At 39.9% G+C, this 72,089-nt stretch overlaps 1 protein-coding gene and 2 long non-coding RNA genes across 3 annotated transcripts; all 3 read right to left on the minus strand.

Moving 5' to 3' along the window:
* Positions 1–1,322: 1,322 nt before the first annotated feature.
* LOC125463162 (mucin-2-like) lies at positions 1,323–42,310 on the minus strand. Its single transcript, XM_059654780.1, has 49 exons — positions 42,301–42,310; positions 42,154–42,210; positions 41,315–41,647; positions 40,099–40,155; positions 39,951–40,007; positions 39,266–39,325; positions 39,120–39,176; positions 38,972–39,028; positions 38,293–38,352; positions 38,147–38,203; positions 38,000–38,056; positions 37,315–37,374; positions 37,169–37,225; positions 36,309–36,365; positions 36,164–36,220; positions 35,069–35,401; positions 33,999–34,058; positions 33,853–33,909; positions 33,705–33,761; positions 33,020–33,079; positions 32,874–32,930; positions 32,726–32,782; positions 32,041–32,100; positions 31,894–31,950; positions 31,746–31,802; positions 31,034–31,090; positions 30,888–30,944; positions 30,741–30,797; positions 28,979–29,035; positions 28,833–28,889; positions 28,686–28,742; positions 26,775–26,831; positions 26,629–26,685; positions 26,482–26,538; positions 24,612–24,668; positions 23,327–23,659; positions 22,262–22,321; positions 22,116–22,172; positions 21,969–22,025; positions 21,504–21,560; positions 18,274–18,330; positions 18,128–18,184; positions 17,986–18,042; positions 10,305–10,361; positions 8,478–8,536; positions 6,508–6,609; positions 4,099–4,150; positions 2,037–2,145; positions 1,323–1,634 (listed from the first exon to the last, which is right to left on the minus strand). The coding sequence occupies exons 1-49, from the start codon at positions 42,308–42,310 to the stop codon at positions 1,490–1,492; spliced, it is 3,777 nt and encodes a 1,258-aa protein (XP_059510763.1). The 3' UTR covers positions 1,323–1,489.
* A 2,734-nt stretch (positions 42,311–45,044) lies between these two features.
* Positions 45,045–47,329, minus strand: LOC132210961 (uncharacterized). The gene is made up of 4 exons (XR_009447227.1): positions 47,272–47,329; positions 46,085–46,141; positions 45,940–45,996; positions 45,045–45,177 (listed from the first exon to the last, which is right to left on the minus strand). It is a non-coding gene; the product is annotated as an uncharacterized LOC132210961 (long non-coding RNA).
* Positions 47,330–55,226: 7,897 nt separating this feature from the next.
* Positions 55,227–56,245, minus strand: LOC132210962 (uncharacterized). The gene is made up of 3 exons (XR_009447228.1): positions 56,188–56,245; positions 56,043–56,099; positions 55,227–55,280 (listed from the first exon to the last, which is right to left on the minus strand). It is a non-coding gene; the product is annotated as an uncharacterized LOC132210962 (long non-coding RNA).
* Between the last annotated feature and the right edge of the window lie 15,844 nt (positions 56,246–72,089).

A 72,089-nucleotide genomic window follows, 5' to 3' on the forward strand; every position in this document is an offset into this window, starting at 1 on the left:
AGATTCCACAGCTCATAAGACTAATTTAAACGTGGCTCAAGGCCTAATTTCCACGTTCCTCAGGCCCCATGTCAGACTCAGAGATCAGTCTTGGGCCTAGACCATGATGGCATTTGCACATAGGAAGTCAAGATCAACCATAATTCATGGTAAATAACATGTGAAGCCAGAGCAAGGAAACTGATCAGAAAGACAAAGATGAAAACACATGAGAGGGAGAGAGAAATACCTAATTGAATGGGATGAGGTTTTTTTTTATTCACTCCTAGAATGTGGGCATCATTGGCTCGACCAGCATTTCTTGCCCATCCCTTGTTACCCTTGAGAAGGTGGTGGTGAACTGCTTTCTTGAACCATTGCAGTTCACATGCTATAAGTTGACCCACAATGCCCTTAACGAGGGGTTTCCAGAGTTTTGAAGAAGAGGAAGTAAAGAGAATAGAGGAGAAGCATAATGGAGAACAGAGACGAAAGCCATGATCAGTCAGAAATTCGGAGACAAGTTCAAAGTAACACAGTTCCAGAAGGAGGGATGGAGAAACAACAAAACAGTGTTGAGGAGAACGAAAGATGTTCAAAGTGCTGACAATTTCTAGATGTCCAAACTAATGCTCAGTGACTAAATTATTTAACTGCTGCTGTGGGAGTTAAATGGTCTTGTAATATAAGAAGTCAAAGGCTTTCAGTAATTTTCCGAAGCGTATTCCACTTCAGCACACAGTAAATTCATGCCAACACTGAAGAGATTGCCATAACTATTGTCAGCAATAAGTGGTTCTGTAACTGGACTGTTAATCCAGAGACCCAAGTAATGTCCTGGGGACCCAAGTTCAAATCCCACCATGGCAGATGGCTGAGTTTGAATTCAATAAATATCTGGAATTAAGAATCTGATGATGACCATGAATCCATTGCTGATTGTTGGAAAGACACATCTGCTTCACTAATGTCCTTTAGAAAAGAAACCGCCATCTTTACCTGGTCTGGTCTACATGTTCCTTGAGACCCACAGCAGTCTGGGATAGGCTATAAACACAAGCCTGGTCAGCAATACTCTCATCCTGTGAATGAATTTTTTAAAAAAGGCTCCAAATGTTTGTTTCCGCATAGATTATTTGTTCAAGTCTGCACATCTGCACATTGGCAATATCTGCACTGTTGTAATGCTGTGCTAAAATCCATCAAACACCAGAAGAGTGACAAGTTGGAATATATCACTTGTGAAGACATTTATTTTAATTTAGTGTCACATAAAAGCCAATATAGTTGCAACAAAAGAGAAAGATTTCTCAAAACCATGACAACAGGGTATTTTACTTGAATTTTAAGTTTCATTTTGTTGTCATGCACATAATATTCTGATCAAGTTAATCGCTATATTGTTAAAGAAATGTTCTCAGTTTAAGTAAATTTCACTTTTCTGAACCATCAGAACATATGTGGGTGAGTGAATTCAATGTCACACTATTAATTACTGTTGGTGATGATTTTATTTGCATACACAGGACTTGATGTAGATATAGTTAATGATGTGCTGGGCAGTGCCACACTGCAGCTCGATTTGTCTTTCTTCTATCTCATCTTCTTGACAGCATGTACATGCGTGCTTTATATCACCTAGGTCAACATCGTACCTGAAAGATAACCAAATTGTTCATCACAGGAAAGTAAACATTAGCATCAAAACACTTTACTTATACTACAATTTTATCAAAGACTGTTAATGATAATTTCATTTGCTACCATAAATATGCTTGAAAATATGATTTCAAATTAACCAATAAATGAAAATTAGCAGGATGCTACTCTTGAAAGGGGAAGCATTCAAACGTAAGGCTACAACACTTCCAACAACATTACCAATTTACTCAAGAGCCATTACTAAAATGGCTTTCCAACTTTTCACACGCAGTCTCTAATTATAAGACATACAGAACTCACTAACTTAAAAGTATATTAATTTCCTTTGAATTTTACTCTTCAGCATTTGATAATATTTCCTCATTTATTTTGCAAATTTTCAAAAAAATACTTACTCAGCTGTTCCTCTACAATATCCTTCACATCTTCTGAGATCAATAACAGCTGGTTCACAGGATTCCTCCTTAATAGTTGTATTATAAGGGACGGGTTTACATAATTTGGCTGTGAAAATAAAGTTTGAATTAACAATAAAATAAATAGTAATTACAAGGAATTAAACACGATGTATGTGTTCAGTGTTCATTTCACAATATCCTAATTGCATTTGATATATCATAATTTACATCGTTTAATAATTATTTGTAATTGTATGACTGTTCATGATGGCATGTAATACTAACTAGACACTTATGTGTACTAACCACCCAACTGAGACTGACTCAGAAGCACATTACCATATTAGGTTATATTCTACTTACAGGTGCAGTTACATTCCACCTAAAGGTGCAGTTACATTCCACTTTAAGGTACATAACATGTGATGTACACAGCTCCATAAATATCACAGGTCAAAACTTTTTTACACTTCCATACCAAAAACAGAGCCTTTCAGATTAAAATGTAGCCTTGAATAGGTGTGATTCCCAACTGCTTACTCTAAACTCCTTTCCAGCTAGCATGGCTCCAACAATCATTTGAAGATAACAACTGGATTAGCTCTCTTCTTTAAAAGTCAAATGCTACTTCCTTGCAGACTTTCTCGTATTAGATTGAACATACTATGATTTGTAGGTGACAGGATTTACCTTGCCACAAGTTTTATTCAATGTCATTTTTCTAAGCAACCTTTAACCCAACAATAAAACTAACAGTGCCATGTCCAGAACCGCGTGACTTTGAATGAACGAGGGTATGAATGAAACTGACAGCACGACTATAACAGATTTACTGCGAAAATGAACGAATGAATGAGCGATAGTAAACAGAACCCCCAGATAGATGTCACTGAGAAACTGAATGAACAGGCAACAGTAAACAAAAGTCTCAGACAGTCGTGACTGATGGAAATACACACTTTTATTTCACACACAGATACATTTTTACCAATGTTCCAACTTTGGAGATAACACCTTTTGAATTATGCAAGGAATAACCAGACAGACACTCTAATCTCATTGGAATAACTGCTAACGCTGAGCAAGAACTTAAACCATCTCCGATTTCCTGCAGGATAGTTTTCAGTACAACAGCCATTACTTAGCACACAAGTGTAAGAATGTTGATGTATGTACAAGCTATGTATGAAAGAAGCTACTTTTGAGCTGTGATTTTGGGACTCTATTTTCGCCTCACATCGTGTTGCTGTGAATGTACAAAAAAGAGGCAATTTTCGCCACTCGCTGATCTCGATCATCTGGTTCTTTGAACACAATCCCACACATTCACTGCAGAAACTTAAACCCCTGATGTTTTAATTCAGAAGAATTATTTCTTTTTAATATTAAGTAACATTGCTAGCAATACTTTCACAAGACCACAAGATAGCTACGATGTAGATGGTAATTCAAGACATCTGGCTTCATCCTTTCAGGGAAAAAAACCTAATGCCAATCTTCAACTTCAGAATGTATAATACCCATTGCAATGTTTCAAAAAAAAAGTCACCTTAGTCCTATTTAATCTGAAGATTGCTGCATGTCAGGTGAGGGGAGACATTGAGAACAAGAGTCATTTGTGACAACCTCAGCTAGTGTGAGAATTGTGAACCCATGCTGTTGACATCACTCTATTTCATGAACCAGACATGCTACCAACTGACCTGTCAGTTAATAGTACTTTGATGACAAGAACTTCAGAATAGTTGAAAATATAAATGTCATTGGGTCAAAATCCTGGAATTTCCTCCCTCAGGGCATTGTGGGTCAACCCTCAGCAGGAAGACTGCAGCGGTTCAAGAAGGCCACCTTCTCAAGAGACCCCCAAGTCTCATGATTGAATAAAACAAATTATCACTTTTACTTTTACTTCATCCCTATTGTTCCCTGTCATAAAATTGGCTTTTCAAGATGGTTACATTTTAAAATGTCTCCTTTAACTTTGCTCTATAATGATAATAATTCTTTTGTGAAGAATAACAGGCAAATTAATTACAGGACAGAAATATTAGATAATTACCTTTTTTAGGACATGAATAGCAGCAATGAAATTCATCCCAGACTTTTTCAGACTAACGACAGAAAAAAGTGCATAATTAACATGCATGTCATTCAAATTATATGACATGTGAGATTAGGTGGTGATGTTTACAAGCTACTTACCAGAGGGTATCAATACCTATTCTGATCTAATGCTAATATAGGTCTGTGCTTTAGCAAGATTACATACATTATGACCAGAAATGTGGGAAGCCAGAAGAATTTTCTTTTCATTATTTTGGGAGCATTGCAGTAAGTCAAAATGATCCATTCAGTGCTATGAACTAAACTGTCTCAGCATAAACAAGTGGTCAAATCTTGGAGCTTAGTAACACACTGATTTTTTTCATTTAATTTTTGAATTATTAAGGAGTTCACGTGAATAATTTATAAGTCAAAACGTTTAGAAAAGCACTAACCACATTGGCATGTTAAGATTCTCAAATGAATTGCAGATATTTGGCCTTCTATCCAAAGTCAAATGGCATATTAGGCAGAAAATTATGGGTGGGATTTGAGCTGGGGCGGGGTGCAGCTATCACCTCCCACGACAAATGTCAGCAGCAAGTCAAAAGACCAAAAAAGTTCCACCTCAAAACCATAGTATGCTGTGGATGTGTTCAAGTGCTGGAAAATTGGGAGCCAGCCTCTGCCCCTCCTCAGGAACTACCTGTCATTCTGATTGGACTAGAATGCTGCAAAGGGTGTTGCTGAGATGATAGAAAGACCCATGAAGGAGGCCTGATGGAACTCTTGGATCTCGGTAAGTTGGTAAGCATGGGCAGGGAGAGTTTGCTCACTTTAGGGAAGGAGGAGGGGCGAGGGGATAGGGAGATAGATTTTGGTATACGTGTGGATAGGAAAGAAGGGGCGGACTTTCTTCTCATGAGATGCTACAAAGAGAAAAGGACACTCGTTAAATACAGAACACTTTTGGCCTGCTGGTTTTGTTGGGTTGCCTTTGTCTAACCTTTTACTCGTGCCCACCTGCACACACCAACTGTAATGATGTGGGCAGCTTAATATTAGGATCAGTTGAGCTTTTCACAAGCTCAATTCTTATTTCTGTATATGTTATGGGTGGGCTGCTGACTTTGGAACACACCCACCCTCCATGTGACTGGGGTTGGTGGACGGGTATTGAGCTAGCCACACAACCTGTTTTCCATGCCCCCCTTACGAAAACATATCCACCAGGGTAATATCTAGCCCATTGTCTTGAATTTGATATTGTATTTAATGTGACTTCAAACAGGGCAAGCATAAAAACACAATGGATACAAGATTACATCTCAGCTTAAAACTAAAAGACTGACGTATGAAGAAGGGCTAACTATTTTAAAATGTAATGTTATTGTATACATAAAGAATTTAGATAATGTCATTTGGAAGGACCAATCAACAATATAAAAAGGACAATCAGATACTACAGTCAGGAAATAGCTAAGGGTTCTCACACACATGAAAAAGGTTAAGTAACATTTAAAGGACAGATTGAATTCCTTGTCCAGGTGTGAAGGATCAAGTCATGACAGATACTACACTAATATTTGCCAATACTTTTTAAAAATGGCGATTAAATGAGGAATTTGAAGTTTGGTTACTGGACCTGAAACATTAACTCTGCTTTCTCTCTATTGACACTGCTTGACCTGCTCAGTTTTTCCAGCAATTTCTGTTTGTGGTTCTGATTAAATCAAATATGTTGCTTTAAAAGGGAAGGATATAGCAAAGTTGACATTTTTTAAAGAGTCTTGTAGAAAAGGAATTGATTCTGCAAAAACAATTTCTGTAACATTATTAAATTACTGAAGCCACCAGGCACAGAAACTTTTAAGCCTAAGTTACCAGCCCCAGAAAAAGTTCAAGCTTGACATTTTCATTATTCATTAACAATGAAAGTTAGATGATTGTTAGGAGGAATATATGAAGTAACATAATTAATTAGGATGATATGTAAGGTAAGAGTAGACAAGTAAGTCTTTTATGATCTAATTTGAAGAAACAATAAATACACTCAAAATCAATGCTAAGAAATACTTGGGTTAATTAGGGACATTACGTATACATTTTTAAAAAGACAAATCAAGTTTAAAATGTGTACGTGAGAGATTTAATTAGGAGACGATCTGAATTTTTAGAAAGAAAACAATGTCTGTGTCATTTAAATGGTTTAAAACTAGGTGTCTTACAAGGTACTTATCAGAATAGTTCACATGTATAGTATGGAAATTGGTTAGAATGGATGGAACATTGTCTATGACACTAACATTGATTCAGCAACAGAAAACATGATAACTAGGCACAACTGAGCCTGGAAGTCCAATTTAACCTAAATTTTGTAAAACATATGGACCACAGCAAACATATCCCCTTTCACAACACTAACCTCAGGACACTCTGGGTTAAATGTACACTCCACTTTATGAACTATTTGCACATTATTTTCACAGCTGTAGGAAACACATGAGTTATTTGGATCCAGTCCAATCTAGAAAAGAAGAGATATGAAAACAATTGTGATGATATGAAAATGTTAACAATATAAAAACATACGATTTTTTGATTGTTATGAACTGATAGGATTTTCACATTTCAGGTTTAAGGTAATTAATGATGGCAATAAGTAGGGGCACTGGGCTTTGTAAACTATGGGTATTAAGGGTATTATTTAATAATAAGTTGGGCAAAACTACAAAAACTATGACGCTGATAGCCTGTGGCAAGTCAGTAGTGAGATGATGGAGCAGAGGCAGTGGGGATCAAGAGTTTGGGCCCAGCACATGGAGAAAGTGAGCCTAGTGCAGGAGAGAGAGTGAGCACAGCACTAGGGAGAGAGTGAACACAGTGCAAGAGAGTGATTGAACCCATGTTGGAAGATGGATTGAACACAGTTTGGGAGAGAGATTGAAAGCAGTGCTAGGGAGAGATTTGAGCCCAGCATGGGACAGCGATTGATAGCAGTGTGGGCAAGAGATTGGATGCAGGGTTAGGGAGAGATTGAGCCAGGCGTGGGAGAGATTGAACATAGCATGGGAGAGAGATTGAGCCCAACATGGGGAAAACCCAGCATGGAGTGCCTGCAGGCCCATGGTTAAAGAAGGTCTGTAATTTGGAACTTTCAACTTCATTTCTTATTTACTACTTTATATTAACAACTTTAATGTTGAACTTTTTTTTTACTTAAGATTTTGTACGTAGGTACCTTGTACCTAAAATGGCGCCATCAGTGGCAACATTGTAAATTTTTCACTGTATTCCTGTTTCTTTGGACTAGAGTACACGTGACAATAAAACTTAATTTTAAATTCCGATTTGTGCTTTATATAGTTATGAAATGAGTTTTGTTAAACAAATATTGTCAGAGCAGCTGTCAACAATAAACTGGGAGAGATACAAGGATCCTGTACTGGTACGAATCTATTCCAAAGGGCTGGTTTCAAAGTACTTAGGCTTCATGAAGGCTATGTAACATTGGACAACTCACAAAACAATGAGCGCTGGAAGCTTTCATGCTGTGATTAAGGTACAAACAAGGAACTAAAGTAGGCCACTCGGCTCTTCGAGTTTGCTCCACCTTGGCAATCAAGAATCTATCTACCTCTGCCTTAAAATATTTAAAGATTCTGAATTCACCACTTTTTAAGTCAGAATTCCAAAGATTCAAAATATGCAGAGAAAAAACATGTTTCTTCTCCTCATTATAATGTTTTCAATGGACACCCCCTTATTTTTAAACTATGTTCCTTAGTTCTAGATTTTCCCACAAGCGGAAACATCCTTTCCACATCCTACCGGTCAACTCCCCTCAAGACCTTACATGTTTCAGTTAAGTCATCCTTGAATCTTCTAGACCTCAGAGTATACAGGAGTAGCCAATCTAACCTATTGTCACAAGACAATCTGCTCATTCCAGGTATTAGTCTAATAAACCTTCTCTGATCTGATTTTAATGCATTAACATCATTGCATAAGTGCGATGATCAGTACTGTATATAGTATTTCAGATGTGATCTCACCAATGCCCCGCATAACTGAAGCATAATTTCCGTATTCTTGCATTCAATTTCCCTTGCAATAAACCATGACATTCTATCAACTTTTCTGATTACTTGCTGTACCTCAATACCATCGTTCTATGATTCCCTCACTAGAACACTCAGATCTCTGCAACCTCTCACCATTTATTATTTTTTATTCCTGCCAAAATGGGCAATTTTACATTTTCCCTCTGTTGCATTCAATTTGCCAGTTGTTCATTCATTCACTTAAAATTTCTGGGACAGTTTATTTATTGTCTCAAGAAAACCAGATTCTTACACAGGAAACTATAAATTAATAGCACTGAATCTGACGTACCTTACATGTAGGTGTTACAGTTTCAGGTGTAGGACTTATAAGGGTTGAAAGGCTGGTACCTTCAGAGAAAAAAAAATCAAGCTTTGAAACAGCAACAAAGAAAGTATCTGAAATTTAGATGCCTTGATAGGAATTAAACTCAATAGATCTTGGACAGAATTCAGAGAGGAGAGCAGATTGACTATTTTAAGTCACGTTTAAGTTCTGTTGGAAGGAGGGGTTTAAGATACATCCATGTGATCAAAGATATAAGATGTTATACACCTCCTTATATTTCATTTATTTGGATCTCAGAAACTAAAGGCAACAATGCACGAGATTCAAAAACTCCCCAGATTTCCAGATGCAATGGTATCTCAACTCATATTTGAATATTTCCTTGCAGTCATGTCTATGGACACTGCACATCAACACAGAACATCCATGGGATCTTTGCCAAATTCTAAGAGAGATCTGAAAGGGAGATCTTCATAAAATCTATGAATGTTGATGAGGCATGGGTTTCTGTTGAGTGCACTGGTTTCCTCCCACAGTCCAAAGATGTGCAGGTTAGGTGGATTAGCTGTGCTAAATTACCCACAGTGTTCAGGAATGTGTAGGTTAGCTGTGTTAATCATGGGAAATGCAGGGTTATGGGGATAGGGTGGATGGGTCTGGGTGGGAAGCTATTTGCAGTGTCAGTGTGGATTCACTGGGCTAAATGGCCTGTTTCCACACTGTAGGGATTCTATTCTACTCTATTTTATTCTCATACCTGGAGTACTGTATACAGTTTTGATCCCTGTATTTAAAAAAGGATGGACTTGCATTGGAGGTAATTTAAAAGAGATTGACTGGGCTGATTCTTGGGATGAAGGGATTAATTTATCATTAACAGTTAAACAAGTGAATCTTATTCATTATAGTTTAGAAGTATATGGAATGAGTTTACTGAAAAGCACAAGAATTTCTGAGTGTGCTTGCCAATATTGAGAAAATATTTCTATTAGTTGGGGAATATCAAACTAAGGGACAGAGTTACAGCTTGTGGACATTTATTTAACACAGCTGCAAAGGAATTTTTTTTCTCTGAGGTGGCAGTTAATGTCTGGAATTCTATGCCTCAGAGAGTCACGGATCTCGATCACTGGAAGGATTCAACGAGGTGATAGATATTTGAAGTATTGGGGAAGTTGATGGCTATGCTGAGTTGGCGTGTAAAAGAAGAGTTAGGGTTTGTGGCAGACAGGCTGTGATTGTGTTGAATGGTGAGGCATGTGCGAAGGGTTAAATGATATACTCCTGTTCCGATTTCTTATGTTATTATGTAAGTTTCTTGAAGATTCGGGAAATACATGTTGTGGCTCAGAAGACAGCACTGTATTTCAGGTTCTGCCACAGCAAGCAGAATCAAAGAAGGGTCACTGGAATCAAAACATTAAATCTGCCTGCTCTCCACTGATGCTGCCAGATCTACTGAGTTTTTCCAACAATTCCAGTTTTTACTTCAGATTTCCAGCATCTGTAGGTATATATTTTGTTATCAAGAAATGGACTTTGCTGTGTCTGGACATTTATTCATTTCCAGTATTCTAATTTATCACTTTCAGTTCCCACCGGTCCTTCACAAATCACAATTAATACAGAAATCAGGTTAAGGAAACCCCATATATTCCAAGTGATAATGAGAAATACTCTCTTGTATTGGTTATTTCAAAATGTAAGCCTGGCTGTCTTTATAGTACTTGTCAGTACTTTGTAACTTAACAAACAAGGTATCCTGAGTAATAAAAATCTAATTACTGTAGCTTAATTTCAACTGTTGGAGAGAAAATTAGCTGTGCTAACCAGTAGTGGAGGTCTCAGGTAATACTGATGTTCCTGTCATTGCGGTTGATGTTGACCCTAAATAGCAGAGAAAAATGTTAGAGAACGTTCATTCATATCTTATAAGTTAAATACTAAGTACATTTTAGACGTTATTCTTACTTGATCACAACTGAAACATTGAGTCATAAATGCTCCTACAGATGTAATGGTCAAATCAATAATACAGCTGTCACAGCCGCGCAGTTTAGCATTTTTTAAATTCATTAATGGGTTGAGGGTGTCACTGGCATTTACTGCCCATCCCTAAATGCCTAAATGTCTAAAGGGCAGTTCAAGGGTCAACAACATGGCAAAAGTAAGTATGACTTTTTGAAATAGACATAGCATCTTACAAATTGGTTCCCAGAAGTCTCTTGTTGGTGCATTATTTCAGTACAATCCAGAAAGAGAAACTTGTAGAATTTGATTAACTTTTTGGTCCTTCTAAAGGTGAGAAAGTTCAAAGCTTCTGAGAAAATGGGAGACTGGAAGACTAACACAGGAACTTCCAGCATCATTGACTTTGCTGGTTCAAACAATGATTCAGCGAAGTTAGCATGACAGCTATCTTAAGTGTTCTTTCCTACACAGCAGACTGTGAGACAGTATTTTGCTTACACTCCAAGAAAATGTCAGAGAAACCGTAAGAGAGAAAGAGTTGTCACCAAACTGAACATGACAAGAAAGGCAATCCAGCTAAAAAACTGCTATACTGAAGTAGGCAACGAAAAACAACAACCTATAGTGTTGTAGAAGTAAAATAAATGAGCTTTCACTCCTTCCCAGAATCTGATTGCTCAGTCCCATGGGACAGACTGGAACTATTCACCTGTTGAAACATCGCATCGGCTGAACGCTGACTTTGAGTTTCCAACCCTTTTCTATGGCAAAAAGTATCAAACAACATCCATATTTATGAAAGCTATTCCATTCAAAATTCATTCAGCCCCCTCAAAATTAAGGCGCATCAGTCATCAGAGAGGAAGTTAAAACCCAACATGTTTGAGCTCACATTAGCTACCACAGGGTGCAAGATGTTTTGAAAATGACAGCAAGCATTCCCTATTTCCTGTCATTCTGCTGATTTCTCATCAGAAACCAATGTCTATACACAGGTTGAAAGTGGCTTGCTAATATCGAATAATATGTAATAATGCATTTTATAATACTGATTTTTTTTTAAATGGCAGCAGGCCTGCCCGCCAGTTCACTGTCTCTCTCTTTCTTTGTCTTTCCTTTCTTGTTTCTCCCTTCTCTCTCACTCTCTATAGTAGTTCAAACTCCCACCCCCACCCCCCCGCCCAATGCTTGTAATTCCTTGCCTAAGGAGTCAGGAAGGAGCCAGATCGCGACTGGGAATCACATGGTGGGAGCTGAAAGTGTGGGCTTTGTCCAGCAGTAATGGCAGATCCAGCATGGGCCAGACCAACAGCGACGGATCAAAAGGGATGTGGTGAGAGCGGGCCTGTGAGACAGTGCCAGTAAGATTGGGCCAGTCAGACAGCTCACAGCAGAGCACCAGCAGAGACATGACAAGGGCTGGAAAACCCTGAGTGTGAATGCAGCAGTGGAAAGGAAGTTGGACTCTCTTAAATTATCTTTTTTTTCCTTCTTCTCTTATTCTAAGTTAATGTGAATGGTGCCACATATGCACAGCAAAGATGCACACTGTTCACTGTATTTTTTTACATTTTTTAACATTAAATCTTTACATTTTACATCTTAAATTGCCTAAGAGTAGGTAAACTCTGATTTTAAACCTCCGCTGCCTTGTGGCCATACCCAATCACGGGAAAGGCGTCAGGACTAAACCCTGAGTATAAATCCGGATCCGGAGTCCCTAAGGCAGTCCGATGTTATATCCAACCTCGTTCTGGCAACTCCTGCGACGACACCGGCGCCAAGCTGTATCGGCCCCTGCCCTTCCCTTGGACAACACTGGTGGCGTGGAGAGGGGAGGCGTGCTGCAAGGGCAACTGCCAATCTCTCAAAAAATCCTGCCCAGGCCTGTGCCCTGGAGAGGACACTCCAGCGTCGCCTCACCGCGGCGGCAAAACACAGAAAGCAGGAGTCTACTGGTTATAAACATCGCTCGATTGGCTTGAAGCAAGGTGTCTGGGGTTGCTTTCAGCAGAGGGAGAGGCCATCGTGCCTAACTGGACAGCTACCACCCGCCTCAGGCTGGGCAGCCCCCAGCCAATTAGGTGCTGTCCTGCCACAGTCCGCCCACTCCACTGGGTGCATGGGGCTTAGGGATATACATTTCGGAAATGACTGCCAGACTACTCAGACCTCTTGGCATCATGGTAGCCCACAAACCCACCACCACACTAAAACAGCAGCTAATGAGCTTAAAAGCCCCTATACAGACAACAAGCAAAACGAACGTCATCTACAAAATACCTTGCAAGAACTATGACAAACACTACATTGGACAAACAGGCAGAAAGCTAGCCACCAGGATACGTGAACATCAATCAGCCACAAAAAGACATGATCCACTGTCACTAGTATCCTTACATATAGATGAGGAAGGACACCACTTTGATTGGGACAACACATCCATCCTAGGACAAGCCAAACAGAGACTCGCACGAGAATTCCTAGAAGCATGGCATTCCAACCTGAACTCCATCAACAAACACACTGATTTGGAGCCCATCTACCATCCTCTGAGAAAAAGAACAGGAAATGACATCACCAACACAGAAAATGACATCACCAACCCAAGGAAACCTAAATAGATAAATAGAAAGCGGGACATAACACCAGCGCTTCGTCGGAGGGTCACTGATGATGTTACCTAGAATGGTGACGAAATGTCTGAAAACTAACCTTCCAGCTCAGCGAGCAAACTCACCACCAGAACCTCAACCTGAGCTACAAATCTTCTCAAAACACACTAGTAAGGGAGATTGTACAGATATAGAACTATATGCTGTCACATGTAGTGCAACATGAATCGAAGATCATGATTGTGGCCATCTTCATGGATATGGAACTTGGCTATCAGTTTCTGCTCAGCTATTCTGTGTTGCGTATCTCAAAGGCCGTCTTCGAGGATGCTTATCTGAAGATCAGCGGCTGAATGTCCTTGACTTCAAAGGGGTTCCCCGAATGGGAAGGAACATTCCTGATGGGGATTGTTGCATGGTGTCTATGCATCTGTTGTTGTAGCATCTGCATGGTCTTGCCAATATACCATGCTGTGGAGCATCCTTGCCTGCAGTGTATGGGATAGGCAACATTTGTAGAGTCACATGAGCATCTGCCTTGTAGATGGTGGATGGTGTAATGGTTGTATCCACCTTAATGTTTTGACATGCCTTGCAGAGGTTCTCATGGCAAGGTTCTGTGGTGTTATGGTCAATGTTGCCCTAAAGGCTGCGTAGTTTGCTGCAAATAATGGTTTATTTAAGGTTGGGTGGTTATTCGAGGGTGAGAGGTGGAGGTGTAGGGATGATCTTGGTGAGATACTCATTGCCATTGATGACATGTTGAAGGCTGCGAAGAATATAATGTAGTATCTCTGGCGCAGGGAAGTACTGGATAATGAAGAGTGCCCTATCAGTCATATCCTGTGTCGGTCTTCTGACGAGGTCGCTGCGATTTTTCATTGCGGCACATCAGAATTGGCAATCAAGGAGTTAAGCATCATATCCCGTTCTTATGAGAGAGTCCTTAAAATCTTCAGGTGTTCAATGCATTCACCCTCATCTGACCAGATCCTGTATATGCACAGGGCTTGTCCCTAGGGGATGGCTTCTTTAATATGTTTTGGGTGGAAGCCAGAGAAGTGCAGCATTGTGAGATTATCAGTGGGCTTGCAGTGCAGTGAGATACAGAGGTGTCTTTCCTTGATGGAAATATGTATGGCCCAGAATGAGATTGATTCTGAAGTCGAAGGTAAGTCTGATGGTGGGATGAAACTTGTGATATCGCTGTGTAGTCATTTCAGTGATTCCTTACCATGAGACCAAAGTAAGAAAATTTCATCAATGTATCTGGTGCATAGTATTGGTCAGAGGTCCTTCACAGCAAAGAAGTCTTACTTGAACTTGTACATCAAAATATTGGCATATTGGGACGAAAATCTGGTCCCCATGGCTGTTCTCTGTCTCTGGATAAAGAGCTAGCTGTCGAAGATGATAACGTTTTGGTTGAGGATGAAGCAGATGAGTTGTAGGATGGCATCTGGAAATTGGCAGTTGTTGGTAATAAGTACCGAGGCTGATGTGGCAATGCCATTGTGGGGAATGCTGGCATATAGTGCTGAAACAGCCATTGTGATGAGGAATGTTCCTGGTTTGACTGGTCCGTGGGTGTTGAGTTTCTGTAAGGAATCTGTAGCGTTGTGACAGAACCTAGGGGTTCCTTGTACAATGAGTTTCAATATGCCCTTGACATACCTGGAGAGATTCTCACTGAGGATCCTGTTTGTTCACTTGTCAGTAAGCTTCTTTGCAGTAGTCTGTTCTTTTCTGTATGACAATGGCTCCTCCTTTGTTTGCTGGTTTGATGACAATGTTGCAGTTGGTCTTGAGTGCAAGGATGGCATTATGCTGTGCTTCAGTGATGTTCTTTGCTATCTTGTCAGCGCAGCTGATGAATCCAGCATTAACCCATGCCCTGACCTCTTCAGCGTACATGTCGAGCCTAGGGTAGCAGCCTTCTGAAGTGGTCCAATTCAACTCTTTCTTCTTTGGTTGCTGTACTGCAGATCTCTCTGTCAATTTTTCCAGTTCATTGGTTATCCCATTGGGCTCAATGTTGACATCTTGGGGTTTGTGGAAGAATTCCCAGAGCCTAGTTTGCCTGATAATTTCCTTTGTTTCTGCCACAAGACCAACGTTGCATTTTGGTTTCGGGGCAGAAATTGAGGCCTTGGCTCAGACCTTCGAAGGGTGTGGTCAGACATGTTGATGATTCAACCATGGTACCAAGGGAGGCTTCATTATTCCTGGTGGTGGTGCCAAGTTTCTCCAGTTTCTTGTTCTTGGTGTGCATGTAGGCAGTGTAGTTCCATTGCGTCATCTGCTTGGCAGTGTCTCATAGTTGGTCCGCTGTATCCTGAGTGCATAGTGAGAATATGGACTCTATCTCAATTTCAAGGTTGCGGCATCTGCTGTAGAATTGGTGTACGAGATGATTGAGGAATGTGCAAGAGGTGCGACGGCAGAGTCTCTTAGTGTAATCTGTGTTGTTTGTCGACTTGAATGGGTTCATGATCTGTAGCCCTTTTGGGGTTTTCTTCTTAGAAATCCTCTCCACTTTGAGCTGGCAGTTTGTGGTGTCAATCGTAGCCATGGTGTAGAGATGCCCGTGTTGGACTGGGGTGGACAAAGTCAGAAGTCACACAACACCACATTATAGTCTAACAGGTCTAATTGAAATCACAAGCTTTCACAGCATAATCCCTACAACAGATGAAGTGAAAGAAAAGCACACAGACACAGAATTTGTAGGCAGAAAGATTAAGGGCCGAGAGTTCAAACGCTCGTACAAGTGGTATGAGAGAAGTGTCCAATAATAAGTCTCTGCAGGTGATCAGAAGTGTTAGATGGTGTGAGTAAAGTGTCAACAGATGAATAATAAGCAAAGGGATGGCCTATAATTCGATTAAATGAGGCAGAGAGATAATTACAAAAATATAAAAATATGGTGGTGACAAACCAAATGACTGGAAATAACATGATAGCTGTAAGAGTCACATGCTGAGGGTCTAATCAAAGTAATAACTAATCCAAATCAGTACAAACTAATTAAGATAGACTGATCATAAAAATTTATCAAGGTGATGCCGTCAAAACAGGACAGAAAGGAAGATTTTACAGATACGGAACAGTGTTTTAGGGTCACACATAACAAGACATGAACTCAAGGTCATGATTGTGACCATCTTCATGGATACGCAAGTTCGCATAATTTTGAATTACTTATTGCTTTGGTTAGACCCTTGGTATGTGACTCTTATACCTTAAGATACTTATTATTTGACACACCACTCACACCATTTGTATGATCTTTTGACCTCTCTGCCCTTGATCTCTCTGCCAATAAATTCTGTTCCTGTGTGCTTCTGTCTCATTTCACCTGATGATGGGGCTAAGCCCCAAAAGCTTATGATTTCAAATTAACCTGGTGGGTGATAAACTGGTGTTGTGTGACTTCTGAATGTCCACCAAAGACCAACACCAGCACCTTCATATCAGGTTACTGCTTGAGAAGTGGAAAGTCAACATTCCAATGGTTCGGCAAAGTACTTTCAGTTTCAAACCACAAATACTTCAAGAACATATGAGGCAATGTAATGCCATCACACCTTACACCAGAGGGCACAGAGAATGCCTTGAAGAATGATATCGAGCATTCACCTTTCCCTGTCATTCTATAATTCATGCTCACAAATATTAGAAGATCTTCAATATTTACATAAAGGATCATTTGAATAAGTAAAGAGAAAATGTAATGGTTCCAAGAAGTGGAAGTCTTGACCAAGCTACCGCAAATTCAAGTTGATTTGCATGCAGGAAGAACAAATTAACAGCAAACACTTCCAAAATTCTTTCCAACCCACCAATCTCTTTGTATCAACAGCAAACTTGGTTTTACAGCACACTGTGGGATTTTAAAAATTAAAAATTGATCATCAAAATTGCTCGCTGAACACTCTTCACCAAATTATTGACATTCAGTAATGTTGTGGATTTTGGTCACAAAGCGCCGGTCCATTCAACTTTTCAAGTGCTAAATCCACAAGCAAAAAATAGCTTTGTCCACAATCTACATGACAGAATCCTTTCATTAGGAATTCTTCGAATGAGAAGCTTTGCTTTGCTCACAGGATTTACAATTGTTATAATCATCACAAACGTGATTTGAAAAATTCAACTGTTGTTTTGGCAAAAAAATGAAATCAGCTTTCTGGTGTAATTGTCAGCCAGCTCCAACTTTGCAACAGTGGAAAATTAACCTCCCTGTAATGCCCAAACTTAATTTGCAATACTTCCTACCAAACCACAAATGAACACTGTAAATACCCTTCCTCTCTACTGCTCAATACATTTTCAAATTTATCAAAAGTTCTAATATGTTACTACACATCAAAACTGTTGCTCTTTTTACTCAAAATCTAGCAAGAGTGACCCATGGACTGTATCCCTGACATTTATCAAACTTAAACAACACCACATATCTTTTCTAAAAGCCATCCATGATGGTGCTTGAGATGTCAAATATCTACAAAAAGTCAATATTCCAATAGCATTGCAAAATGTTGGTGTTTCAGTTTCAAACCACATTTAATTGAAAAACACATGACATGAGGTAATACCATCATTCTATGTGCGAAGTTTATGCCATACGCACAGAAAATGCCCTGAAGCATAACATCAAGCATTCGCTTTCAGCTGTCATTCTGTCATTGCACATTTTTCCCATAAGAAAATAATGTCGGGACCCAGGACAAAAGAGGCACAGTAAACGAATGAGAACCTCACACACAGAAATGCTGAATTTCTCCTGAGTTCATGAAAGGTACATTTCAAAAAGAATGGACTGACATGTGTGACTTACTTCATTCACTGCCAACAATAAGGGGTTATACTGGCCCTTGCTTCTAAGGCAAAGTACTCCTGACAAAAAGAAAACTGCTACTCACCACTAATCGGAGTAACATGACCAACAGTTATGGGTATCTCTGTGCCTGGACTTGGGCCTATATAAGTAGAGAACACAATCAATGGTGCAAAATTCTAACGTTGCACTTATTTGACAGCATGCTTTAAGTTACTAGTACTTACTAGTATGGATGGTCGCAGGAGAAGTTAGTGCACCTGTCACAGTTGTTGGACCATGTGCTGAATTGCAGATGAAAATTATGTATTTTTAATGCAGGTTCTGCAAAAAATTTCTTTCATAATCTGATAAGGATATGAACCATACTCACCACTGATGGTGATCTGTGAAGTGCTTAATCTTCCTGTTGCTGCTGTTGATGTTATCCCTAGTAAGCACAAGAAAGAAAATAAAAGAAACTATCAATTCATGACTGGTTGGGGTGATCATTCTGTGTATGTTTCACTTGTTCACATCAATTGATATGTGTAGTCAAGCTATTTCAAAGTATGCACACAAATGTCTGAAGAAGATTTTTAATAATTTCAATAAGTCTGAAACAAATGCAAGGTAGCCATTAAGAAGAATTCTAGGCTCAAGTTGCATGTAATTTTAAATTTGTTTGCAGTCACAAACAAGAAAATTGAAAATTTAACAGCAAATGTTTCAAAAACTTGTTAGGACCCACCGTCTTAATTTCACAGCTTACTTGAGATTTCAAAACTTAAAGGACAATAATCAAATTTGCTCATTCAACAACTTTCACAAAATTCATCACTTCCAGTTTTCTTTCCATTCCCTTTTATGCATTTAAAATCTAAAAAAAAATCTGTCACTTTCTTGAATGGATTCAGTGAATCAGCCACCACTGCCTTCTGTGATAGAGAATTCCATGATTTCACTCCCTTTTGGGGTTAGAAGTTTTTCCTGAACTGTTGTAAATTGTCTACCCAATATCCTGAGACTACACCCCCCCCCCACACACCCCAAGTTCTATACTCCTCAATGGGGAAAACATCTTCCCTTCATTGAGCCAGTATTGTCCTGCTGGGATTTTAGTTCTATTCTAACCAACCTGTTCAGTGATGTGATTACACACCTCTGCAGCAGGTGGGGCTTGGTAAGTAGTTCCTCCTGGCACAGAGGTACAGAGACTACTACTGCACTGGTTAGAATTTTGTACAGTTAATCTAATCCAATCTTTTCCTTCCAACAACTCGTGCAGAAGTGCACAGGCAAATGAATCTACCCCTCCTCATGTAGTCCTGCCATCACTGGTATCAGCCTCGGAGAACCCAAAGTGCACTCCCTCTTTGCAAATTATATCATGTCATAAGTAGTGAAACCAAACCTACATGCAATTCTCCAGGCGTGGTGTCACCAAGGCCCCATGTAACTGCAGTAAGGCATCCATACATCTGAACATTTGCAATCAAGGCCAACATAAGATTTGTCTTCCAAATTGCAGGCTGCTCTTGCTGTCTACTTTCATTGACTGGTATACAAGGACATCCAGATCCCTTTGTACATCCATAATCTGCAATATATAACCACTGAATACTATATTCTTCCTTTCTGTTTATCACACCGATGTGTATGACTTCCACACTGAAATGTGCAGCCTCACAGTCAGGCATGCTGTACTGCATCCGCCATGTGTTTACCCATTCACTCAACTTGTCTACATCACTTCAAAACTTCAATGCAAACTTCTTGCAACAAACAATCCCAACCACTATTGTGTCATCAGCAAACTTGGAAATGCTGCATTTGGTTCCCTCATCCAGGTAACTTACACACACCCGAAATCAGTTAGCTCAGCTGCCTGAACAGCTGGGTCGCAATGCTGAGAACTGCCAACAATGTGGGTTCATTTCCTGCGCCAGACGAGGTTACCTCTCCCATCACATTAGATATGCTGATCCACAACTTATACTACCACCAAACCTCTCTCTAACAAGACAGCAGACCAGTGGTCAGGTCGAATGATGTTTACTTGCCTTTTCTTAACCTTATATCAAGAATATTTGGGTTGAAGCAATGAACCTTGTGGTATCCCACCAGTCACTACCTGCCACTTGGAAAAAACATTTTATTTCCACTCATGCTTGTCAACCAAAATTGATCAATTCATTGTCTGAATGAAAAATAACTTGACACAGTTGTCAATTAGGCAATTTGACAAAAAATCTTGTCGTAGATAAACATCATTCTTCCCGGATGTGAACATTTCACTGGACTTTGTACTTCCACTAAGTGTTATCGATGCTGTTATCATTTTTGATTTGCAGCAAACACAAATGTTGTAGTCATCACAAAATTTCTATGAACATCCTTCAGACACTTTACATACCAGTTCTAGCACATTTTCACAAAACACATTGTCTGTTGATTCACTCAGTGACTTGTCAGGGTAATCAATATATTGACACTGAACGACTCCAACATCTTCAGGTTGAGGACACAACTTATCCTTTATAAGAAACAAAAGTTCCAAGTCTTTTGGTTTGGAAATTGTTGGAGTATTTTGATTAAACCAAGGAGACCATTCACTTTCACAGATTGGCTCTGCACCAGAAAAAAGGACTAAACATGAGAATCTCACGTATAACTATGAAAATATTCAACATAAAAGTAGCAAGACAAATTTACAGAATTTAGTTGTCCTTCAAGGAGAACTTTCCAACTACTTCAATCAAACTCGAAAGGAGGAAAACTTTTATCGTCGCACCATGGTCTAAAGTAATGCGGATTGTAAGTTTCAGCAGAATGACAGAGTATATCACATAAAATCAGAAATCAATGCTCATGCATAACGAGAAACAAAGTTCTCACTGCTTGAAGGAAAGAATCATACAGGATGAATTATCCTACTTGCCAAAATTGTTTCTATTTCTACTCAAAATCTTGCAAGAGTGACACATAAGACTGTATCCCTGAAAATCATCAAGGTTGGATAAGAGGATAAATCATTTTTCAAAAGTTATCCATGTTAGAACTTGTGAGGTAAAATGTCAGCAAAAATTCAATATTCCAACAGGTGTGTAAAGCGTTGGCCTTTTAACATAAAATGAAATATATTTCAATAAGACATGAGATGAGTTCAAGCCAATATTTGTGTGTATAGTTCACATCACACAGCGCAGAGAATATCTTGAATGATGACATCAAACATTCACTGTTAGCTGTCATTCTATCATTCCCCCAATTTCCCAACGGAAAAAAATGCCAGGCCACAGGATGAAACATTCACAGCCAACAAATAAGATGTTCACAAACAGAAATTTTGAAGTATTCCCAAATTCATAACTTGTATAATTCCAGAAACATACATTGACGGATGTGGAGGTGCCAGTATTGGGCTGAGGTGGACAAGGACAAAAATTACATGACACCAGGTTATACTCCAACATGTTTATTTGAAGTCACCAGCTTTCAGAACACAGCCCCTTTGCCAGGTGCAGTCTCAAAGGACTATTTCTGTCCCTGCCAGCAACAGTTCATTGCAACAGCTCTCGTTTCCACATGAAATAGCTCGATGAAGAAAAATATGTTACTCACCTTCAATCCGAGTAACACGGCTACTAGTCATGGGTGTCTCTGTGACTGGAATTGGTCCTATGCAGAACAGAACACAATCAATCATTTGGAATTCTGACATTTCACTCCATTGACTACATGCATTAATCTGAATTGAGCTTTATTTACTAGCATGGATGTTTACAGAAATTGGTGTACGTGTCACTGTAGTTGGTGCACGATCTAAATATGAAACATGCTCACTCAACACAACTAATCAAATTCTCAACATTGTGTAATGCTGTTGGTTCTAGTCACAAAATATTGAGCCATTCAATTTTTCAACTGAAGAGACCACAAGGAATGAAGATGTTTGTCAACGATCAGCACAAGAAAATCCGAGCATTCAGTATGTTCCGAACACGATGCTAGCCCAGTAACTGTTCATGGCACAAATCCTCGTTTCTATACCAAATAGCTCTTGTTGAAGAGAAATCAATAACTCACCTTCAATCCCAGTCACACGGCCACTTGTCATGGGCGACTGTGTGTGTGGACTTGACCCTGTACAGCAGAAAACACAATCAATCCTCTGGAATTCTCACATTGCATTCCACTGACTACATGCATTCAGGTGAATCGAGCTTTACTTACCAGTCTGGACGGTTGTAGGAGAAACCGGTGTACCTGACACTGTTGTTGGTGCACGTGCTAAACAGCAGAAGAAAAGTATTCAGTTTTAAAGTAGGTTTTGCAAAGATAGTTTTCCATGCTCTGGTAAATGGATGAATAATACTCACCACTGACAGTGATTTGTGAAGTGCTTGGTTTTCCTGTTGCTGCTGTGGTTAATGTTAACCCTAGGTTACGTTGAAAAGAAAATCAATTAATTCATTCATTCTTGGCCAGCAGGAATGATCATTTTAGTATGTTTCACATCAATTAATATGTATCATCAGGCAAATTCAAAATGGGCTCACAAACATTTGAAGGTCTTCAATATGCACATTAATACATTATTTGAATAATTGTGTAGTGAATGTAACTTCAACATGAAGAGAAATTTTTGGCTCTAATTGGCTGCAGCTTGAAGTTGCTTTTTGGGTAGGAACAAAAAAGTTGAAAACTTGACAGCAAACATTTCAACGAGTTTTTTTTTAAAATCCGCCTACCTGTTCCTGTAAAAACCAAACTTGAATGTGCGGTTTACTGCAGACTAAAGAACTGAAAGGCTGATATTCACATCACTCACACAAAACTAGTCCAAAATTTCTCAATGTGGACTAACATTGTGAATTCTGTTCACAAAATATCTAAACTTTCCAAATATCCAGATTAAAATGCACAATGAATAAATTCTTTGTACACAATCACCATAATAGAATCACGTGAGCTGCTTTGATTTGAGCATTCATATCCATTGCGAGACTAGCAGTCATGATTTGACAAATTCTGCTTAAAATCTGGCTCACAACTCAATTTACCTTTTGAGAGCAACCACATATACATAAATAAGGTGTGGGGTGAGACAACATTTATCCACCTTTAAACTCAGTCACAGAGCTGCTATTTATGGGTATCTCTGTGCTTGGATCTGGCACTATACTGCACCAAACACAATCAAAACCATGCAATTATGTACTTTCACATTATATCATGACTTGTTGGGCTAATGTCTGACCCTTGTGCTATCACACCAGCCACTGCCTGCCATTTGGAAAAACACAATTACTTCCACTCTCTCTTCTACGTTTGTCAATTAATATTGATCATTCATCATTTGTGGGAAAAGTAACTTGACACCATTGTTAATTAAACAAGTTGATCAAAAAAAAGATCTTCTCACATATGAACATCATTCTTACCAGAAGTGGATGTTTCACTGATTGTTGTTGGCTTTGTCAACACATGTGACTTGCAGCAAACACGAATTTTGTAGTCATCACAAAACATCCGTGAAGATCCTTCAGAAACTTTACACACCAGTCCTAGATCATTTTCACAAATCACATTGTCTGCTGATTCACTCAGTGGCTTCTCAGGATAATCAACGTATTGACACTGAACGACTCCAACATCCTCAGTGTGAGGACACAACTTATCCTTTATAAGAAACAAAAGTTCCAAGTCTTTTGGTTTGGAAATTGTCGGAGTATTTTGATTAAACCAAGGAGACCATTCGCCATGGCAGACTGGCTCTGTAACAGTGAAAAAGACTATGCATGAGAATCTCATGTACTATATATGAAAATATTAAACGTAAATGTAGCAAGATAACATTGAAGAATCTAGTTGTACTTCAAAGAGACATTGCCAAATTATTCAATCAAAGTGGAAATGGGCAGAACTTTTATCATCACATCAAAAAGCAGATTGTCAGTTTAAACCGAATGGCAAGAGTGAATTAAGTAAAAGAAAACACAGCAAATGCTGACAGACAGGATGAATCAAGCCCCTCAAGGGAAAAATCAAAAATGGTAAATACTCCTACATATCAAAACTGTTGTTATTTGTACAAGATGTGAGGCAAAGTGAAGCAATATTCTGTGCAAACAATTTATACCATGGAGCACTGTGACTGTGTCGAAGAATTACATCAAGCGTTCCCATTTCACTGTCGTTCTATCACTTCACTCGTTTCCAATCAGTAAACACAGGATGAAACTTGCACTGTCAACAAAAAAGATGCTCACAAAAAGATATGGCGAACTTCTCCCAAGATCATACATGATACAATTCCACACACAGGGATGCACCAACACATATGCTTGCTTCTCTCGTCACCAGCATCTGTTCATGACACAAACCCTCGGTGCCACATCTAATAGCTCACAATGAAGAAAAATTGATAACTCTCCTTCAATCCGAGTCACACGGCTACTAGTCATGGGTGTCTCTGAGCTAGGAACTGGCCCTATACAGCACAGAACACAATCAATCTTTTCAAATTCTGACATTGCACTCCATTGACTACATGCATTAAGATGAATGCAGCTTTACTTACCAGTGCGCATGGTTGTAGGAGAAAACATTGTACCTGTCACTGCAGTTGGTGCATATGTTAAACAGCAGAGGAAATTTATTAACTTTTAATGGAGGTTTTGCAAAGATACTTTTCCATGCTCTGATAAATGGATGAATAATACTCACCACTGACGGTGGCTTGTGTCGTGCTGGATTTTCCTGTTGTTGTTGATAATGTTAAACCTAGTTAGCATTGACAAGAAAATAAAATAATCCATTAATTCTCAGCAGGCTGGAATGATCATTCTGGTATGTTTCACATCAAGTCATTTGTTTCTGCAAGCAGCTTTTAAACGTGCTCACAAACATTTGAAGTAGGTCTTCAATATGCGCATTGAAGTATCACTTGAATAATCGAACCATGTTCAGACAAAATACAGACTGTAACATTCATCAGAATGACAGAGTGAATTATGTGAAGGAAAACACGTTAAGCCCTGATGCACAAGGTGAAACAGACCCCTCAAGGAATGAATCAAAAATGATGAAACACCCGACACGTCAAAATGATTGTTGAAAGGACAACACGTGAGGCAAAGTAAAGCCAATATTCTGTGTGCACAGTTTATACCCTGGGCCAAAGTGAATGGCTCGAAGAATTACATCAAGCATTCGCAGTTCTCTGTCATTCTATCATTTCACTCCTTTCCAATCAGTAAACACAGGATGAAACATGCACCGTCAACAAATAAGATGCTCACAAAAAGAAATGTGGAATTTTGCCCAAGCTTATACAATTCCACATACATGGATGCACCAGCACTTCTAACAGGCCTTTGATAAGGTGCCTCACGGGAGGCAGCTGAGGGCCGTTGGTGTTCAAGGTGAGCTACTGGCTTGGGTTGAGGATTGGCTGTCTGACAGAAGGCAGAGAGTTGGGATAAAAAGCTCTTTTTCAGAACAGCAACCAGTGCCAACTGGTGTCCCGCAGGGTTCAGTATTGGGGCCGCAGCTGTTCACTTTATATATTAATGATCTGGATGTAGCGACTGGGGGGCATGCTAGAAAAGTTGGCTAATGATACGAAGATTGGTGGACAGGCAGGTAGTACTGAGGAGGTGGGGAGGCTGCAGAAAGATTTAGACAGTTTAGGAGAATGGTCCAGGAAATGGCTGATGAAATTCAATGTGAGCAAATGCGAGGTCTTGCACGTTGGAAAAAAGAATACAGGCATGGACTAATTTCTAAACAGTGAGAAAATTCATAAAGCCAAAGTACAAAGGGATCTGGGAGTGTTAGTCCAGGATTGTCTAAAGGTTAACTTGCAGGTAGAGTCCGTGATGAAGAAAACAAATGTAACGTTGTCGTTTATCTCAAGAGGTTTGGAATATAAAAGCAGTGATGTGCTTCTGTGACTTTATAAAGCTCTAGTTAGGCCCCATATAGAATACTGTGTCCAATTTTGGGCCCCACACCTCAGGAAGGGCATACTGGCCCTGGAGCATGTCCATGCGGACACTCACTTGGATGATCCCTGGAATGTACGATGAACGACTGAATATCGTGGGATTGTATTCATTAGAATTTGGAAGTTTGAGGGGAGATAATGTATGGTTTCGAAAGGGTGGACGCTGGGAAGTTGTTTCCGTTAGGCGGGGAGACTAGGACCCATGGTCTCATCCTGTGAATTAGAGGGGGTAAATTTAAAATGTAAATGAGGAGACACTTCGTCAGTCAGAGAGTGGTGGGCCTGTGTAATTCATTGCCACGGAGTGCAGTGGCGGTTGCGACATTAAACGTCTTCAAGGCAGAGATCAATAAATTCTTGATCTCGCAAGGAAGTAACGGCTATGGGGAGAGTGCAGGGAAGTGGAGTGGAAATGCCCATCAGTCATGATTAAATGGTGGAGTGGTTTGAAGGGCCGAATAGCCTTCCTTCAACTCCTATGTCTTATGCTCTTATATGCTTGCTTCTCTCTTCACCAGCATCTGTTCATTACACAAATCCTCGTTGCCACATCTAATAGCTCATAATTAAGAAAAATTGACAACTCACCTTCAATCCAAGTCACACGGCTACTACTCATGGGTGTCTCTGAGCTAGGAACTGGCCCTATACAGCACAGAACACAATCAATCTTTTCAAATTCTGACATTGCACTCCATTGACTACATGCATTAAGGTGAATGCAGCTTTACTTACCAGTTCGCATGGTTGCAGGAGAAAACGTTGTACCTGTCACCGCAGTTGGTGCATGTGCTAAACAGCAGAAGAAAATTATTAACTTTTAATGGAGGTTTTGCAAAGATACTTTTCCATGCTCTGATAAATGGATGAATAATACTCACCACTGACGGTGACTTGTGTCGTGCTGGATTTTCCTGTTGTTGTTGATAATGTTAAACCTAGTTAGCATTGACAAGAAAATAAAATAATCCATTAATTCTCAGCAGGCTGGAATGATCATTCTGGTATGTTTCATATCAAGTCATTTGTTACTTCAAGCAGCTTTTAAGTGTGCTCACAAACATTTGAAGTAAGTCTCAACATGCGCGTTGAAGTATCACTTGAATAATCGTACCATGTTCAGACAAAATGCAGATCGTAACATTCAACAGAATGACAGAGTGAATTATGTAAAGGAAAACATGTTAAACACTGATGCACAAGGTGAAACAGACCCCTCAGGGAATGAATCAAAAATGGTGAAACACCCTACACATCAAAATGATTGCTGAAAGGACAACACGTGAGGCAAAGTAAAGCCAATGTTCCGTGTGCACAGTTTATACCCTGGACCAAAGTGAATGGCTCAAAGAATGACATCAAGCATCCGCAGTTCTCGCAGTCATTCTATCATTTCACTCCTTTCCAATCAGTAAAGACAGGATGAAACATGCACCGTCAATAAATAAGATGCTCACAAAACGAAATGGGGAATTTCCCCCAAGCTCATACTCATACAATTCCACATACATGGATGCACCAACACTTCCAAACGGCCTTTGATGAGGTGCCTCATGGGAGGCTGCTGAGCTCAGTGAGGGCCATTGGGGTTCAAGGTGAGTTACTGGCTTGGGTTGAGGGTTGGGTGTCTGACAGAAGGCAGAGAGTTGGGGTAAAAGGCTCTTTTTTGGAATGGCAACCAGTGACAAGTGGTGTCCACACGGTTCAGTGTTGGGGCTGCAGCTGTTCACTTTAAATATTAATGATCTGGATGAAGGGACTGAGGACATTCTGGCAAAGTCTGCTGATGATACAAAGATAGATGGACAGGCAGGTAGTACTGAGGAGGTGGGGAGGCTGCAGAAAGATTTAGACAGTTTAGGAGAATGGTCCAGTAAATGGCTGAAGAAATTCAACGTGAGCAAATGCAAGGTCTTGCACTTTGGAAAAAAGAATACAGGCATGGACTAATTTCTAAACAGTGAGAAAATTTATAAAGCCAAAGTACAAAGGGATCTGGGAGTGTTGGTCCAGGATTCTTGAAAGGATAACTTGCAGGTAGAGTCTGTGATTAAGAAGGCAAATGTAATGTTGTCGTTTATCTCAAGAGGGTTGGAATATAAAAGCAGTGATGTGCTTCTGTGACTTTATAAAGCTCTAGTTAGGCCCCATTTAGAATATTGTGTCCAATTTTGGGCCCCACACCTCAGGAAGGACATATTTGCGCTGGAGCGGGTCCAGCGGAGATTCACACAGATGATCCCTGGAATGCTGGGTTTAAAGTACAATGAACGGCTGAGGATCCTGGGATTGTATGCATAAGAGTTTAGAAGGTTGAGGGGAGATCTAATAGAAACTTACAAGATAATGTATGGCTTAGGTGGTCGCTGGGAAATGGTTTCCATTAGGCGGGGAGACTAGGACCCATGGGCACAGCCTGAGAATCAGAGGGGGTAAATCTAAAACGGAAATGAAGTGACATTTGGTCAGCCAGAGAGTGGTGGGTCTGTGAAATACATTGCGATAGAGCACGATGGAGGCTGGCACGTTAAATGTCTTCAAGGCGGAGACTGATAAATTCGTGATCGCGCAAGAAGTAGGGGCTACGGGGAGAGTGCAGGGAAGTGGAGTTGAAATGCCCATCAGCCACGATTAAGTGGTGGGGGGGGACTCGATGGGCTGAATGGCCTTACTCCCACTCCTATGTCTAATGCTCTCATATGCTTGCTTCTCTCTTCACCAACATCTGTTCATTACACAAGCCCTCGGTGCCACATCTAATAGCTCATAATTAAGAAAAATTGACAACTCACCTTCAATCCAAGTCACACGGCTACTGGTCATGGGTGTCTCTGAGCTAGGAACTGGCCCTACACAGCACAGAACACAATCAATCTTTTCAAATTCTGACATTGCACTCCATTGACTACATGCATTAAGGTGAATGCAGCTTTACTTACCAGTGCGCATGGTTGCAGGAGAAAACGTTGTACCTGTCACTGCAGTCGGTGCATGTGCTAAATAGCAGAGGAAAATTATTAACTTTTATTGGAGGTTTTGCAAAGATACTTTTCCATGCTCTGATAAATGGATGAATAATACTCACCACTGACGGTGACTTGTGTCGTGCTGGATTTTCCTGTTGTTGTTGATGATGTTAACCCTAGTTAACATTGTCAAGAGAATAAAATAATCCAATGAATAATCGAACCATGTTCAGACAAAATACAGACTGTAACATTCAACAGAATGACAGAGTGAACTATGTAAAGGAAAACATGTTAAACGCTGATGCACAAGGTGAAACAGACCCCTCAAGGAATGAATCAAAAATGGTGAAGCACCCTACACATCAAAATGATTGTTGAAAGGACAACACGTGAGGCAAAGTAACGCCTATATTCTGTGTGCACAGTTTATTCCATGCACCACAGTGAATGTCTCGAAGAATGACATTACGCATTTGCAGTTCTCTGTCATTCTACCATTTCACTCCTTTCCAATCAGTAAACACAGGATGAAACATGCACCGTCAACAAACAAGATGCTCACAAAACGAAATGTGGAATTTCGCCCAAGCTTAAACTTATACAATTCCACATACAAGGATGCACCAACACTTCCAACAGGCCTTTGATAAGGTGCCTCACGGGAGGCTGCTGAATACAGTAAGGGCCCATGGCGTACAAGGTGAACACCTGGCTAGGATTGAGGATTGGCTGTCTGACAGAAGGCAGAGAGTTGGGATAAAAGGCTCTTTTTTGGAATGGCAACCAGTGGCGAGTGGTGTCCTGCAGGGTTCAGTGCTGGGGCCGCAACAGTTCACTTGAGATATTAATGATCTGGATGAAGCGACTGGGGTATTCTGGCAAAGTTGGCCGATGATACCAAGATAGGTGGACAGGCAGGTAGTCCTGAGGAGGTGGGGAAGCTGCAGAAAGATTTAGACAGTTTAGGAGAGTGGTCCAGGAAATGGCTAATGAAATTCAATGTGAGCAAATGCAAGGTCTTGCACTTTGGAAGAAAGAATGCGGGCATGGTAATTTCTAAATAGTGAGAAAATTCATAAAGTCGAAGTACAAAGGGATCTGGGAGTGTTAGTCCAGGATTCTCTAAACGTTAACTTGCAGGGAGAGTCTTTGATTAAGAAAGCGAATGTAATGTTGCAGTTTATCTCAAGATGGTTGGAATATAAAAGCAGTGATGTGCTTCTGTGACTTTTTAAAGCTCTAGTTAGGCCCCATATAGAATACTGTGTCCAATTTTGGGCTCGACACCTCAGGAAGGACATACTGGCACTGAGCATGTCCAGCGGACACTCACATGGATGATCCCTGGAATGCTAGGATCAAAGTACGATGAACAGCTGACAATCCTGGGATTGTATTCATTAGAGTTTAGAAGGTTGAGGGGAGATAATGTATGGCTTAGAAAGGGTGGACGCTGGGAAATGGTTTCCATTAGGTGGGGAGACAGGACACATGATCCCAGCCTGAGAATTAGACGGGGTAAATTTAAAATGTAAATGAGGACACATTTCGTCAGTCAGCGAGTGGTGGGTCCGTGGAATTCATTGCCGCGGAGTGCAGTGGAGGCTGGGACGTTAAATATTTTCACGGCAGAGATCAATAAATTCTTGATCTCGCAAGGAAGCAACGGCTATGTGGAGAGTGCAGGGAAGTCGAGTGGAAATGCCCATCAGTCATGATTAAATGGTGGAGTGGACTCAATGGGCCAAATGGCCTTACTTCCACTCCTATGTCTTATGCTCTTATATGCTTGCTTCTCTCTTCACCAGCATCTGTTCATTACACAAACCCTCGGTGCCACATCTAATAGCTCATAATGAAGAGAAATTGACAACTCACCTTCAATCCAAGTCACAAGGCCACTAGTCATGGGTGTCTCTGAGCTAGGAACTGGCCCTATACAGCACAGAACACAATCGATCTTTTCAAATTCTGACATTGCACTCCATTGACTACATGCATTAAGGTGAATGCAGCTTTACTTACCAGTGCGCATGGTTGCAGGAGAAAACGTTGTACCTGTCACTGCAGTTGGTGCATGTGCTAAACAGCAGAGGAAATTTATTAACTTTTAATGGAGGATTTGCAAAGATACTTTTCCACGCTCAGATAAAAGGATGAATAATACTCACCACTGACAGCGACTTGAGTCGTGCTGGATTTTCCTGTTGTTGTTGATAATGTTAATCCTAGTTAGAAATGACAAGAAAATAAAATAATCCGTCAAATCATAGCAGGCTGGAATGTTCATTCTGGCATGTTTCACATCAAATCATGTGTTTCAAGCAACTTCAAAATATGCTCCCAAACATTTGCAGTCGGTCTTCAATATGCACGTTGAAGTATCACTTGAATAATCAAACCGTGTTCAGACAAAATGCAAACTGTAACATTCATCAGAATGACAGAGTGAATTATGTAAAGGAAAACATGTTAAGCCCTGACGCACAAGGTGAAACAGACCCCTCAAGGAAAGAATCAAAAATGGTGAAACACCCGATACGTCAAAACGATTGCTGAAAGGACAACACGTCAGGCAAAGTAAAGCTGATGTTCTGTGTGCACTGTTTATTCCATAGAGACCAGTGACTGTCTAGGAGGATGACATTCTGTCATTTCATGCCTTTCCCATCAGGAATCGCACAAAGAAACAGGCACTGTCAACAAATAAGATGCTCACAAACAGAAATGGGCACGTTCTCCAAAGCTCGAAACTTGTACAATTCCGCACACATAGATGGATCAACTCAAAGGACTGCTTCACTCTTCACCAGTAACTGTTCATTACACAAGCCCTTGTTTCTATACCAAATAGCTCTTGATGAAGAGAAATCAATAACTCACCTTCAATCCCAGTCACATGTCCACTTGTCATGGGCGACTGTGTGTGTGGACTTGACCCTGTACATGGGGAAAACACAATCAATCCTCTGGAATTCTGACATTGCATTCCACTGACTACATGCATTCAGGTGAATCGAGCTTTACTTACCAGTCTGGACGGTTGTAGGAGAAACCGGTGTACCTGACACTGTTGTTGGTGCACGTGCTAAACAGCAGAAGAAAAGTACTGAGTTTTAAAAATAGGTTTTGCAAAAGTAGTTTTCTATGCTCTGATAAGCAGATGGAGAATACTCACCACTGACAGTGACTTGTGAAGTGCTTGGTTTTCCTGTTGCTGCTGTGGTTAATGTTAACCCTAGGTAGCATTGAAAAGAAAATACATTAATTCATTCGTTCTCAGCAAGCAGGAATGTTCATTCTGGTATGTTTCACATCAATTAATATGTGTCTTCAAGCAACTTCAAAATGGGCTCACAAACATTTGAAGAAGGTCTTCAATATGCACATTAAAATATCACTTCAATAATTGTGGAGTGAATGAAATGTCAACTTGAAGAGGAATTTTTGGCTCTAATTCCTTGCAGGTTCATGTTGGATGGTGAGTGGGAATAAAAATAATTGGAATCTTGAAGGCAAACATGTCACAGAGTTGTTTTTAAAAACCTACTAACCTGTTTCTATCAAAAACAAACTTTACTTCACAGCTAACTGCAGAAGTGATTAAAAATGAAAGGTTGACATTTAAGACGCTCAACCAACACCAATCATAAATTTCACAATGTGGAATAATATTATGGATTCGGCTCACAAAATATCTAAACTTTCCATTTTTCAAATGTAATATCCAAAAAGAATAAATTTTTGATTCATAAATACCATAATAGAATCTTTTCATTCAGGATGGCCCACGTGAGCAGCTCTCCTTTGATCTGAGGATTTACATACTAAATAGATCTTGATGAAGAGAAATAGTTACTCACCTTCAGTCCCAGTCACACGGCCACTTGTCATGGCCGACTGTGTGTGTGGACTTGGCCCTGTACAGCAGAAAAACACAATCAATCCTCGGGAATTCTGACATTGCATTCCACTGACTACATGCATTCAGGTGAATCGAGCTTTACTTACCAGTCGGTACGGTTGTAGGAGAAACCGGTGTACCTGACACTGTTGTTGGTGCACGTGCTAAATAGCAGAAGAAAAGTATTCAGTTTCAAAGTAGGTTTTGCAAAGATAGTTTTCCATGCTCTGGTAAATGGATGATTAATACTCACCACTGACAGTGACTTGTGAGGTGCCTGGTTTTCCTGTTGCTGCTGTGGCTAATGTTAACCCTAGGTAGCATTGAAAAGAAAATACATTAATTCATTCGTTCTCAGCAAGCAGGAATGTTCATTCTGGTATGTTTCACATCAATTAATATGTGTCTTCAAGCAACTTCAAAATGGGCTCACAAACATTTGAAGAAGGTCTTCAATATGCACATTAAAATATCACTTCAATAATTGTGGAGTGAATGAAATGTCAACTTGAAGAGGAATTTTTGGCTCTAATTCCTTGCAGGTTCATGTTGGATGGTGAGTGGGAATAAAAATAATTGGAATCTTGAAGGCAAACATGTCACAGAGTTGTTTTTAAAAACCTACTAACCTGTTTCTATCAAAAACAAACTTTACTTCACAGCTAACTGCAGAAGTGATTAAAAATGAAAGGTTGACATTTAAGACGCTCAACCAACACCAATCATAAATTTCACAATGTGGAATAATATTATGGATTCGGCTCACAAAATATCTAAACTTTCCATTTTTCAAATGTAATATCCAAAAAGAATAAATTTTTGATTCATAAATACCATAATAGAATCTTTTCATTCAGGATGGCCCACGTGAGCAGCTCTCCTTTGATCTGAGGATTTACATACTAAATAGATCTTGATGAAGAGAAATAGTTACTCACCTTCAGTCCCAGTCACACGGCCACTTGTCATGGCCGACTGTGTGTGTGGACTTGGCCCTGTACAGCAGAAAAACACAATCAATCCTTGGGAATTCTGACATTGCATTCCACTGACTACATGCATTCAGGTGAATCGAGCTTTACTTACCAGTCGGTACGGTTGTAGGAGAAACCGGTGTACCTGACACTGTTGTTGGTGCACGTGCTAAATAGCAGAAGAAAAGTATTCAGTTTCAAAGTAGGTTTTGCAAAGATAGTTTTCCATGCTCTGGTAAATGGATGATTAATACTCACCACTGACAGTGACTTGTGAGGTTCCTGGTTTTCCTGTTGCTGCTGTGGTTAATGTTAACTCTAGTTAGCATTGAAAAAATAAATTAATTCATCCATTCTTGACAGGCAGGAATGTTCATCCAGGCTTCTTTCAAATCACTTAATATGTGTCTTTGAACAATTTCAAAAAAGGCTCACAAATGACTAATAAATATCTTCAATGTGCACATTGACATATCACTTGAATTATTTGTCCAGTGAATGCAACTTCAACATGAAGAGAAATTTTTGGCTCTAGTCGGCCGCAGCTGGAAGTTGGATTTTGGTTTCGATCAAAATAGTTGAAAAGTTGAGAGCAAATACTTGAACAAGTTTCTATTTGAATCCGCCTACCTGTTCCTGTAAAAACTAAACTTGAATCTGCAGTTTACTGCAGACTGAAAAACTGAAAGGCTGATGTTCAAAACACACACCCAAAACTAGTCCTAAATTTATCAATGTGGACTAACATTGTGAATTCTGTTCACAAAATACCTAATCTTTCCAAATATCCAGTTTAAAATCTACAATGAATAAATTCTTTGTACACAATCACCATAATAGAATCGCGTGAACAGTTCTCCTTTGATTTGAATTTTCATATCCATTGCGATACTCGCAGTCATGATTTGACAACTTTTGCTGCAAATCTGGCTCACTACTCAATTTATCTTTTGAGAGCAACCACATGTGCATAAACAAGGTGTGGGGTCAGACAACACTTATCCACATTTAAACTGAGTCACAGGGCTGCTATTGATGGGTATCTCTGTGCTTGGATCTGGCACTGTACTGCACCAAACACAATCAAAACCATGCAATTGTGTACTTTCACATTATATCATGGCTTGTTGGGCTAATGCCCTGACCCTTGTGCTATCACACCAGCCACTGCCCGCCATTTGGAAAAAGACAATTACTTCCACTCTCTCTTCTACGTCTGTCAACTAATATTCATCACCCATCGTTTGTGAGAAACGTAACGTAACAACATTGTTAATTGGACGACATAATCAAAAAAAACTTCTCATTTATATACACATCATTCTTACCAGAAGTGGATGTTTCACTGATTGTTGTTGGCATTGTCAACACATGTGACTTGCAGCAAACGCGAATTTTGTAGTCATCACAAAACATCCGTGAAGATCCTTCAGAAACTTTACACACCAGTCCCAGGTCATTTTCACAAATCACATTGTCTTCTGATTCACTCAGTGGCTTCTCAGGATAATCAACGTATTGACACTGAACGACTCCAACATCCTCAGGGTGAGGACACAACTTATCCTTTATAAGAAACAAAAGTTCCAAGTCTTTTGGTTCGGAAACTGTCGGAGTATTTTGATTAAACCAAGGAGACCATTCGCCATGGCAGACTGGCTCTGTAACAGTGAAAATGACTATGTCTGAGAAACTCATGTAGTACAGATGAAAATATTAAACATAAGTGTAGCAAGATAACCATTTGCAGAATTTATTTGTACTTCAAAGAGCCATTGTCAAATCAGTCAATCAAAGCAGAAATAGGCAGAACGTTTATCATCGCAGACAAAAAGCAGATTGTAAGTTAACACCAAAAGACCAGAGAGAATTATGTAAAAGAAAACACAGCAAATGATGATGGACAGTGTGCAACATGGCCCCAAGCGAAGAATCAAAAATGGTGAAAAATTCCACAAATCAAAACTGTCGCTATTTGGACAAGACGTGAGGCAAAGTGAAGCAATATTCTCTGTGCACAGTTTATTCCGTGGAAGCACACTGAATGTCTCGAAGGATAGCATCAAGCATTCGTATTTCTCTGACATTCTATCATTTCACTCCTACCCTGTCAGTAAACACAGGACAAATCATGCACTGTCAACAAATAAGATGCTCACAAAAAGAAATGGGGAATTTTGCACTAGCTCATACATGATACAATTCCACACACATGGATGCACCAACACAAACGCTTGCTTCACTCTTCACCAGCATCTGTTCATTACACAGACCCTTGTTGCCACATCTAATGTGGCTACTACTCATGGGTGTCTCTGAGCTAGGAACTGCCCATATACAGCACAGAACACAATCGATCTTTTCAAATTCTGACATTGCACTCCATTGACTACATGCATTAAGATGAATGCAGCTTTACTTACCAGTGCGGATGGTTGCAGGAGAAAACGTTGTACCTGTCACTGCAGTTGGTGCATGTGCTAACAGCAGAGGAAAATTATTAACTTTTATTGGAGGTTTTGCAAAGATACATTTCCATGCTGTGATAAATGGATGAATAATACTCACCACTGATGGTGACTTGTGTAGTGCTTGATTTTCTTGTTGTTGTTGATAATGTTAAACCTAGTTTGCATTGATAAGAAAATAAAATACTCCATAAATTCTCAGCAGGCTGGAATGTTCATTCTGGTATGTTTCACATCAAATCATGAGTCTTCAAGCAGCTTCTATGCAGCTCACAAACATTTGCAGAATGTCTTCAATATGCACATTGAAGTATCACTTGAATAATCAAACCGTGTTCAGACAAAATGCAAACTGTAACATTCATCAGAATGACAGAGTGAATTATGTAAAGGAAAACATGTTAAGCCCTGACGCACAAGGTGAAACAGACCCCTCAAGGAAAGAATCAAAAATGGTGAAACACCCGACACGTCAAAACGACTGCTGAATGGACAACACGTCAGGCAAAGCAAAGCCAATATTCTGTGTGCACAGTTTATTCCATAGAGAGCAGTGAATGTCGTGGAGAATGACATTCTGTCATTTCACTCCTTTCCCATCAGGAAATGTAGAAAGAAACAGGCACTGTCAACAAATAAGATGCTCACAAACAGAAATGGGTAAGTTCTCCAAAGCTCAAAACTTGCACAATTCCACACACATGGATGGATCAACACAAAGGACTGCTTCTCTCTTCACCAGTAACTGTTCATTACACAAGCCCTCGTTACTATACCAAACATCTCTTGATGAAGAGAAATCAATAATTCACCTTCAATCCCAGTCACACGGCCACTTGTCATGGGCGACTGTGTGTGTGGACTTGACCCTGTACAGCAGAAAAACACAATCAATCCTCTGGAATTCTCACATTGCATTCCACTGACTACATACATTGAGGTGAATCGAGCTTTACTTACCAGTCGGTGCGGTTGTAGGAGAAACCGGTGTACCTGTCACTGTTGTTGGTGCACGTGCTGAACAGCAGAAGAAAAGTATTCAGTTTTAAAGGAGGTTTTGCAATGATAGTTTTCCATGCTCTGGTAAAAGGATGAATAATACTTACCACTGACAGTGACTTGTGAAGTCCTTGGTGTTCCTGTTGCTGCTGTGGTTAATGTTAACCCTAGGTAGCATTGAAAAGAAAATACATTAATTCATTCGTTCTCGGCCAGCAGGAATGTTCATTCTGGTATGTTTCACACCAAGTAATATGTGTCTTCAAGACTTCAAAATGGGCTCACAAATATTTGAAGAAGGTCTTCAATATTCACATTAAAGTATCACTTGAATAATTGTGGAGTGAATGAAATGCCACCTTGAAGACAAATTTTTGGCTCTAATTCCTTGCAGGTTCATGTTGGATGGTGAGTTGGAATTTTTTAAAAATTGAAATCTTGAAAGTGAACATGTCACAGAGTTGTTTTTGAAAACCCACAAACCTGTTTCTGTCAAAAACAAAATTTCCTTTCCAGCTAACTGCAGAAGTGATTAAAAATGAAAGGTTGACATTCAAGACACTGACCAATACCAATCATAAATTTCACAATGTGCAATAATATTGCGGATTCTGCTCACAAAATATCGAAACTTTCCATTTTTCAAATGTAATATCAAAAATGAATGAACTTTTGATTCACAAACACCACAACAGAATCTTTTCTTTCAGGATGGCCCACTTGAGAAGCTCTCCTTTGATCTGAGGATTTACATACCAAATAGGTCTTGATGAAGAGAAATCAATAACTCACCTTCAATCCCAGTCACACGGCCACTTGTCATGGGCGACTGTGTGTGTGGACTTGGCCCTGTACAGCAGAAAACACAATCAATCCTCGGGAATTCTCACATAGCATTCCACTGACTACATGCATTCAGGTGAATCGAGCTTTACTTACCAGTCTGGACAGTTGTAGAAGAAACCGGTGTACCTGTCACTGTAGTCGGTGCACGTGCTAAACAGCGGAAGAAAAGTACTCAGTTTCAAAGCAGGCTTTGCAAAGATAGTTTTCCATGCTCTGGTCAATAGATGAATAATACTTACCACTGACAGTGACTTGTGAGGTGCCTGGTTTTCCTGTTGCTGCTGTGGTTAATGTTAACCCTAGTTAGCATTGAAAAAATAAATTCATTCATTCATTCTTGGCAGGCAGGGATGTTCATCCAGCTTTCTTTCAAGTCACTTAATAGGTGTCTTTGAACAATTTCAAAACAGGCTCACAAGCATTTGAAGAAAGTCTTCAACATGCACGTTCAAGTATCACGTGAATAGTTGTGGAGTCAATGCAATGTCAACTTGAAGCGAAATTTTTGGCTCTATTTCCTTGCAGGTTCATGTTGGATGGTGAGTTAGATTAAAAAATTGAAAGCTTGAAAGCAAACGTTTCACAGAGATTCTATTAAAAACCCACAAACCTGTTTCTATCAAAAACAAACTTTACTTTGTAGCTAACTGCAGAAGTGATTAAAAATGAAAGGTTGACATTCAAGACACTGAACCAACACCAATCACAAATTTCTCAATGTGGAGTAATATTATGGATTCTGATCACAAAAAATCGAAACTTTCCATTTTTCAAATGTAATGTCAAAAATGAATAAATTTTTGATTCAAAACACCAGAATACAATCGTTTCATTCAGGATGGCCCATGTGAGCAGCTCTCCTTTGATCTGGGTATTTACATACCAAATAGCTTTTGATGAAGAGAAATAGTTACTCACCTTCAGTCCCAGTCACACGGCCACTTGTCATGGGCAACTGTGTGTGTGGACTTGGCTCTGTACAGCAGAAAAACACAATCAATCTTCGGGAATTCTCACATTGCATTCCACTGACTACATGCATTCAGGTGAATCGAGCTTTACTTACCAGTCTGGACGGTTGTAGGAGAAACCGGTGTACCTGACACTGTTGTTGGTGCACGTGCTGAACAGCAGAAGGAAAGTATTCAGTTTCAAAGTAGGTTTTGCAAAGATAGTTTTCCATGCTCTGGTAAAAGGATGAATAATACTCACCACTGACAGTGACTTGTGAAGTGCTTGGTTTTCCTGTTGCTGCTGTGGTTAATGTTAACCCTAGGTAGCATTGAAAAGAAAATATATTAATTCATTCATTCTCAGCAAGCAGGAATGTTCATTCTGGTATGTTTCACATCAATTAATATGTGTCTTCAAGCAACTTCAAAATGGGCTCACAAACATTTGAAGAAGGTCTTCAATATGCACATTAAAATATCACTTCAATAATTGTGGAGTGAATGAAATGTCAACTTGAAGAGGAATTTTTGGCTCTAATTCCTTGCAGGTTCATGTTGGATGGTGAGTGGGAATAAAAATAATTGGAATCTTGAAGGCAAACATGTCACAGAGTTGTTTTTAAAAACCTACCAACCTGTTTCGATCAAAAACAAACTTTACTTCACAGCTAACTGCAGAAGTGATTAAAAATGAAAGGTTGACATTTAAGACGCTCAACCAACACCAATCATAAATTTCACAATGTGGAATAATATTATGGATTCGGCTCACAAAATATCTAAACTTTCCATTTTTCAAATGTAATATCCAAAAAGAATAAATTTTTGATTCATAAATACCATAATAGAATCTTTTCATTTAGGATGGCCCACGTGAGCAGCTCTCCTTTGATCTGAGGATTTACATACTAAATAGATCTTGATGAAGAGAAATAGTTACTCACCTTCAGTCCCAGTCACACGGCCACTTGTCATGGCCGACTGTGTGTGTGGACTTGGCCCTGTACAGCAGAAAAACACAATCAATCCTCTGGAATTCTGACATTGCATTCCACTGACTACATGCATTCAGGTGAATCGAGCTTTACTTACCAGTCGGTACGGTTGTAGGAGAAACCGGTGTACCTGACACTGTTGTTGGTGCACGTGCTAAATAGCAGAAGAAAAGTATTCAGTTTCAAAGTAGGTTTTGCAAAGATAGTTTTCCATGCTCTGGTAAATGGATGATTAATACTCACCACTGACAGTGACTTGTGAGGTTCCTGGTTTTCCTGTTGCTGCTGTGGTTAATGTTAACTCTAGTTAGCATTGAAAAAATAAATTAATTCATCCATTCTTGACAGGCAGGAATGTTCATCCAGGCTTCTTTCAAATCAATTAATATGTGTCTTTGAACAATTTCAAAACAGGCTCACAAATGACTAATAAATATCTTCAATGTGCACATTGACATATCACTTGAATTATTTGTCTAGTGAATGCAACTTCAACATGAAGAGAAATTTTTGGCTCTAGTCGGCCGCAGCTGGAAGTTGGATTTTGGTTTCGATCAAAATAGTTGAAAAGTTGAGAGCAAATACTTGAACAAGTTTCTATTTGAATCCGCCTACCTGTTCCTGTAAAAACTAAACTTGAATCTGCAGTTTACTGCAGACTGAAAAACTGAAAGGCTGATGTTCAAAACACACACCCAAAACTAGTCCTAAATTTATCAATGTGGACTAACATTGTGAATTCTGTTCACAAAATACCTAATCTTTCCAAATATCCAGTTTAAAATCTACAATGAATAAATTCTTTGTACACAATCACCATAATAGAATCGCGTGAACAGTTCTCCTTTGATTTGAATTTTCATATCCATTGCGATACTCGCAGTCATGATTTGACAACTTTTGCTGCAAATCTGGCTCACTACTCAATTTATCTTTTGAGAGCAACCACATGTGCATAAACAAGGTGTGGGGTCAGACAACACTTATCCACATTTAAACTGAGTCACAGGGCTGCTATTGATGGGTATCTCTGTGCTTGGATCTGGCACTGTACTGTACCAAACACAATCAAAACCATGCAATTGTGTACTTTCACATTATATCATGGCTTGTTGGGCTAATGCCCTGACCCTTGTGCTATCACACCAGCCACTGCCCGCCATTTGGAAAAAGACAATTACTTCCACTCTCTCTTCTACGTCTGTCAACTAATATTCATCACCCATCGTTTGTGAGAAACGTAACGTAACAACATTGTTAATTGGACGACATAATCAAAAAAAACTTCTCATTTATATACACATCATTCTTACCAGAAGTGGATGTTTCACTGATTGTTGTTGGCATTGTCAACACATGTGACTTGCAGCAAACGCGAATTTTGTAGTCATCACAAAACATCCGTGAAGATCCTTCAGAAACTTTACACACCAGTCCCAGATCATTTTCACAAATCACATTGTCTGCTGATTCACTCAGTGGCTTCTCGGGATAATCAACGTATTGACACTGAACGACTCCAACATCCTCAGGGTGAGGGCACAACTCATCCTTTATAAGAAACAAAAGTTCCAAGTCTTTTGGTTCGGAAATTGTCGGAGTATTTTGATTAAACCAAGGAGACCATTCGCCATGGCAGACTGGCTCTGTAGCAGCAAAAAAGACTATGTCAGAGAAACTCATGTACTACATATGAATATATTAAACAGAAATGTAGCAAGATAACACTTGCAGAATTTATTTGTACATGAAACAGCATTGCCAAATCATTCAACCAAAGTAGAAATGGGCAGAAATTTATCATCGCCGACAAAAAGCACATTGTCAGTTTGAACCGAATGGCAACAGTGAGTTAAGAGTGATAGTCAAGATGCAACAAGCCCCTCAAGCGAAGAATCAAAAATGGTGAATAATCCCACACATCAAACCTGTTCCTACTTGTACAAGATGTGAGACTTCATTCACTGACAACAAATAAGATGCTCAAAAAAAAGAAATGGGAAACTTCTCCCAAGCTCATACAGGATACAATTCCACACACATAGATACACCAACACAGATGCTTGCTTCTATCTTCACCAGCTTCTGTTCATTACACAAACCCTCATTGCCACATCTAGTAGCTCAAAATGAAGAGAAACTGATAACTCACCTTCAATCCGAGTCACGCGGCTACTAGTCCTAGGTGTCTCTGAGCTAGGAACTGGCCCTATACAGCACAGAACACAATCGATCTTTTCAAATTCTGACATTGCACTCCATTGACTACATGTATTAAGGTGAATGCAGCTTTACTTACCAGTGCGCATGGTTGCAAGAGAAAACGTTGTACCTGTCACTGCAGTTGGTGCATGTGCTAAACAGCAGAGGAAATTTATTAACTTTTAATAGAGGTTTTGCAAAGATACTTTTCCATGCTCTGATAAATGGATGAATAATACTCACCACTCATGGTGACTTGTGTAGTGCTTGGTTTTCCGATTGCTGCTGTGGTTAATGTGAACCCTAGTCAGCAGTGAAAAGAAAATAAATTCATTCATTCATTCATTCTTGGCAGGCAGGAATGTTCATTCAGGTTTCTTTCACATCAATTAATACGTGTCTTCGAGCAATTTAAAAACAGGCTCACAAATATTTGAAGAAGATCTCCAATGTGCACATTGACATATCATTTGAATAATTGTTTAGTGAATGCAACTTCAAAACGAAAACAAATTTTTGGCTCTAGTTGGCTGCAGCTTGAAGTTGGAATTTGGTTCGGATCAAAATAGTTGAAGTGCTGACTGCAAACATTTCAACGAGTTTTTATTTGAATCCACCTACCTGTTCCTGTAAAAAGTAAACTTGAAACTGCACTTTACTGCAGACTGAAAAACTGACAGGCTGATGTTCAAAACACACACCCAAAACTAGTCCTAAATTTATCAATGTGGACTAACATTGCGAATTCTGTTCACAAAATAGCTAAACTTTCCAAATATCCAGATTAAAATCGACAATGAAAATATTCTTTGTACACAATCACCATAATAGAGTCACGTGAGCAGTTCTTCTTTGATTTGAGTATTCATATCCATTGCGAGACTCGCAGGCATGATTTGACAACTTTTGCTGCAAATCTGGCTCACTACTCAATTTATCTTTTGAGAGCAACCACATGTGCATAAATAAGGTGTGGGGTGAGACAACACTGATCCACATTTAAACTGAGTCACAGGGCTGCTATTTATGGGTATCTCTGTGCTTGGACCAGGCGCTATCCTGCACTGAACACGATCATAACCATGCAATTATGTACGTTCACATTACATCATGACTAGTTAGCAATGACAAGAAAATAAAATAAACCATTAATTCTCAGTAGGCTGGAATGTTTATTCTCATATGTTTCGCATCAAGTCATAAGTGTCTTCAAGCAACTTCGAAATGGGCTCACAAACATTTGCAGAAGATCTTCAATATGCACGTTAAAGTATCACTGGAATAATCGAAACATGTTCAGACAAAATGAAGACTAACATTCAACAGAATCACAGAGTGAATTATGTAAAGGAAAACATGTTAAGCCCTGATGCACAAGGTGAAACAAACCCCTCAAGAAAAGAATCAAGAATGGTGAATCACCTGACACGTCAAAACAATTGTTGAAAGGGCAACACGCCAGGTAAAGTAAAGCCGAAGTTTTACGTGCACAGTTTATTCCATGGAGACCAGTGAAAGGCTTGGAGGATGACATTCTGTCATTCGATTGCTTTCCCATCAGGAAGCGCACGAAGAAACAGGCACTGTCAACAAATAAGATGCTCACAAACAGAAATGGGCACGTTCTCCAAATCTCAAAACTTGCACAATTCCACACACATGGGTGGATCAACACAAAGGACTGCTTCTCTCTTCACCAGTAACTGTTCATTACACAAGCCCTCGTTACTATACCAAACATCTCTTGATGAAGAGAAATCAATAACTCACCTTCAGTCCCAGTCACACGGCCACTTGTCATGGGCGACAGTGTGTGTGGACTTGGCCCTGTACATGTGGAAAACACAATCAATCCTCTGGAATTCTCACATTGCATTCCACTGACTACATACATTCAGGTGAATCGAGCTTTACTTACCAGTCTGGACGGTTGTAGGAGAAACCGGTGTACCTGACACTGTTGTTGGTGCACGTGCTAAATAGCAGAAGAAAAGTATTCAGTTTTAAAGTAGGTTTTGCAAAGATAGTTTTCCATGCTCTGGTAAATGGATGAATAATACTCACCACTGACAGTGACTTGTGAAGTGCTTGGCTTTCCTGTTGCTGCTGTGGTTAATGTTAACCCTAGGTTACGTTGAAAAGAAAATCAATTAATTCATTCATACTTGGCAGGCAGCAATGATCATTCTGGTATGTTTCACATCAACTAAGATGTGTCTTCAAGACTTCAAAATGGGCTCACAAACACTTGAAGAAGGTCTTCAATATTCCCCACATATTGAACAAGTCAAGGTATGGGGTGAGACAACATTTATCCACCTTTAAACTCAGTCACAGAGCTGCTATTTATGGGTATCTCTGCACTTGGATCTGGCACTATACTGCACCAAACACAATCAAAGCCATGCAATTATGTCCTTTCACATTATATCATGACTTGTTGGGCTAATGCGCTGACCCTTGTGCTATCACACCAGCCACTGCATGCCATTTGGAAAAAGACAATTACTTCCACTCTCTCTTCTACATCTATCAACTAATGTTGATCACTCATTGTTTGTGGGACAAGTAACACGACAACATCATCAATTAGACAAGTTAATCAAAAAAATCTTCTCATATATATACACAGCACTCCTACCAGAAGTGGATGTTTCACTGATTGTTGTTGGCTTTGTTAATACATGTGACTTGCAGCAAACGCGAATTTTGTAGTCATCACAAAACATCCGTGAAGATCCTTCAGAAACTTTACACACCAGTCCCAGGTCATTTTCACAAATCACATTGTCTGCTGATTCACTCAGTGGCTTCTCAGGATAATCAACGTATTGACACTGAACGACTCCAACATCCTCAGGGTGAGGACACAACTTATCCTTTATAAGAAACAAAAGTTCCAAGTCTTTTGGTTCGGAAACTGTCGGAGTATTTTGATTAAACCAAGGAGACCATTCGCCATGGCAGACTGGCTCTGTAACAGTGAAAATGACTATGTCTGAGAAACTCATGTAGTACAGATGAAAATATTAAACATAAGTGTAGCAAGATAACCATTTGCAGAATTTATTTGTACTTCAAAGAGCCATTGTCAAATCAGTCAATCAAAGCAGAAATAGGCAGAACGTTTATCATCGCAGACAAAAAGCAGATTGTAAGTTAACACCAAAAGACCAGAGAGAATTATGTAAAAGAAAACACAGCAAATGATGATGGACAGTGTGCAACATGGCCCCAAGCGAAGAATCAAAAATGGTGAAAAATTCCACAAATCAAAACTGTTGCTATTTGGACAAGACGTGAGGCAAAGTGAAGCAATATTCTCTGTGCACAGTTTATTCCGTGGAAGCACACTGAATGTCTCGAAGGATAGCATCAAGCATTCGTATTTCTCTGACATTCTATCATTTCACTCCTACCCTGTCAGTAAACACAGGACAAATCATGCACTGTCAACAAATAAGATGCTCACAAAAAGAAATGGGGAATTTTGCACTAGCTCATACATGATACAATTCCACACACATGGATGCACCAACACAAACGCTTGCTTCACTCTTCACCAGCATCTGTTCATTACACAGACCCTTGTTGCCACATCTAATGTGGCTACTACTCATGGGTGTCTCTGAGCTAGGAACTGCCCATATACAGCACAGAACACAATCGATCTTTTCAAATTCTGACATTGCACTCCATTGACTACATGCATTAAGATGAATGCAGCTTTACTTACCAGTGCGGATGGTTGCAGGAGAAAACGTTGTACCTGTCACTGCAGTTGGTGCATGTGCTAACAGCAGAGGAAAATTATTAACTTTTATTGGAGGTTTTGCAAAGATACTTTTCCATGCTGTGATAAATGGATGAATAATACTCACCACTGATGGTGACTTGTGTAGTGCTTGATTTTCTTGTTGTTGTTGATAATGTTAAACCTAGTTTGCATTGATAAGAAAATAAAATACTCCATAAATTCTCAGCAGGCTGGAATGTTCATTCTGGTATGTTTCACATCAAATCATGAGTCTTCAAGCAGCTTCTATGCAGCTCACAAACATTTGCAGAATGTCTTCAATATGCACATTGAAGTATCACTTAGAACATAGAACATAGAGAACATAGAACAGTACAGCACAGAACAGGCCCTTCAGCCCACAATGTTGTGCCGACCATTGATCCTCATGGATGCACCCTCAAATTTCTGTGACCATATGCATGTCCAGCAGTCTCTTAAATGACCCCAATGACCTTGCTTCCACAACTGCTGCTGGCAACGCATTCCATGCTCTCACAACTCTCTGCGTAAAGAACCTGCCTCTGACATCCCCTCTATACTTTCCACCAACCAGCTTAAAACTATGACCCCTCGTGCTAGCCATTTCTGCCCTGGGAAATAGTCTCTGGCTATCGACTCTATCTATCTTGAATAATCAAACCGTGTTCAGACAAAATGCAAACTGTAACATTCATCAGAATGACAGAGTGAATTATGTAAAGGAAAACATGTTAAGCCCTGACGCACAAGGTGAAACAGACCCCTCAAGGAAAGAATCAAAAATGGTGAAACACCCGACACGTCAAAACGACTGCTGAATGGACAACACGTCAGGCAAAGCAAAGCCAATATTCTGTGTGCACAGTTTATTCCATAGAGAGCAGTGAATGTCGTGGAGAATGACATTCTGTCATTTCACTCCTTTCCCATCAGGAAATGTAGAAAGAAACAGGCACTGTCAACAAATAAGATGCTCACAAACAGAAATGGGCACGTTCTCCAAAGCTCAAAACTTGCACAATTCCACACACATGGATGGATCAACACAAAGGACTGCTTCTCTCTTCACCAGTAACTGTTCATTACACAAGCCCTCGTTACTATACCAAACATCTCTTGATGAAGAGAAATCAATAATTCACCTTCAATCCCAGTCACACGGCCACTTGTCATGGGCGACAGTGTGTGTGGACTTGGCCCTGTACATGTGGAAAACACAATCAATCCTCTGGAATTCTCACATTGCATTCCACTGACTACATACATTGAGGTGAATCGAGCTTTACTTACCAGTCGGTGCGGTTGTAGGAGAAACCGGTGTACCTGACACTGTTGTTGGTGCACGTGCTAAACAGCAGAAGAAAAGTATTCAGTTTTAAAGGAGGTTTTGCAATGATAGTTTTCCATGCTCTGGTAAAAGGATGAATAATACTTACCACTGACAGTGACTTGTGAAGTCCTTGGTTTTCCTGTTGCTGCTGTGGTTAATGTTAACCCTAGGTAGCATTGAAAAGAAAATACATTAATTCATTCGTTCTCAGCCAGCAGGAATGTTCATTCTGGTATGTTTCACACCAAGTAATATGCGTCTTCAAGACTTCAAAATGGGCTCACAAATATTTGAAGAAGGTCTTCAATATTCACATTAAAGTATCACTTGAATAATTGTGGAGTGAATGAAATGCCACCTTGAAGACAAATTTTTGGCTCTAATTCCTTGCAGGTTCATGTTGGATGGTGAGTTGGAATTTTTTAAAAATTGAAATCTTGAAAGTGAACATGTCACAGAGTTGTTTTTGAAAACCCACAAACCTGTTTCTGTCAAAAACAAAATTTCCTTTCCAGCTAACTGCAGAAGTGATTAAAAATGAAAGGTTGACATTCAAGACACTGACCAATACCAATCATAAATTTCACAATGTGCAATAATATTGCGGATTCTGCTCACAAAATATCGAAACTTTCCATTTTTCAAATGTAATATCAAAAATGAATGAACTTTTGATTCACAAACACCACAACAGAATCTTTTCTTTCAGGATGGCCCACTTGAGAAGCTCTCCTTTGATCTGAGGATTTACATACCAAATAGCTCTTGTTGAATTGAAATCAATAACTCACCTTCAATCCCAGTCACACGGCCACTTGTCATGGGCGACTGTGTGTGTGGACTTGACCCTGTACAGCAGAAAACACAATCAATCCTCGGGAATTCTCACATAGCATTCCACTGACTACATGCATTCAGGTGAATCGAGCTTTACTTACCAGTCTGGACAGTTGTAGGAGAAACCGGTGTACCTGTCACTGTAGTCGGTGCACGTGCTAAACAGCGGAAGAAAAGTACTCAGTTTCAAAGCAGGCTTTGCAAAGATAGTTTTCCATGCTCTGGTCAATAGATGAATAATACTTACCACTGACAGTGACTTGTGAGGTGCCTGGTTTTCCTGTTGCTGCTGTGGTTAATGTTAACCCTAGTTAGCATTGAAAAAATAAATTCATTCATTCATTCTTGGCAGGCAGGGATGTTCATCCAGGCTTCTTTCAAATCACTTAATAGGTGTCTTTGAACAATTTCAAAACAGGCTCACAAGCATTTGAAGAAAGTCTTCAACATGCATGTTCAAGTATCACGTGAATAGTTGTGGAGTCAATGCAATGTCAACTTGAAGCGAAATTTTTGGCTCTACTTCCTTGCAGGTTCATGTTGGATGGTGAGTTAGATTAAAAAATTGAAAGCTTGAAAGCAAACGTTTCACAGAGATTCTATTAAAAACCCACAAACCTGTTTCTATCAAAAACAAACTTTACTTTGTAGCTAACTGCAGAAGTGATTAAAAATGAAAGGTTGACATTCAAGACACTGAACCAACACCAATCACAAATTTCTCAATGTGGAGTAATATTATGGATTCTGATCACAAAATATCGAAACTTTCCATTTTTCAAATGTAATGTCAAAAATGAATAAATTTTTGATTCAAAACACCAGAATACAATCGTTTCATTCAGGATGGCCCATGTGAGCAGCTCTCCTTTGATCTGGGTATTTACATACCAAATAGCTTTTGATGAAGAGAAATAGTTACTCACCTTCAATCCCAGTCACACGGCCACTTGTCATGGCCGACTGTGTGTGTGGACTTGGCCCTGTACAGCAGAAAAACACAATCAATCTTCGGGAATTCTCACATTGCATTCCACTGACTACATGCATTCAGGTGAATCGAGCTTTACTTACCAGTCTGGACGGTTGTAGGAGAAACCGGTGTACCTGACACTGTTGTTGGTGCACGTGCTGAACAGCAGAAGGAAAGTATTCAGTTTCAAAGTAGGTTTTGCAATGATAGTTTTCCATGCTCTGGTAAATGGATGATTAATACTCACCACTGACAGTGACTTGTGAAGTGCTTGGTTTTCCTGTTGCTGCTGTGGTTAATGTTAACCCTAGGTAGCATTGAAAAGAAAATACATTAATTCATTCGTTCTCAGCCAGCAGGAATGTTCATTCTGGTATGTTTCACATCAATTAATATGTGTCTTCAAGCAACTTCAAAATGGGCTCACAAACATTTGAAGAAGGTCTTCAATATGCACATTAAAATATCACTTCAATAATTGTGGAGTGAATGAAATGTCAACTTGAAGAGGAATTTTTGGCTCTAATTCCTTGCAGGTTCATGTTGGATGGTGAGTGGGAATAAAAATAATTGGAATCTTGAAGGCAAACATGTCACAGAGTTGTTTTTAAAAACCTACCAACCTGTTTCGATCAAAAACAAACTTTACTTCACAGCTAACTGCAGAAGTGATTAAAAATGAAAGGTTGACATTTAAGACGCTCAACCAACACCAATCATAAATTTCACAATGTGGAATAATATTATGGATTCGGCTCACAAAATATCTAAACTTTCCATTTTTCAAATGTAATATCCAAAAAGAATAAATTTTTGATTCATAAATACCATAATAGAATCTTTTCATTCAGGATGGCCCACGTGAGCAGCTCTCCTTTGATCTGAGGATTTACATACTAAATAGATCTTGATGAAGAGAAATAGTTACTCACCTTCAGTCCCAGTCACACGGCCACTTGTCATGGCCGACTGTGTGTGTGGACTTGGCCCTGTACAGCAGAAAAACACAATCAATCCTCTGGAATTCTGACATTGCATTCCACTGACTACATGCATTCAGTTGAATCGAGCTTTACTTACCAGTCGGTACGGTTGTAGGAGAAACCGGTGTACCTGACACTGTTGTTGGTGCACGTGCTAAATAGCAGAAGAAAAGTATTCAGTTTCAAAGTAGGTGTTGCAAAGATAGTTTGCCATGCTCTGGTAAATGGATGATTAATACTCACCACTGACAGTGACTTGTGAGGTTCCTGGTTTTCCTGTTGCTGCTGTGGTTAATGTTAACTCTAGTTAGCATTGAAAAAATAAATTAATTCATCCATTCTTGACAGGCAGGAATGTTCATCCAGGCTTCTTTCAAATCAATTAATATGTGTCTTTGAACAATTTCAAAACAGGCTCACAAATGACTAATAAATATCTTCAATGTGCACATTGACATATCACTTGAATTATTTGTCTAGTGAATGCAACTTCAACATGAAGAGAAATTTTTGGCTCTAGTCGGCCGCAGCTGGAAGTTGGATTTTGGTTTCGATCAAAATAGTTGAAAAGTTGAGAGCAAATACTTGAACAAGTTTCTATTTGAATCCGCCTACCTGTTCCTGTAAAAACTAAACTTGAATCTGCAGTTTACTGCAGACTGAAAAACTGAACGGCTGATGTTCAAAACACACACCCAAAACTAGTCCTAAATTTATCAATGTGGACTAACATTGTGAATTCTGTTCACAAAATACCTAATCTTTCCAAATATCCAGTTTAAAATCTACAATGAATAAATTCTTTGTACACAATCACCATAATAGAATCGCGTGAACAGTTCTTCTTTGATTTGAATTTTCATATCCATTGCGATACTCGCAGTCATGATTTGACAACTTTTGCTGCAAATCTGGCTCACTACTCAATTTATCTTTTGAGAGCAACCACATGTGCATAAACAAGGTGTGGGGTGAGACAACACTTATCCACATTTAAACTGAGTCACAGGGCTGCTATTGATGGGTATCTCTGTGCTTGGATCTGGCACTATACTGCACCAAACACAATCAAAACCATGCAATTGTGTACTTTCACATTATATCATGGCTTGTTGGGCTAATGCCCTGACCCTTGTGCTATCACACCAGCCACTGCCCGCCATTTGGAAAAAGACAATTACTTCCACTCTCTCTTCTACGTCTGTCAACTAATATTCATCACCCATCGTTTGTGAGAAACGTAACGTAACAACATTGTTAATTGGACGACATAATCAAAAAAAACTTCTCATTTATATACACATCATTCTTACCAGAAGTGGATGTTTCACTGATTGTTGTTGGCATTGTCAACACATGTGACTTGCAGCAAACGCGAATTTTGTAGTCATCACAAAACATCCGTGAAGATCCTTCAGAAACTTTACACACCAGTCCCAGATCATTTTCACAAATCACATTGTCTGCTGATTCACTCAGTGGCTTCTCGGGATAATCAACGTATTGACACTGAACGACTCCAACATCCTCAGGGTGAGGGCACAACTCATCCTTTATAAGAAACAAAAGTTCCAAGTCTTTTGGTTCGGAAATTGTCGGAGTATTTTGATTAAACCAAGGAGACCATTCGCCATGGCAGACTGGCTCTGTAGCAGCAAAAAAGACTATGTCAGAGAAACTCATGTACTACATATGAATATATTAAACAGAAATGTAGCAAGATAACACTTGCAGAATTTATTTGTACATGAAACAGCATTGCCAAATCATTCAACCAAAGTAGAAATGGGCAGAAATTTATCATCGCCGACAAAAAGCACATTGTCAGTTTGAACCGAATGGCAACAGTGAGTTAAGAGTGATAGTCAAGATGCAACAAGCCCCTCAAGCGAAGAATCAAAAATGGTGAATAATCCCACACATCAAACCTGTTCCTACTTGTACAAGATGTGAGACTTCATTCACTGACAACAAATAAGATGCTCAAAAAAAAGAAATGGGAAACTTCTCCCAAGCTCATACAGGATACAATTCCACACACATAGATACACCAACACAGATGCTTGCTTCTATCTTCACCAGCTTCTGTTCATTACACAAACCCTCATTGCCACATCTAGTAGCTCAAAATGAAGAGAAACTGATAACTCACCTTCAATCCGAGTCACGCGGCTACTAGTCCTAGGTGTCTCTGAGCTAGGAACTGGCCCTATACAGCACAGAACACAATCGATCTTTTCAAATTCTGACATTGCACTCCATTGACTACATGTATTAAGGTGAATGCAGCTTTACTTACCAGTGCGCATGGTTGCAGGAGAAAACGTTGTACCTGTCACTGCAGTTGGTGCATGTGCTAAACAGCAGAGGAAATTTATTAACTTTTAATAGAGGTTTTGCAAAGATACTTTTCCATGCTCTGATAAATGGATGAATAATACTCACCACTCATGGTGACTTGTGTAGTGCTTGGTTTTCCGATTGCTGCTGTGGTTAATGTGAACCCTAGTCAGCAGTGAAAAGAAAATAAATTCATTCATTCATTCATTCTTGGCAGGCAGGAATGTTCATTCAGGTTTCTTTCACATCAATTAATACGTGTCTTCGAGCAATTTAAAAACAGGCTCACAAATATTTGAAGAAGATCTCCAATGTGCACATTGACATATCATTTGAATAATTGTTTAGTGAATGCAACTTCAAAACGAAAACAAATTTTTGGCTCTAGTTGGCTGCAGCTTGAAGTTGGAATTTGGTTCGGATCAAAATAGTTGAAGTGCTGACTGCAAACATTTCAACGAGTTTTTATTTGAATCCACCTACCTGTTCCTGTAAAAAGTAAACTTGAAACTGCACTTTACTGCAGACTGAAAAACTGACAGGCTGATGTTCAAAACACACACCCAAAACTAGTCCTAAATTTATCAATGTGGACTAACATTGTGAATTCTGTTCACAAAATAGCTAAACTTTCCAAATATCCAGATTAAAATCGACAATGAAAATATTCTTTGTACACAATCACCATAATAGAGTCACGTGAGCAGTTCTTCTTTGATTTGAGTATTCATATCCATTGCGAGACTCGCAGGCATGATTTGACAACTTTTGCTGCAAATCTGGCTCACTACTCAATTTATCTTTTGAGAGCAACCACATGTGCATAAATAAGGTGTGGGGTGAGACAACACTGATCCACATTTAAACTGAGTCACAGGGCTGCTATTTATGGGTATCTCTGTGCTTGGACCAGGCGCTATCCTGCACTGAACACGATCATAACCATGCAATTATGTACGTTCACATTACATCATGACTAGTTAGCAATGACAAGAAAATAAAATAAACCATTAATTCTCAGTAGGCTGGAATGTTTATTCTCATATGTTTCGCATCAAGTCATAAGTGTCTTCAAGCAACTTCGAAATGGGCTCACAAACATTTGCAGAAGATCTTCAATATGCACGTTAAAGTATCACTGGAATAATCGAAACATGTTCAGACAAAATGAAGACTAACATTCAACAGAATCACAGAGTGAATTATGTAAAGGAAAACATGTTAAGCCCTGATGCACAAGGTGAAACAAACCCCTCAAGAAAAGAATCAAGAATGGTGAATCACCTGACACGTCAAAACAATTGTTGAAAGGGCAACACGCCAGGTAAAGTAAAGCCGAAGTTTTACGTGCACAGTTTATTCCATGGAGACCAGTGAAAGGCTTGGAGGATGACATTCTGTCATTCGATTGCTTTCCCATCAGGAAGCGCACGAAGAAACAGGCACTGTCAACAAATAAGATGCTCACAAACAGAAATGGGCACGTTCTCCAAATCTCAAAACTTGCACAATTCCACACACATGGGTGGATCAACACAAAGGACTGCTTCTCTCTTCACCAGTAACTGTTCATTACACAAGCCCTCGTTACTATACCAAACAACTCTTGATGAAGAGAAATCAATAACTCACCTTCAGTCCCAGTCACACGGCCACTTGTCATGGGCGACAGTGTGTGTGGACTTGGCCCTGTACATGTGGAAAACACAATCAATCCTCTGGAATTCTCACATTGCATTCCACTGACTACATACATTCAGGTGAATCGAGCTTTACTTACCAGTCTGGACGGTTGTAGGAGAAACCGGTGTACCTGACACTGTTGTTGGTGCACGTGCTAAATAGCAGAAGAAAAGTATTCAGTTTTAAAGTAGGTTTTGCAAAGATAGTTTTCCATGCTCTGGTAAATGGATGAATAATACTCACCACTGACAGTGACTTGTGAAGTGCTTGGCTTTCCTGTTGCTGCTGTGGTTAATGTTAACCCTAGGTTACGTTGAAAAGAAAATCAATTAATTCATTCATACTTGGCAGGCAGCAATGATCATTCTGGTATGTTTCACATCAACTAAGATGTGTCTTCAAGACTTCAAAATGGGCTCACAAACACTTGAAGAAGGTCTTCAATATTCCCCACATATTGAACAAGTCAAGGTATGGGGTGAGACAACATTTATCCACCTTTAAACTCAGTCACAGAGCTGCTATTTATGGGTATCTCTGCACTTGGATCTGGCACTATACTGCACCAAACACAATCAAAGCCATGCAATTATGTCCTTTCACATTATATCATGACTTGTTGGGCTAATGCGCTGACCCTTGTGCTATCACACCAGCCACTGCATGCCATTTGGAAAAAGACAATTACTTCCACTCTCTCTTCTACATCTATCAACTAATGTTGATCACTCATTGTTTGTGGGACAAGTAACACGACAACATCATCAATTAGACAAGTTAATCAAAAAAATCTTCTCATATATATACACAGCACTCCTACCAGAAGTGGATGTTTCACTGATTGTTGTTGGCTTTGTTAATACATGTGACTTGCAGCAAACGCGAATTTTGTAGTCATCACAAAACATCCGTGAAGATCCTTCAGAAACTTTACACACCAGTCCCAGGTCATTTTCACAAATCACATTGTCTGCTGATTCACTCAGTGGCTTCTCAGGATAATCAACGTATTGACACTGAACGACTCCAACATCCTCAGGGTGAGGACACAACTTATCCTTTATAAGAAACAAAAGTTCCAAGTCTTTTGGTTCGGAAACTGTCGGAGTATTTTGATTAAACCAAGGAGACCATTCGCCATGGCAGACTGGCTCTGTAACAGTGAAAATGACTATGTCTGAGAAACTCATGTAGTACAGATGAAAATATTAAACATAAGTGTAGCAAGATAACCATTTGCAGAATTTATTTGTACTTCAAAGAGCCATTGTCAAATCAGTCAATCAAAGCAGAAATAGGCAGAACGTTTATCATCGCAGACAAAAAGCAGATTGTAAGTTAACACCAAAAGACCAGAGAGAATTATGTAAAAGAAAACACAGCAAATGATGATGGACAGTGTGCAACATGGCCCCAAGCGAAGAATCAAAAATGGTGAAAAATTCCACAAATCAAAACTGTTGCTATTTGGACAAGACGTGAGGCAAAGTGAAGCAATATTCTCTGTGCACAGTTTATTCCGTGGAAGCACACTGAATGTCTCGAAGGATAGCATCAAGCATTCGTATTTCTCTGACATTCTATCATTTCACTCCTACCCTGTCAGTAAACACAGGACAAATCATGCACTGTCAACAAATAAGATGCTCACAAAAAGAAATGGGGAATTTGGCACTAGCTCATACATGATACAATTCCACACACATGGATGCACCAACACAAACGCTTGCTTCACTCTTCACCAGCATCTGTTCATTACACAGACCCTTGTTGCCACATCTAATGTGGCTACTACTCATGGGTGTCTCTGAGCTAGGAACTGCCCATATACAGCACAGAACACAATCGATCTTTTCAAATTCTGACATTGCACTCCATTGACTACATGCATTAAGATGAATGCAGCTTTACTTACCAGTGCGGATGGTTGCAGGAGAAAACGTTGTACCTGTCACTGCAGTTGGTGCATGTGCTAACAGCAGAGGAAAATTATTAACTTTTATTGGAGGTTTTGCAAAGATACTTTTCCATGCTGTGATAAATGGATGAATAATACTCACCACTGATGGTGACTTGTGTAGTGCTTGATTTTCTTGTTGTTGTTGATAATGTTAAACCTAGTTTGCATTGATAAGAAAATAAAATACTCCATAAATTCTCAGCAGGCTGGAATGTTCATTCTGGTATGTTTCACATCAAATCATGAGTCTTCAAGCAGCTTCTATGCAGCTCACAAACATTTGCAGAATGTCTTCAATATGCACATTGAAGTATCACTTAGAACATAGAACATAGAGAACATAGAACAGTACAGCACAGAACAGGCCCTTCAGCCCACAATGTTGTGCCGACCATTGATCCTCATGGATGCACCCTCAAATTTCTGTGACCATATGCATGTCCAGCAGTCTCTTAAATGACCCCAATGACCTTGCTTCCACAACTGCTGCTGGCAACGCATTCCATGCTCTCACAACTCTCTGCGTAAAGAACCTGCCTCTGACATCCCCTCTATACTTTCCACCAACCAGCTTAAAACTATGACCCCTCGTGCTAGCCATTTCTGCCCTGGGAAATAGTCTCTGGCTATCGACTCTATCTATCTTGAATAATCAAACCGTGTTCAGACAAAATGCAAACTGTAACATTCATCAGAATGACAGAGTGAATTATGTAAAGGAAAACATGTTAAGCCCTGACGCACAAGGTGAAACAGACCCCTCAAGGAAAGAATCAAAAATGGTGAAACACCCGACACGTCAAAACGACTGCTGAATGGACAACACGTCAGGCAAAGCAAAGCCAATATTCTGTGTGCACAGTTTATTCCATAGAGAGCAGTGAATGTCGTGGAGAATGACATTCTGTCATTTCACTCCTTTCCCATCAGGAAATGTAGAAAGAAACAGGCACTGTCAACAAATAAGATGCTCACAAACAGAAATGGGCACGTTCTCCAAAGCTCAAAACTTGCACAATTCCACACACATGGATGGATCAACACAAAGGACTGCTTCTCTCTTCACCAGTAACTGTTCATTACACAAGCCCTCGTTACTATACCAAACATCTCTTGATGAAGAGAAATCAATAATTCACCTTCAATCCCAGTCACACGGCCACTTGTCATGGGCGACTGTGTGTGTGGACTTGGCCCTGTACATGTGGAAAACACAATCAATCCTCTGGAATTCTCACATTGCATTCCACTGACTACATACATTGAGGTGAATCGAGCTTTACTTACCAGTCGGTGCGGTTGTAGGAGAAACCGGTGTACCTGACACTGTTGTTGGTGCACGTGCTAAACAGCAGAAGAAAAGTATTCAGTTTTAAAGGAGGTTTTGCAATGATAGTTTTCCATGCTCTGGTAAAAGGATGAATAATACTTACCACTGACAGTGACTTGTGAAGTCCTTGGTTTTCCTGTTGCTGCTGTGGTTAATGTTAACCCTAGGTAGCATTGAAAAGAAAATACATTAATTCATTCGTTCTCAGCCAGCAGGAATGTTCATTCTGGTATGTTTCACACCAAGTAATATGCGTCTTCAAGACTTCAAAATGGGCTCACAAATATTTGAAGAAGGTCTTCAATATTCACATTAAAGTATCACTTGAATAATTGTGGAGTGAATGAAATGCCACCTTGAAGACAAATTTTTGGCTCTAATTCCTTGCAGGTTCATGTTGGATGGTGAGTTGGAATTTTTTAAAAATTGAAATCTTGAAAGTGAACATGTCACAGAGTTGTTTTTGAAAACCCACAAACCTGTTTCTGTCAAAAACAAAATTTCCTTTCCAGCTAACTGCAGAAGTGATTAAAAATGAAAGGTTGACATTCAAGACACTGACCAATACCAATCATAAATTTCACAATGTGCAATAATATTGCGGATTCTGCTCACAAAATATCGAAACTTTCCATTTTTCAAATGTAATATCAAAAATGAATGAACTTTTGATTCACAAACACCACAACAGAATCTTTTCTTTCAGGATGGCCCACTTGAGAAGCTCTCCTTTGATCTGAGGATTTACATACCAAATAGGTCTTGATGAAGAGAAATCAATAACTCACCTTCAATCCCAGTCACACGGCCACTTGTCATGGGCGACTGTGTGTGTGGACTTGGCCCTGTACAGCAGAAAAACACAATCAATCCTCGGGAATTCTCACATTGCATTCCACTGACTACATGCATTCAGGTGAATCGAGCTTTACTTACCAGTCTGGACGGTTGTAGGAGAAACCGGTGTACCTGACACTGTTGTTGGTGCACGTGCTAAACAGCAGAAGAAAATTATTCAGTGTTAAAGTAGGTTTTGCAATGATAGTTTTCCATGCTCTGGTAAATGGATGAATAAAACTCACCACTGACAGTGACTTGTGAAGTGCTTGGTTTTCCTGTTGCTGCTGTGGTTAATGTTAACCCTAGGTTACGTTGAAAAGAAAATCAATTAATTCATTCATTCTTGGCAGGCAGCAATGATCATTCTGGTATGTTTCACATCAACTAATATGTGTCTTCAAGACTTCAAAATGGGCTCACAAACACTTGAAGAAGGTCTTCAATCGGCCCAACATATTGAACAAGTCAAGATATGGGGTGAGACAACATTTATCCACCTTTAAACTCAGTCACAGGGCTGCTATTTATGGGTATCTCTGTGCTTGGATCTGGCACTATACTGCACCAAACACAATCAAAACCATGCAATTATGTACTTTCACATTATATCATGGCTTGTTGGGCTAATGTGCTGACCCTTGTGCTATCACACCAGCCACTGCATGCCATTTGGAAAAAGATAATTACTTCCAATTTCTCTTCTACTTCTGTCAACTAATATTGATCACTCATTGTTTGTGGGAAAAGTAACACGACAACATCGTCAATTAGACAAGTTAATCAAAAAAGATCCTCTCATATATATACACAGCACTCCTACCAGAAGTGGATGTTTCACTGATTGTTGTTGGCATTGTCAACACATGTGACTTGCAGCAAACGCGAATTTTGTAGTCATCACAAAACATCCGTGAAGATCCTTCAGAAACTTTACACACCAGTCCCAAGTCATTTTCACAAATCACATTGTCTGCTGATTCACTCAGTGGCTTCTCAGGATAATCAACGTATTGACACTGAACGACTCCAACATCCTCAGGGTGAGGGCACAACTTATCCTTTATAAGAAACAAAATTTCCACATCTTTTGGTTCAGAAATCGTTGGAGTATTTTGATTAAACCAAGGAGACCATTCGCCATGGCAGACTGGCTCTGTAACAGTGAAAAAGACTATGTCTGAGAAACTCATGTAGTACATATGAAAATATTAAACATAAATGGTAGCAAGATAACCATTTGCAGCAGAGATAATGGGAACTGCAGATGCTGGAGATTCCAAGATAATAAAATGTGAGGCTGGATGAACACAGCAGGCCAAGCAGCATCTCAGGAGCACAAAAGCTGACGTTTCGGGCCTAGACCCTTCATCAGAGAGGGGGATGGGGGGAGGGAACTGGAATAAATAGGGAGAGAGGGGGAGGCGGACCGAAGATGGAGAGTAAAGAAGATAGGTGGAGAGAGTGTAGGTGGGGAGGTAGGGAGGGGATAGGTCAGTCCAGGGAAGACGGACAGGTCAAGGAGGTGGGATGAGGTTAGTAGGTAGCGGGGGGTGCGGCTTGGGGTGGGAGGAAGGGATGGGTGAGAGGAAGAACAGGTTAGGGAGGCAGAGACAGGTTGGACTGGTTTTGGGATGCAGTGGGTGGGGGGGAAGAGCTGGGCTGGTTGTGTGGTGCAGTGGGGGGAGGGGACGAACTGGGCTGGTTGAGGGATGCAGTAGGGGAAGGGGAGATTTTGAAACTGGTGAAGTCCACATTGATACCATATGGCTGCAGGGTTCCCAGGCGGAATATGAGTTGCTGTTCCTGCAACCTTCGGGTGGCATCATTGTGGCAGTGCAGGAGGCCCATGATGGACATGTCATCAAGAGAATGGGAGGGGGAGTGGAAATGGTTTGCGACTGGGAGGTGCAGTTGTTTTTTGCGAACTGAGCGGAGGTGTTCTGCAAAGCGGTCCCCAAGCCTCCGCTTGGTTTCCCCAATGTAGAGGAAGCCGCACCGGGTACAGTGGATGCAGTATACCACATTGGCAGATGTGCAGGTGAACCTCTGCTTGATGTGGAATGTCATCTTGGGGCCTGGGATGGGGGTGAGGGAGGAGGTGTGGGGACAAGTGTAGCATTTCCTGCGGTTGCAGGGGAAGGTGCCGGGTGTGGTGGGGTTGGAGGGCAGTGTGGAGCGAACAAGGGAGTCACGGAGAGAGTGGTCTCTCCGGAAAGCAGACAGGGGAGGGGATGGAAAAATGTCTTGGGTGGTGGGGTCGGATTGTAAATGGCGGAAGTGTCGGAGGATAATGCGTTGTATCCGGAGGTTGGTAGGGTGGTGTGTGAGAACGAGGGGGATCCTCTTGGGGCGGTTGTGGCGGGGGCGGGGTGTGAGCGATGTGTCGCGGGAAATGCGGGAGACGCGGTCAAGGGCGTTCTCGATCACCGTGGGGGGAAAGTTGCGGTCCTTAAAGAACTTGGACATCTGGCCTCCAGCCTCACATTTTATTAACCATTTGCAGCATTTAGTTGGGCTTCAAAAAGCTCTTCCCAAATATATATATCAAAATAGAAATGGGCAGAACTTTTATCAGCGAACCATGTTCAGACAAAATGCAGACTGTAACATTCTGCAGAATGACAGAGTGAATTATGTAAAGGAAAACATGTTAAGCCCTGATGCACAAGGTGAAACAGACCCCTCAAGGAAAGAAACAAATATGGTGAAACATCTGACACGTCAAAACGATTGCTGAAAGGACAAAACGTGAGGCAAAATAAAGCCAATGTTCTGTGTGCACAGTTTATTCCATAGAGACCAGTGAATGTCTTCGAGGATGACATTGTGTCATTTCACTCCTTTCCCATTAGGAAACGCACAAAGAAACATGCACTGTCAACAAATAAGATGCTCACAAACAGAAATGGGCAAGTTCTACAAATCTCAAAACTTGTACAATTCCACACACATGAATGGATCAACACAAAGGACTGCTTCTCTCTTCACCAGTAACTGTTCATTACACAAGCCCTCGTTACTATACCAAACAGCTCTGGATGAAGAGAAATCAGTAACTCACCTTCAATCCCAGTCACACGGCCACTTGTCATGGGCAACTGTGTGTGTGGACTTGGCCCTGCACAGCAAAAAACACAATCAATCCTCTGGAATTCTGATATTGTATTCCACTGACTACATGCATTAAGGTGGATCGAGCTTTATTTCCCAGTCTGGACGGTTGTAGGAGAAACCGGTGTACCTGTCACTGTAGTTGGTGCACTTGCTAAACAGCAGAAGAAAAGTACTCAGTTTAAAGTAGGTTTTGCAAAGATAGTTTTCCATGCTCTGGTAAGTGGATGAATAAAACTCACCACTGACAGTGACTTGTGTAGTGGTTGGTTTTCCTGTTGTTGTTGTGGCTAATGTTAACCCTAGTTAGCATTGAAAAGAAAATTAATTAATCCATTAATTCTCAGCAGGCTGGAATGCTCATTCTGGTAAGTTTCGCATCAAATCATAAGTGTCTTCAAGCACCTTCAAAATAGGCTTACAAAATTTAAAGAAGATCTTCAATATGCACATTTATGTATCACTGGATTAATTGTGTAGTGAATGCAATGTCAACATGAAGAGGAATTTTTGGCTCTCGTTGGTTGTAGGTTCATGTTGGATTGTGAGTTGGCATAAATTTATTGAAACTTGACAGCAAACATTTCAATGAGTCTTTTTTGAACCCGCCACCCTGCTTCTATCAATTACATACTTAACTTTGCATCTAACTGCAGAATTAACTAATCATTAAAGGCTGATATTCAAGACACTCAACCAGCTCCAAACATAAATTTCTCAAGGTTGACTACCATTGTGAATTATGCTGACAAAATATGTAAATTTTCATCTTTCAACAGTAAAATCCACAATGAATAAATTCTTTATACACAATCACCATAACAGAATCTTTTCTTTCAAAATGGCCCACGTGAGCAGCTCTCCTTTGATCGGAGTATTTACATCCATTGTGATACGTGCAGTTATGACTTGACAAATTCAGCTGAAAACCTGGCTTGTAACTCAATTTCCCTTCTGACAGTAACTACATATACATAAATAAGGTGAGAGTAAAGGTAACATTTACTCACATATAATCCAAATAACAGGACTACTAGTAATGTGTATTTCTGTGCATGGTTCTGTGCAGAACACTATCAAAACCATGCAATTCTGTACTTTAACATTTTATCATGACTTTTTGGGCTAATGCACTGACCCTTGTGCTATCACACCAATCACTGCCTGCCATTTGGAAAAAGACTATTAGTTCCACTCTCTCTTCGATGTCTGTCAACTACTATTGATCATTCATTGTTTGTGGGAAAAGTAACACGATGCTGTTGTCAATTAGACAAGTTGAACAAAAAAATCTTCTCATTTATAAGTAAACATCATCCTTACCAGATGTTGATATTTCACTGATTGTTGTTGGCATTGACATCATACGTGACTTGCAGCAAACACGAATTTTGTAGTCATCACAAAACATCCGTGAAGATCCTTCAGACACTTTACACACCAGTCCTAGATCATTTTCACAAATCATATCGTCTGCTGATTCACTCAGTGGCTTCTCAGGATAATCAACGTATTGACACTGAACGACTCCAACATCCTCAGGGTGAGGACACAACTTATCATTCATAAGAAACAAAAGTTCCAAGTCTATTGGTTCAGAAATTGTTGGAGTATTTTGATTAAACCAAGGAGACCATTCGCCATGGCAGACTGGCTCTGTAACAGTGAGAAAGGACTGTATATGAGAACCTTATGTACTAACTGTGAAAATATTTAACATAAACGCAGCAATGCAACATTTTCAGAATTTAGTTGTGCTTCAAGCAACCCTTCCGAAATCATTCAATCCAAGCAGAAATGGTCAGAACTTTTATCATAGCACCATGTTCTGACGAAATGCAGACAGAAAGTTTCAGCAGAAGGACAATGTGAATTACATAAAAAAGAAGCAAAATTAATGCTGATGCATCATAAGAAACAAACTCATCCATGTCTAAAAGGGAAGAATCAAAAAAGTTGATTATCCTACATGTCGAAACTGTTGCCATTTCAAATCAAAATCTGGCAATAGTGAAACATTAGCCTGTATCCCTGAAATTAATGAAGGTGAAACAGCACGGATCTTATCTGATAGCTAACCATAATTGGGTTTGAGATGTGGAATGTATAGAAAAATTTAATTTTTCAGTGGCTCTGCAAAGTATTGGCCTTTCATTTTCAAACCAAATATACTTCAACATGACGTGAGGCAAAGTAAAGCCAATATTCTGTGTGCAATGTTTATATGATAGATGCCAAGAATGACATGAAGGATGACATCAAGCATTCACTTGTCTCTGACATTCTATTATTTCATCCATTTCCTATCAGGAAGAAACATACACAGTCAACAAATCAAATGCTTATAATCAGTGATGAGGAACATATGTGGAGCTCATAACTTATACATTTCCATATGGCAGGACTAACGTATAGGGCTACTTCATTCTCCATCAGCAAAAATTCATTTGAGCGCTGCAACCTATTGGCCTTTCAGTTTGTAACCAAACAACAAAACCAATATTCAGTATGCAGAGTCTATATTACAGGGCATAGAGAATATCTTGAAAGTTGGCAACAAAACTTTATATTTAACTGTCATTCTGTCATTCTACTGCATTTTAAGTGAACTTTACTGATCAGTATGAATGGTTGCAGGAGAAACTAGTACACCTGTACAATACAAGAGCTTACAATAGCTCTGCCAGGTGTAGACTTTTCACTTTCAAGCTAAATATATTTCAAGAAGACATGAGATGAGGTAATGCCAGGGTTCTTTGTTTACAGTCTACACCATTGCGCACAGAGAATGTCTTGAAGGATGACATTCACTTTTACCTGTCTTTCTGTCATTCCATTTCTCTCCCATCAGAAAACAATGTCAAGTCCCAGGATGAAAGATACACACTCAACATATAAGATGCTCACTGTGGTAGGATGAATATCAAACAACAATGAGCCAGAATACAGAGGGGGTTACAGAATTTAGTGATGTGGGGGTGCAATGATAACGACTTCTTCTCAATGTCAGCAGAACAAAAGAACAGACCATTGACTTCGGAAAGGAAGTAGCAGACACGGCCGCAACGACAGTGACAAAGCAGAGGTTGAGAGGGTTGAGAGCATCTAGTACCTAAGATTAGTGATCATCTGTCTTCAACTTCCCATGTAGAAGAGACAATCAAGAAAGTACAACAATGTCTCCTCTGCCTCAGGTGGCTCAGGAAATTTGGCATGTCTGAAAAAGCCCTCACCAACTTTTATTGATGCACCATAGAATACATATGTCCAGGTGCATAATGGCCTGATATGGAAACTGCTCTTCCCAGGACTGCAAGAAACTGCAGAAGGTTGTGTGTACAGCCTAAACCACCTCTCAAGCCAACTTTCCATCCATAGGCTCCATTTAAACTTCTAGTTGCCACAGAAAGGCTGCCAACATCATCAAAGTCCCATCCAACCCCAGTAATGCTCTCCTACAACCTCTCCCATCAGGCAGAAGTTACAGAAGCTTGAACACATGCAACAGTAGATTCAAAAACAGCTCCTGCCCTGCCATTTTTACATGTATGAATGGACTTGCTAAGTTCAAATAACGCTGACCTTGTTCATGTTGATCTTGCCTCCCGCATGTCCTGTGCGGTGTAACCTGCATGCCTCACTCCGTCAAGTGTTTTTTTCACCTTGTGATAGTATGCCCTTGCTTACCATGATCTGCCTGTCCAGCTCACAAACAAAGCTTTTCACTGTACTTTGGTATACGTGACAATAAATCAAATCGAATCGAATCATAAATAGAAATAGGGAAAATCCTCAGAGCTAACAACATATACATTTCTACACAGATAGATGGATGTAAAGGACAACTTCATTCTCCGCCAACAGGAAATCGCTGCACTGCCCCTCGTTTCTTCAGTCAATTGCTCTTGACTGATGTGAGTAACAAGACTACTAGACATGTGTACCTCTGCGCCTACAACCACCCATAAACAGAAGAGAATATCACCAATACAATAGAATTCTGATGTTGCATGTCATTGACTACATTCAGTAAGGTGAAGTGAGCTTTACTTAACAGTCCTGATTGTTACAGGAGGAACTGGTATACCTGTGACTGTAGCTGGACCACACGCCAAATACCAGAGTAACATTATGGAGTGTTAATGCAGGTTTTGCAAACAAATCATTTTCATACTCTGATAAAGAGACAAACAAAACTCACCACTGATGGCGATCTGTGAAGTGCTTGATCTTCCTGTTGCTACTATTGATGTTATCCCTAGTAAGCACAGAAAAGAAAATAAAAGAAACTATTAATTCTTAGCCATTTGGAAAGATCGATCTGGGTATGTTTCACCTATTCACATCAATTGATACATCCGGCCAAGCAATTTCAAAACACGCTCACAGATTTTGAAGGGTGGCACAGTAGCTTAGTGGTTCGCTGCCTTACAGCTCCAGGGATTTGGTTAATCTCCAACTACTCACAATCTAACTTGAATTTACAGGTAACTTGAATCAAGAATTCCTCTTCATGGTGACCACTGCATTCATTAATTACTTATTCAAATGATGCATTATGTGTTTATTAAAGATGTCAAAAGTCTGTGAGCACATTCTAGTGAATTTGTTCAGAGGTAAACAAATCGTTCCTCCTAGGACAGGCCTGCCATCACTGGTATCAGCCTCAGACAGGCCATGAAGCATGTGCTGCTGTGTCAACGATATCCTCTCTTACATAGGGAAACTACATGTAATACCCCAGGTGTGGTCTGACCAAGGCCCAATACAACTGTAGTAAGACATCAATGCTTCTGAACTCAAATGCATTGGAAATGAAGGCTAACATTGCCTTAGACTTCCTAATTGGTTGCAGCCCATGCCTGTCTATTTTCATTTACTGGTGCACAAGAACATCCAGATCTCTTTGTACACCCATATTTCCCAAAGTATCAACATTTAAAACAATATCTTCCTTCCTGTTTTTCACACCGATGTGTATTACTTCCGCGTCAGAGTCAGGCATGTTGTACTGTATCCGCTATTTGTTCGCTCATTCACTCAATTTGTCCGCATTACCTTGAAATCTCCTTGCAACCTCTTGCAGCACACAATCCCAACCAGTATTGTGTCATCAGCAAGTGTGGAAATGCTGTATTTGGTTCCCTCATCCAGATAATTTATACACATCATGAATCAGTTAGCTCAGCTGCCTGAACAGTGGGGTTGAAATGCAAAGCTCAGCCAACAGCGTGGGTTCAATTTCTTCACTGGCTAAGATTACCTCTCCCCGGCTGTGAAATGGTGATCTGTAGGTTATACGACTCAGGTTGTAGTCCAACGAGCGAGCAGCCCAATGTTCAGGGTGGTCTGAGTTGACTTACCTTTGTTTTGATCTTATATTATGAATACTTGGGTTGAAACACTGACTCTTGTGGTATCCCACCGGTCCCAGCCTGCCACTTGGAAAAAAATATTTACTTCCATCCTCTCTTTCCCATTTCCCAACCAATCGTGATCATTCATGGTATCAATGAAAAATAACCTGACACTAAGGCCCATTAGTGATCAAAAATCATTTTCTCATATATAAACATCATCCTTACCGGTTGTGAATGTTTCAGTGGATTTTGTAGTTGTTGGTGTTGCTATCATACGTGATTTGCAGCAAACACGAATTTTGTAGTCATCACAAACTTTCCGTGGAGAACTTTCAGAGGCTTTACACACCAGTCCTAGATCCTTTTCACAAAACACTATGTCTGCTGATTCACTTAGTGGCTTCTCAGGATAATCAACATATTGACACTGAATGTCACCAATATCTTCAGGGTGAGGACACAACTTATCTTTTATATAGGACAAAAGTTCCACATCTTTTGGTTTGGTAATTGTTGGTGTATTTTGATTAAACCAGGGAGACCATACACCATGGCAGACTGGCTCTGTAACTGAAAAATGGATGATACATGAGACCCTCCTGCAGCTAGCATGAAAATGTAAAACTAAAGTAACATTGCAAATTTTACATAATTTAATAGGGCTTCAAAGATTTCTTCCCTAATGTTACAAGCAAAGTAGAAATGGGCAGAACATTTATTATTGTGTTCAGACAAAATGCAAATTGTAAGTTCCAGCAGAGCAACAGATTGAATTGTGTGAAAAAAAATAATGCTGATACATAAAGAGAAACAAACCCCTCAATGCCAAGAAGGGCAGAATCAAAAAGGGTGAATCATCCTGCATGTTAAAACTGTTGTCATTCCTATTCAAAATCTGACAACAGTGACACATCAGACCGTATCCTTCAAATTCAACAAGCTTAAAAAACAGCACAAACCTTATCTTTAAGTGATCCACGATTGGGCTTGGAATGTAGAAGGTCAGCCACAAGTCAACATTCCAACAACCCTATAACGTATTGACCTTTTAGCTTAAACTAAACATACTTCATGAATACAAAGTGTGGAGCCAGGTGAACACAGCATGCAAGCAGCAACTTAGGAGCACAAAAGCTCACATTTCCGGCCTAGACTCTTCTCGAAACGTCAGCTTTTGTGCTCCTAAGATGCTGCTTGGCCTGCTGTGTTCATCCAGCTCCACACTTTGTTATCTCGAATTCTCCAGCATCTGCAGTTCCCATTACCTCTGATACTTCAAGACGACATGAGGTGAAGTAAAGCCAACATTCTGTGTAAATGGTTTACACCATAGAGCACAGAGACGGTCCTGGTGGAAGACATCAAGTGTTCGCTTTTAGCTGTCATTCTATCATGTCAATTGTTTCCCGTCAGAAAATAAAGTCAGGACCCATTATGTAATATGCACATTCAACAAATAAGATGGATGGATGTATATGACAACTTCATTCTCCACCAACAACAACTCACTTTACTTGCCCTAGTTTCCACAGCAAATTGCTCTTAACAAAGAGAAAACTATTACTCACCTCTACTCTGAGCAACTGGACTACTAGTCATGGGCTTCTCTCCACCTAGACTTGACAACATACAGCAAAGAACATGACCAATAGTGCAGAATTCTGCAGTTGCACTCAGTTGACTACATACATTGATGTGAAGTGCACTTTATTTACCAATAGAGATAGTCCAAAGGAAACCAGTGTATCTAACACTGTAGTTAGTGCACATGCTAAATAGCAGAGGAAAAATATGGAGTTTATGTGCAGGTTTTGAAAAAAAAATTCACACTCTGATTTGGAGAAAAACAACACACACCACCAATGGTGATTTATGAAAGTGCTTGTTCTTCTTGTTGCTGCTTGTTGATGTTAACTCTAATTCGCATGGATCAGCAAAGAAACTGTTAATTCACTGCTGGCTGGAATGTTCACTCTGATATTTTTTAATTATGTTTTTTATTCATTTCTCAATATTTCTATTTTCTTACACTATATAAGTGAGGATATTCAACTGCACCGAGTTCTCAGTTAGAGGTAAATCAATGGTTTTGCTCTCACACTTATTTTGACTCATAGTACATCCATATCAATGCTTGTGTTGATGTACTGTTGCACTAAGTGACGTTTGCTTTGGCTCTCTGGAATCATTTCAAGATTGTGAACTCCACCTTTTGTCATCCCTATTTTCCATTACCAAGTTTACTTTCAAGCTTTGGCCTTCACTCAGCAAGAAGTTGCAACATTGCTTTTCTTTGATAGTTGATGCATTTGACATTTCTAAATTGACATATTTGGGTCAAGCGATTGCAGGTGTACTTGCAAGGCAGGCAAGAATTAACACCAGTGTTTACTCCTGAAAACCACAAAAGACAGTTCTGGTGTAAAAGTTCAGGAGGCCCTGACAATAACCAGACGTAGTGAATAACATAGCAGTTAAAACTCTAAAAGCAGAAAAAAATCAACATTTTCTACTTGAGCTCAACATCACATTCCTGCTCCAAGTACCTAATCTTTCAATATTTTACCACGCAGGACTGTTTTCAGTATTCAAGTAATTCAAGTCTTCAATCAATGTGGTCATGTTTGACAGTCAATTATCTCTGTCTGAATTGTTGCTCCAATTCTTGTACTTACCAATTCCTTGACTGCAAATGCAAATACAATTGATTGATAACATACAGACTTGAAAACGTTTGTGCCAGTTTCATGTGGGAGCACAATGTAGCACAGTAACATAATGCATCAAATTTTCTGTATACCATTATCTTCTATGCTCTATAGTACCTGTGATTGCTCAGCACATGGGTGTGCCATATTACCAAACAATTATGCTGCACTTACTGAAGAAAGGTGGTAAGGAAAAGCCAAGGAACTTTAGGCCAGTGAGCCTGACATCAGTCACAGGCAAGTCATTGGAACGGATTCTACAGGCCTCGGTTTACATACATTTGGAAAGGCATAGACAGATTAGGAATAGACAACACAACTTTGTGCATGGGAAATCATGTCACATTAACTTGAATAAGCTTTTGAAGAGGCGACACAGAAGATTGATTACGACAGAACAGTAGACATTGTCTATCTGGACTTCATCAAGGTGTTCAACAAGGTTCAACATGGTAGACAGGTTAGCAAGATTAGATCACATGGAATTGAGGGGTAGCTAGCCAACTGGATACAAAATTGATTTGAAGGTCAAAGGCAGAGGGAGGTGTTGAAGAGCTGTTTTTCAGACTAGAGGCCTTGACCAGCAGTGCGCTGCAAGGATCAGCGCTGGATCCACTGCCTTCCATCATTTTTATAAATGATTTAGACATGAATACAGGAGGTATGGTTAGTAAGTTTGCAGATGACATGAAAATTGGAGGTGTATTGGACAATGAAGAAAGTTATCTTGGGGTACAACAGGACCTTGATCAGATGGGTGAATGGGCTGAGGAGTGGCAGGTGGAGTTTGATTTGGATAAATGAATTTTGGTAAGGCAACCGGGGCAGGACTTATACAATTAATGGTGGCACCTTGCCAAACAAGGAGACCTAAGAGTGCAGTTTCATATCTCCTTGAAATTGAAGTCGCAGGTAGGCATGGTGGTAAAGATGGTGTTTGGCACGCTTGCCTTCATTAGTCAGTGCATTGAGTAGAGGATAAAAACTGAAAGCACTGCAGATGCTGGAAATTCGAAACAAAAACAGAAATTGATGGAAAAGCTCTGCAGGTCTGACAGCATTTGTGGAGAGAAATAAGAGTTAACGTTTCAGCTTCGGCAACCCTTTTTCAGAACTACAACATTGAGCACAGCAGAAGTGAAGTCTTGTTGTGGCTGGACAGGACATCAGATAAGCCACTTTTCAAACATTGCATTCAATTTTGGTCTGCCTGCTGTAGGAAAGATGTTGTTCAACTTGAGAGAGTTTAGAAAAGATTTACAAGAATGTTGCTGGGATTGAAGAGTTTGAGTTATAGGCAGATAATGAGTAGGCGAGGGCCTTTTTCTTTGGAGCGTCAGAGGCTGAGGGGTGACCTTAAAGAGATTTATAAGATCATCCAGCGCATGGATAAGATGAATAGCCAAGTACTTTCTACCAGGGCAGGAGAGTCTAAAACTAGAGGACATAGATTTAAGGTGAGAGGGACAAGATTTAAAAGGGACCTCAGGGGCAACATTTTCATGCAGAGGGTGGTGCGCATTTAGAAAGAGCTGCTAGAAGTTGTGGAGGAGCCGTGTACAATATAAACATTTAAAAGGTATCTGGATGGGTAAGTGAATAGGAAAGCTTTAGACGGATATGGGCCAGATGTTGGCAAATGGGACGAGGTCAGTTTGGGATATGTAGTTGGCACAGATGAGTTCAACAGAAGGGCCTGTTTTTGTGCTGCATAACTCAATGACTCTATGTCTGTGACCGAATACAGAACAGTACAGTATTGTGTGCATGTAGTTAATTCAGAATATCTTTACCTGCCATTGACCTAATTTTGGTTGTGGAAACCAATATGTTCTTCATATTTCTTCATTATCACTGATCATTCACCGCCCAGAAGCAAGGGAGTTTAGATCGGCCATGAAAACCAATTTGAAACTCAATCACCAGGAAGTAAATGAAATGCCTCTCCTTAAAACAGCATTTTCCACATATGGCATCCAACCAGTCTGTATTCAATTTCAAATTTTGCCTCAATCTGCTACTTCACCTAAAACTTTACAATATATTGAACAAAGAAACACAAGAATGCAGAAACAAAGAAACTAGGAGCAGAAGTAGATTTTTCAGCCCTTTGTATCTGCTCTGCCATTCAATATGATCATGGCTGGTCCATGATCTCAATGCCATATTTGCAACTTCTTTCCATTTCCCTTGATGCCTTTAAAATTTAAAAAAATCATGTCACTTTCTTGAATGCATTCAGTCAATAGGCTACCACAGCCTTTTGTGATAGAGAATTCCATGGGTTCACTATCCTTTGAGGCAAGAAATCTTTCCTTAACTGTGGTAAATAGTCTACCCCATATCCTGAGATTGATAAACCTCCCAGTTCCAGACTCTCTAGTCCCTACAACTAGCCTGTGTAGTCCTGTTCTGAGATGTTTCTACACATCTCTGGAATAGGTGGGACTTGAAACCCAGGCATCCTATCTCATAGGTAGGGAGACCCCTCACCTCCTTCTAAACTCCAGTGAATAAATGCACAGGCAAACAATTCTATCTTCCTAGAGCAGACCTGCCATCACTGGTCCCAGCCTTGGAAAACTCATGATGCATGTCCTCTACGCAAACTATATCCCCTCCTTTGTAGGGAAACTAAAACTACACAGAATAC

This window comes from Stegostoma tigrinum, chromosome 25 (genome assembly GCF_030684315.1).
Source record: "Stegostoma tigrinum isolate sSteTig4 chromosome 25, sSteTig4.hap1, whole genome shotgun sequence".
In the NCBI taxonomy this organism is placed as follows: Eukaryota; Metazoa; Chordata; class Chondrichthyes; order Orectolobiformes; family Stegostomatidae; genus Stegostoma; species Stegostoma tigrinum.

Bases quoted from the DNA above. Each gene is read 5' to 3' on its own strand.
- LOC125463162 (XM_059654780.1), bottom strand. The intron at 32,101-32,725 runs GTGAGTAACTAT...AATGCTACCTAG, and splicing joins CCGTGTGACTGGGACTGAAG to GGTTAACATTAACCACAGCA. The intron at 29,036-30,740 runs GTGAGTTGTCAA...AATGTTAACTAG, and splicing joins CCTTGTGACTTGGATTGAAG to GGTTAACATCATCAACAACA.